The sequence below is a fragment of the Zea mays genome, chromosome 1 (genome assembly GCF_902167145.1).
Source record: "Zea mays cultivar B73 chromosome 1, Zm-B73-REFERENCE-NAM-5.0, whole genome shotgun sequence".
Lineage (NCBI taxonomy): Eukaryota > Viridiplantae > Streptophyta > Magnoliopsida > Poales > Poaceae > Zea > Zea mays.
Genome location: NC_050096.1, coordinates 221910625 through 221982713, shown reverse-complemented (window position 1 = coordinate 221982713; position 72089 = coordinate 221910625). Strand labels below are relative to the sequence as shown.

Genomic DNA, 72089 nt, shown 5'->3' with positions numbered 1-72089 from the left:
CTGGGCTTAGAAGGGCAAACAAAGCCTAAACAAAAGAAAACTTCAAAACTTATTAGTAATGATCATACAATACCACTATTAATGAACTTAAGTGATATCCAAACCCTAGAAATACCAAAAACCCTAAACAGACCCCTGGAAAACCCTGAACTGAAACCCTAGGGGTTATCTGTAAAAATATGCACATTTTGGACCTATGTGCAAAAATCATGGAAATAGGGTATCTTAAGTCATATGGTTCACATATTTAGATATTTGCAAATGAAACCATAAGTTTTGGGCTAATTTGCAAAAAGGCCACATTTGTGTTCTAATGGCTAAGTCTGAATTTCAGTGAATGGGATCAACTTTGAAGCCCTATATCTTCCAAATTATGAGGATTTTGCCCTAGGTCAGCACATCAAATTTGTAGAGCTATGTAAGGAGAACAACTTTGCTATAAGGATTAAGCCTTGGTGCCATGAAAGATTTTGAGAAAATTTTATCCAAAGTCAGGCTGTCAGGTCACCTTAAGTCTGAACTTTCAGTAACAGTGAGATCAGATGAACTTAGAGCTTGATTTTGAATAAGATCCTACGAGTTTTTGTGGATGCACACTGTAACAAAGTTAAAGCTGGTCTATTAGGCTACAACTTTGCTGCAGAGCATTGATCTAGTCACCATACAAAATCGGGAGGAAATCTGCCCAAATTATGCTCTGTCAGCTGTTCTGATGAACAATCCCATGGTACAGTGTTTGGATTAGAACGCCAGCGCAGAGTAGCTCGTCGCCGGCGACCTCCGCGCCGCGATTCACGTCGGCCGCTGTGATTCGTGCACATCACAAGAGGATATCTAAGGAGAGTAAAGATCTTGGCGCCTGGATCGACTCGGGCTCGGTCACGGCTAAGCTCACCATACCCACTTACTCGTCGATCGGTTGGGATAGACCTCGCTGCCGTTGGCCGCTTACCGCTGTGCGCCACGTGCTAAAGCGGTGTACCACGTCGCAGTGAATCGCGTCATACATGCCCGGTGATCGCCGGAGAGCCGCCACGGTGAAAGCCACTAATCCCGAGCGCCAGTGACCCCTTTCATCTCCGACTGCCACCGCGCCAACCGAAATTCATGCGATGTCGCCCCCGGAGCCTATAAATTGGGCGCACTCACGGCTCCACTAGGTAATTACGCATCCAACGTACCGATCCTTGCCTCGGATTATCCACCAGAGCCTCCCAATTTCTCTTTTCCCCCAATTCTGTTTCCGCCACCGTGGTAGAGCCCTCGTCGTGGTCAGCATACTCCAAGTCTGTTCATGCTCCCTGTTCTATTGTTTAAGTGTCCTTAGGTTCTCCTGATGCTTCTCAACCAATTCGATTGAGTTAAGCTACCCTGGATCACCGGGAACGCGTTTGATTGTCCGTCATGCCCGTTGTCACCGTGGACAGAGCGAGATAGAGGTTCGATAGTGAAATTAGTTGAGGGGAACCTCTTTTTAGGGCTTGAATTAGGTCTCAGCCGAAGTAGAGCACCGGTCATCGAGTGATCCGGCCGGTATGAGCTCGTCGGAGCTCGGTTCCCCGCCGTTCGCCGTCGTGGACTGCGGGATGTAAAGAGGAGAAAGCGCGGGGGTGTTTCTGCAAGTGTTAGCGAGACAGATGAATAGTGGGAAGGATTCTTTATAAAAAATTCAAACTGCTAGGGTTCCCTGCGCAAAACTGACCGTGCGGGCGTGCGCTCGGGCGAATTCTATCTTTGCTGGGCCATCGCGGGCTTAAATGAGCCCAATCCTGTAGCATGTTTTCCTTTTTCTTTTTCTTCTGGACTTAAAGAATTCCTAGAAAATTATAGAAAAATGCTAAAAATACCAGACCAATTTTGCTAGGCTCCTAATTTTCTATAGTATTTAATAAAAATAGATTCATAATTTTTAGTTCCAATAGGGAATTATTGGGTATTTAAAATAGCCAAAATCCATACTTCTGGAATTTTAGAGAGTATTTAATAATCCCAAAATTCACCAAACTTTTTACATAAGCTTTAAATATTATTTAGAAGCCTTGGGTAAAATTTGGTATGATTTGAACCATGTTTGGTGCTTAGAACCCAAAACCCTAGTCACGTGCCCTATGAACTTCACTATAGACTCCAAAAACCCTAGATTCCCGGAGACTCGTGAAGGAAAGTTATATTCAAGACATTAGATAATATATTTTTATTATCTTTGCATTTTCGTGAACATTACATGAGCATTCATGATTATATATGGCTATATATAGAAAACGAGGAGGAAATAGAAGTTGAAGAAGCGAGGACTACACCACCACCTGAAGAACCTCAGGCAAGAAACTGCTTTTACTTTGATATCTATGGAGCAGAGCCTGATTCACCTATCACACAAGGCAAGCCCCGGTGCATTTGCCACCTCCTTGCTATTTTGAAATCTTTCTCACTTACTTGATGCATTAAGTGATAGGAGTTGTGTGCTAAACTAGTTGCTTCATTTCCTTCTTTGGATTTGATTACTTCTCCTTAATCCCCTGTTTTAGAAAAAAGGTTTTTCTTATTCTTAGCTTTGCTCTATAAAAACAAAATGTTTTGTTTTGACAAAAGATGATGCTTCAAAGTGGGTGGGATGTTTTCAAAAATAAAACTTGATGGTGGATCCATCATGGCCATGATGGGTTCAACATCGGAAACGATGTACCTCTGCCAGGTACCAAACTTTGGGTTTGAAATGATAAAGCTGAGACCGGGCGGGTGACTTGCACGAGAAGAGAGTCTCGGTGTAGTGTCTCTGTCTGAGTCGATTAAGGACCTTCTCGATGTAGGCTTGATGATCGAGGACCCTTTAACTGGTCACATGCCTCATCATGGGTAAGCTTTGCCTCGGGCAGACTAATACCAGAATAAGATAACACGCAATGGGAGTGGAGAGATGGCGAGAGTAGCGTGTACCCTCCGTGGCAAGAGGCTGGACGGTGGTGTATCTGTGCTCTCGGTTGGCATGAACCTGATCTGGTCTTAAGAACCCCGGTGGCGAGTTGACATATGCAAGGGTTAAGTGCTACATATGTCGTGTGATTGGAGATCCTCAGCTGAGTATAATCGATTCGGACCGCCGTAACTTCGCGGACATGAAGACTTGGTCACTGCCCTACACGTAGCATTCCAGTGAATAAGAAGGGTTGTTAAGAAATTGGCTAGTATAGCTCGAGTGCTTGAACTAGGGTAGAAAGAACTCTAGAACTCAGGTAATGACTTAACTTGCTAATAAAACTGGACTTTTAAGGATCCACTATTAGTAAGCATTTCTGCAAACAGAGTCTTTGATTATTGATAAGCCATACCTTGATTCCCAAAGGCCAGCATATCCTTGAGAGTCTTTTATTTTGACGGGTAAGACTTGCGATAGTACACTTCATACTCAGGGCTTTGTCCCATGTTGTTTTAGGTGAAGAAGCAGCAGTTTTTTGTTGCTTCTGTTCCAAGGTGGTGCCCAAAGAAGAAAATCAAGACTGAAGCTGCGGGAGGAAGTGTCCTCCTTTAAGAAATACTTTTTACTGTTTATCGGGAGGGGGTTTTGCCTCCCAGGTTATGTAATAATATTACTCAGCACTCTCATATTTTGCTCTGGTTTGTAATAATACAACTCTTTCTTACTTTAATATAAAGTAAGTTATTATAACTGCTTCCGCATTTTCTGTAACACCCCAGGATCACAAATACCCCAGAATGCTACTAAACTACACTTCTAACATTCGTATATAAAATTTCGATAGCATCTCCTTTGAAAATTGCATAAACGGGGAAGCAACAAAGTATAAATAGATATCATAATAAGAAAACATAATTGACATTAATAATCTGCTAGCAATGGGAAGACAACCATAACAGCATGAACTAAATTAACCAGTGCGCATAACTAGTTAGAAACAAACATCCTTTGACAAGAAGCTTCTAATTAAATCATGACTGCACCTAAGCAGTGTTATTATGAGAGTGAAGGTGGATGTGCTGCTACTTCCCACTTCCCTAGATTAGCAACAAGCACCTGCATTGAGTAATGCAAGAGTGAGATGAAACATCTCAGCAAGCGAATTGTTTTGACGAGATATTTAAACCACAAATTGAATTAATCAACATTTTAAAGAATCACAATTAAGATCAGAAATACTTGTAGATATAGAACTCAGTAGTCCCAATATAACCAATACTATCTCATTTCCTCGAACAACCACAATAGGTTCTATAACACTTCCCTGCGTCAACAAAACCTGCAAATATCACTTCAATGTATGCATAGGAGTGCAAAGTGTAAGTACTCTGTCTTCATACCTCTGAGGGTATAAAACCACATCATCTGCAAATATCACTTCAATGAATGCATATGAATGCAATGCATATGTCCTCTGCCTTCATACCTCTAAGGGTATGAAGCCGCATCGTACCCCTCCTCGGGCAACGTACGATGCTAAGTTGTACTGGTACGGTCGGACCATAGGTCACGACCCAACTTCAGATGCAAGTGAATCATGCAATATATATGACATGCTGAATTTATCAATATACTTCACTTCCTTCACATACAATACAACCTCAAATAATACTTCATTTACCTTCAGATACAATACCAACCTCAAATAATACTTCATTTACCTTCATATACAATACCAACCTCAAATAATACTTCATTTACCTTCAGGGGTGTGAATTAATCTCATGAGTCATACTCGAATCATAATCATTATCAATATATGATTGAGCATCAGTATAATGCAAGCAAGTAAAGCATCACCATAGAGTCCAATTATGAAAGAATCCAATACTTCTGAATATTAGAGTGTAGGCAATAGAAATAATAGGTCAGAACGGAAGCAACCACCGCTACATTCACTTGCCTTCATCGAAGAAGAAAAATGTACTAGGCATGATCTGGAGTGTAGCCACCTACTAGCGGGCATAAAACTTAGTACAAATATTTCACAAACATTTGCCAACAATCAACAAAACACTCCTACACTTGAAACCAAGACCCAGTGGAAAGAATCCCACCCTGAACCACATGCCATACATCAGCAGCGCTGTTTGTTAATTTTGTATATTTAAAATTAAAACAGTGGTGATATCAAACCAATACTCTAGGAGTATCTACACACAACACTCTACAACTTCGGTATTCAATGGATAATTAAATTCTGCCATCAATAAATTCTAAAACATCTGACAAGATAACTGACTGAATCTGTTTTAGACAGCAGTCTAGTTAACTCCAAAATTCGATATCTCCCAAACTACTAAACCAAAAATTATGAAATTCTGCTGACCGTAAGAACTTTTATCCCTCTACAAAAGTCTCCATAGTTGGAAGAGCCAATTCGGCCATTTACTAGATGAAACTCACCAGTGAACAGACCCGCTAATTTTTGTCAGGCAAACAGGAACAGCCACAGTAAAACAAACATAACCGGAGTTTCATAAATCATATGAATGCACTCTTTAACAATCTGGAAAGCTTATGAAATTATCTACAACTTCTTTTACCAACCCACAGTTTAATTCTGTTTATAAAATTGCCTAACTCTTAAGAGAACAGATTCTGCACAGAATTATGAGACTGAAAAACTGTTATAATCAAACTGCAATAACTTTCTGTTCTGATGTCCGATTGAGGAGTTCTTCACAGCCACGGAAAGATCTACAAATTATCTACTACTCATATATATATATTTTATTTTTTTGAGGCTACTAAGACCACGAAAAAACTGGCATGAACAGAAAATGTCGAATCTGTCATTCTGCAGAAATTAAATTCGAGATCAAAACCTAACCCCACCTCTAATCCAACCTCTAATCCTTCAATCCACATGATCCACAACCTCCAAAAGCACATAATTATAGGGAGGAACAAGGATCCCATCCTTACCTAGGCTTTCCCCAAGAAAATCTGCAAGAGATGGAGGTAGAACATCTCCTTGATCCTCTCTTCCTCTTCAATCCATCTTGCTCCTCCTCTACTCGATCCTTGCTGCGTGGGGGGAGATCTAGAGGGAGGAGGAAGTAGTGGAGGGCGTCTGCAAGGGGAAGGGGCAGGGGCGGCCAAGGGTGGGGAAATGTGGGGGTTGGCGGCCAAGAAAAGGGAAAAGGGGGCGGCGACCACTAGGGTTTAGTGGGAGAAAGAAACGACGCCTCAGATGTCTCCTGACTTTGCATCCAATGGCCCACAACTCTTTCCCTCATCCACACACCGAAGATCAACTTTTGGTCAATATTTTTTTGGGGATATTACACTCTACCCTCCTTAAAAAGAATTCGTCCTCGAATTCGACCACTCCAAGCAAAACACCCAAGGTACCCCATATAGCACCACCATTCAAAACATGGGTCCATTATTGGTCTTAATTAACACAAGAACTTCTACCTTGGACTAATTGTCTAAGGAAACTACACAACCTAACATCAAGCATGAACCAACATGTAATGAAGCTCAAACCAAGTCATAGATGCAATCAACACTACGATTTCACAACATCGAATTTGGATGCAGCCATACATCAGCATCAATGTCTTAAAACGACACTCTTTTATGAAGGGGTAATATGCACTAAGCACAACCTTTACCAACTTCAACAATTCATTTTAATTCAATGGTGAAACATCCACACCAGATGAATGTATAAGAAGATCAAACACGTCACCTCACAACACCACGAAACAAGTAGTTCTATTGAAACAAAACTCCTAATCTTCCTAAACCTTGTTCTTGCCATAATGAAAAGATAATCATGTAATCAAACATACTTTGCACCCCACCAAAAGGGAGAAAATCTACAGAACTAATGGAGCAATAAAGCCGACAAGAAGCCAATAAAATCTTGCGCGCCACAGTTCATCGAAGAAATGCCAAAAACTCTACATAGAGTACTGACAGCCCAACAACAACACAATACTTGCTTAACCCATGTTACTATACTTCATTCAGCATCTCAACTAAGAAAAATATCCAACTAGTAAGGTTAACCTACACATAATATAAGTCTTCATCTATTGTAGTTCAGAAACTTACATTTCATTCTATCATATGATGCACTCAAAGTACCAGACCTAAAGGGTCAATACTAACCCCGTAATTCTTCACACATTTGGCAAACATCTCAAGCTGATGTAAAAACCACATCATTTAGGAATAGGTGACTAACCACACACAACCAACTCTAGGCTAGGCAATGACTTCATTCAAACCAATAGATAAGTGGTCCAACAATGGCTCCACAAACATGCATCGGGGAGAGAACCATCAGATCCTCAACGTATTAATACATAATCAATAGATCAAGAAAATCAAAGACTTTATTCTACAATTAGCATGACTAACATGCAACCACTTTGAACCACATCTAGGCTTTGTGGCTACTAAAACACACGATAGAAGAGAGACATGTAAGCCATTCTGGTTATGTAAAGACTTCCCCCAAAATCCATATAAAAGTACCAATATTCATTTCTTTCAGAACTGGTTTCTCGACATAAACAATCATTCTTTGCAAAGATAGTTGGAGCTATGCACCAACCACTCAACAACTTAAATTCAAATTGATGATTACCTTGTACCCCAAAACACACAATTCACACTCCTCTTAGAAACATCCTCAATCAAGCATATATAACAATATTATTGTAATAAAACTCAACTATGAAAAACATGGTGAAACAGCATAGGCATACTTGTATATCACAAGCATAGTAACAACTTCAATCTCACAACTTACCAGCGATATCAACCGCATTAATAAAAAAATATCAAATTTTCAGAAATAAATTATATCAATCATTAAGCCATAAACAACTTACCACATCACCGTAAAGGAATCGGGAGGGGTGAAATTATTGTCATCTGCACTTCAAAGTCACTAATATATATCAAAGATACTTGAACCCATACCCTTCCTATATGTGCAAGTGTGTCAAATTTATCTTCAAATTGCCAAGAATCTAAAGCCTAAGCTTTGGTACCAACTGTAACACCCCAGGATCACAAATACCCCATAATGTTACTAAACTACACTTCTAACATTCGTATATAAAATTTCGACAGCATCTCCTTTGAAAATTGCATAAACAGGGAAGCAACAAAGTATAAATAGATAACATAATAAGAAAACATAATTGAAATTAATAATATGCTAGCAATGGGAAGACAACCATAACAGCATGAACTAAATTAACCAGTGCGCACAACTAGTTAGAAACAAACATCCTTTGACAAGAAGCTTCTAATTAAATCATGACTGCACCTAAGCAGCGTTATTATGAGAGTGAAGGTGGATGTGCTGCTACTTCCCACTTCCCTAGATTAGCAACAAGCACCTGCATTGAGTAATGCAAGAGTGAGATGAAACATCTCAGCAAGAGAATTGTTTTGACGAGATATTTAAACCACAAATTGAATTAATCAACATTTTAAAGAATCACAATTAAGATCAGAAATACTTGTAGATATAGAACTCATTAGTCCCAATATAACCAATACTATCTCATTTCCTCGAACAACCACAATAGGTTCTATAACACTTCCCTGCGTCAACAAAACCTGCAAATATCACTTCAATGTATGCATAGGAGTGCAAAGTGTAAGTACTCTGTCTTCATACCTCTGAGGGTATAAAACCACATCATCTGCAAATATCACTTCAATGAATGCATATGAATGCAATGCATATGTCCTCTGCCTTCATACCTCTAAGGGTATGAAGCCGCATCGTACCCCTCCTCAAGCAACTTACGATGCTAAGTTGTACTGGTACGGTCGGACCATAGGTCACGACCCAACTTCAGATCCAAGTGAATCATGCAATGTATATGACATGCTGCATTTATCAATATACTTCACTTCCTTCACATACAATACAACCTCAAATAATACTTCATTTACCTTCAGATACAATACCAACCTCAAATAATACTTCATTTACCTTCATATACAATACCAACCTCAAATAATACTTCATTTACCTTCAGGGGTGTGAATTAATCTCATGAGTCATACTCGAATCATAATCATTATCAATATATGATTGAGCATCAGTATAATGCAAGCAAGTAAAGCATCACCATAGAGTCCAATTATGAAAGAATCCAATACTTCTGAATATTAGAGTGTAGGCAATAGAAATAATAGGTCAGAACGGAAGCAACCACCGCTACATTCACTTGCCTTCATCGAAGAAGAAAAATGTACTAGGCATGATCTGGAGTGTAGCCACCTGCTAGCGGGCATAAAACTTAGTACAAATATTTCACAAACATTTACCAACAATCAACAAAACACTCCTACACTTGAAACCAAGACCTAGTGGAAAGACTCCCACCCTGAACCACATGTCATACATCAGCAGCGCTGTTTGTTAATTTTGTATCTTTAAAATTAAAACAGTAGTGATATCAAACCAATACTCTAGGAGTATCTACACACAACACTCTACAACTTCGGTATTCAATGGATAATTAAATTCTGCCATCAATAAATTGTAAAACATCTCACAAGATAACTGACTGAATCTGTTTTAGACAGCAGCCTAGTTAACTTGAAAATTCAATATCTCCCAAACTACTAAACCAAAAATTATGAAATTCTGCTGGACGTAAGAACTTTTATCCCTCTACAAAAGTCTCCATAGTTGGAAGAGCTAATTCGGCCATTTACTAGATGAAACCCACCAGTGAATAGACCCGCTCATTTTTGTCACGCAAACAGGAACAGCCACAGTAAAACAAACATAACCGGAGTTTGATAAATCATATGAATGCACTCTTTAACAATCTGGAAAGCTTATGAAATTATCTACAACTTCTTTTACCAACCCACAGTTTAATTCTGTTGATAGAATTGGCTAACTCATAAGAGAACAGATTCTGCACAGAATTATGAGACTGAAAAACTGCTATAATCAAACTGCAATAACTTTCTGTTCTGATGTCCGATTGAGGAGTTCTTCACGGCCACGGAAAGATCTACAAATTATCTACTACTCATATATAGACTTTTTATTTTTTTTTAGGCTACTAAGACCACGAAAAACTGGCATGAACAGAAAATGTCGAATCTGTCATTCTGCAGAAATTAAATTCGAGATCAAAACCTAACCCCACCTCTAATCCTTAAATCCACATGATCCACAACCTCCAAAAGCACATAATTATAGGGAGGAACAAGGATCTCATCCTTACCTAGGGTTTCCCCAAGAAAATCTGCAAGAGATGGGTGTAGAACATCTCCTTGATCCTCTCTTCCTCTTCAATCCATCTTGCTCCTCCTCTTCTCGATCCTTGCTGCGTGGGGGGGAGATCTAGAGGGAGGAGGAAGTAGTGGAGGGCGGCTGCAAGGGGAAGGGGCAGGGGCGGCCAAGGGTGGGGAAAAGTGGGGGTTGGCGGCCAAGAAAAGGGAAAAAAGGGGGCGGCGACCACTAGGGTTTAGTGGGAGAAAGAAACAACGCCTCAGATGTCTCCTGACTTTGCATCCAATGGCCCACAACTCTTTCCCTCATCCACACACCGAAGATCAACTTTTGGTCAATATTTTTTTGGGATATTACATTTTCGTACCTCCGATGTATTGTAATGTCTGCATGACGGGTGAAACGCTCTTGGGAAAGGTAAAGAATACAGATACCGAACTTGTCAAGTGATTAGGGGCACCTGCAATTGTCTGAGGTCCATTGGACAAGGACAACTGTAGGTGGGCCTAATGACTTGGGAGGTTCTGTCACACAAACTGTCAACACGAACACAAAGAAATCCAGCAGAGTTAAAAAAGGAAACTACCTTCGGCCTTCTTGGTCTATAAATCTTTCCTGATGCTTGCAGCTTTTTCAGCCGTCCTTCAAGCCTGCAAAAAGTTCGGACATTAGAACACACTCATATTTTGCGCAAATAAGACGAAGGTAGTAAAACTCGAACCTTCTCTCTGTTTTTCATGGATTCTTCGATGCTAATTTTCTTTCATCCTTTTTCCATATATCGGATAAGAACTTTTTACACCACTTCGAAGCTTTCACGGTTGACCTTCGGATGTGGTTGGTAGAAACTTTGAAGTCAGGGTCAGTGCACGTTCTCACGTGATTACACTCATCTTTCAATAGAACCAAAGCGGAGCTTCGAGCGCCTATCCATGCACTATAGTCCTCTCGCGCTAAGAGAACACTTTCGTAGTGTGGCAGAACCTCCCAAGTTATTGGGCCCGCATGCACTTGTCCTCGTCTCAAAGACCTTAGACAGCTATGCATGTGCACCGCATAACTTAATAGGATATGTCCGAGTGTCCCAATGACCTCAAATAAACCACTTATAACCAGGATCACAAGATTAAGTAAACACAAATCACACACCAACATTTGCAGCGGATATTCTTTATTACAAAAAGTTACAAGTTACATTCAGATTACATTATACAAGATCGGAGTGATTATAAAAGTAAATCCAAAATATTACACTTTGGATCATGTATAATTTTCATAAGTTTGTAATAAATGCTAGCTTAAGTGACTATCCTAAATAAGAAATATAGAAGAGCTACTTAGACATATAAGAAGGTCGTGCCCACCACCGCTTAGCACCACCCACAGTACCATAAATCAAGTACCTGCAACAACATGGGTTCGAAAACCCTGAGTATGAAGTGTACTTTCGCAAGTCTTACCTGACTAAATAAAAAGTCTCTCAAGGATATGTTGGCCTTTAGGAATCTAGGTAAGGTTCAGCAAGAATCAATGGCCCAGTTTGCACAAAGCTTACTACAGTTGGTCCTTAAGAATTAATTTTAGTTGTCAGGTTAAGTAATTACCTACATCTAGATTTCTTTCTATTCTAGATCAAGCACTTGGCCTATACTAGTCATCTTTTATCATCCAATGAGTCCACTTGTCACTACATGTAGGGCAATGACCAAGTCTTCATATCCGAGAAGTAACGACGATCCGAATCGTTTAATACCTAACTCGGGATCTCCAACCACACGACATATGTAGCACTTAACCCTTGCATATGTCAACTCGCACCCAGGTTCCTCAAGACCAGAATGGGTCCACGCCAACCAGGAGCACAGATACTCCACCGTCCAGCAACTTGCCACGGAGGGTACACGCTACTCTCGCCATCTCTCCACTCTCATTGCGTGGTAGCTGAAAGTCGCCTAGAGGGGGGTGAATAGGGTGAATCTGAAATTTATAAACTTAAGCACAACTACAAGCCGGGTTAGAGTTAGAAATATAAACGAGTATGAGAGAGAGGGCGAAAAACAAATCGTGGGCAAATAAAGAGTGAGACACGATGATTTGTTTTACCGAGGTACGGCTCTTGCAAACCTACTCCCCGTTGAGGTGGTCACTAAGACCGGGTCTCTTTCAACCCTTTCCCTCTCTCAAACGGTCACTTAGACCGAGTGAGCTTCTCTTCTCAATCAAACAGAACACAAAGTTCCCACAAGGACCAACACACAATTGGTGTCTCTTGCCTCGGTTACAATTGAGTTTGATCACAAGAAAGTATGAGAAAGAAAAGAAGCAATCCAAACGCAAGAGCTCAAATGAACACAAATGTCGCTCTCTCTAGTCACTATTTGATTTGGAGTGATTCCTGACTTGGGAGAGGATTTGATCTCTTTGGTTGTGTCTAGAATTGAATGCTATAGCTCTTGTAATGTGTTGAAGGTGGAAAACTTGGATGCCTTGAATGTGGGGTGGTTGGGGTATTTATAGCCCCAACCACCAAAATGTGGCCATTGGAAGGCTGTTGTCGTATGGCGCACCGGACAGTCCGGTGCGCCACCGGACACTGTCCAGTGCGCCAGCCACGTCAGCCGGCCGTTGGGTTCTGACCGTTGGAGCTCTGACAGGTGGGGCCTCTGGGCTGTCCGGTGGTGCACCGGACAGGTCCTGTAGACTGTCCAGTGCGCCGTCTGTCGCTGCTCTGACTCTGGCGCGGACAGTAGCGCATTGAATGCGTTTGCAGTCGACCGTTGGTGCGAAGTAGCTGTTGCTCCGCTGGCACACCGGACAGTCCGGTGTGACACCGGACACTGTCCGGTGTGACACCGGACACTGTCCGGTGCTTCACCGGACAGTCCGGTGAATTATAACGGAGCGGCCTCCCATTTTCCCGAAGGTGGCAAGTTCAGCGTCGAGTGCCCTGGTGCACCGGACACTGTCCGGTGGCACACCGGACAGTCCGGTGCGCCAGACCAGGGTGCCTTTCGGTTGTCTTTTGCTCTCTTTGTTTGAACTCTTTCTTGGTCCTTTTATTGGCTTATTGTAAACCTTTGGCACCTGTAAAACTTATAGACTAGAGCAAACTAGTTAGTCCAATTATTTGTGTTGGGCAATTCAACCACCAAAATCTATTTTAGGAAAAGGTGTAAGCCTATTTCCCTTTCAATCTCCCCCTTTTTGGTGATTGATGCCAACACAAACCAAAGAAAATAGAGAAGTGCATAATTGAACTAGTTTGCATAATGTAAGTGCAAAGGTTACTTAGATTTGAACCAATAAATATTTTTATAAGATATGCATGGATTGTTTCTTTATTTTTAACATTTTGGACCACGCTTGCACCACATGTTTTGTTTTTGCAAATTCTTTTGTAAATTCTTTTCAAAGTCCTTTTGCGAATAGTCAAAGGTAAATGAATAAGATTTTGAGAAGCATTTTTAAGATTTGAAATTTTCTCCCCCTGTTTCAAATGCTTTTTCCTTTGACTAAACAAAACTCCCCCTCAATTAAATCCTCCTCTTAGTGTTCAAGAGGGATTTAAGATACCAATTTGAAAAATCACCATTTTGAAAAACCTTTTCTCAATTTAAATTTTTGAAAATAGGTGGTGGTGCGGTCCTTTTGCTTTGCGCTAATACTTTCTCCCCCTTTGGCATGAATCGCCAAAAACGGATACTTGAGTGAAATATAAGCCCTTTGAACTACTTTCTCTCCCTTCGGCGAACAAAATATGTGTGAAGATTATACCAAAGTTGGAGAGTTGCTCGGAGCGACGGCGAAGGATGAGTAATTTGATGGAGTGGAGTGGAAGCCTTTGTCTTCGCCGAAGACTCCAATTCCCTTTCAATCTATGACTTGGTTTGAAATACACTTGAAAACTCATTAGTCATAGCACATGAAAGAGATATGATCAAAGGTATATGAGTGAGCTATGTGTGCAAAACATCAAAAGAAATTCCGAGAATCAAGGATATTTAGCTCATGCCTAAGTTTGTTAAAAGTTTGTTCATTTAGTGGCTTGGTAAAGATATCGGCTAATTGTTCTTTAGTGTTGATATAAGCAATCTCGATATCCCCCTTTTGTTGGAGATCCCTTAGAAAGTGATACCGAATGGCTATGTGTTTAGTGCGGCTATGCTCAACGGGATTATCCGCCATGCGGATTGAACTCTCATTATCACATAGAAGAGGGACTTTGGTTAATTTGTAACCATAGTCCCTAAGGGTTTGCCTCATCCAAAGTAATTATGCGCAACAATGGCCTGCGGCAATATACTCGGCTTCGGCGGTAGAAAGAGCCACTGAATTTTGCTTCTTTGAAGCCCAAGACACCAGAGACCTTCCAAGAACTGGCAAGTCCCCGATGTGCTCTTTCTATTTATTTTACACCCCGCCCAATCGGCATCCGAATAACCAATTAAATCGAATGTGGATCCCCGAGGGTACCAAAGCCCAAACTTAGGAGTGTAAACTAAATATCTCAAGATTCGTTTTACGGTCGTAAGGTGAGCTTCCTTAGGGTCGGCTTGGAATCTTGCACACATGCATACAGAAAGCATAATATCCGGTTGAGATGCACATAAGTAGAGTAAAGAACCTATCATCGACCGATATACCTTTTGATCTACGGATTTACCTCCCGTGTCGAGGTCGAGATGCCCATTGGTTCCCATGGGTGTCTTGATGGGCTTGGCATCCTTCATCCCAAACTTGTTTAGAATGTCTTGAATATACTTCGTTTGGCTAATGAAGGTGCCCTCTTGGAGTTGCTTCACTTGAAATCCTAAGAAGTACTTCAACTCCCCCATCATAGACATCTCGAATTTTTGTGTCATGATCCTACCAAATTCCTCACATGTAGATTCGTTAGTAGACCCAAATATAATATCATCAACATAAATTTGGCATACAAGCAAATCATTTTCAAGAGTTTTAGTAAATAAGGTAGGATCGGCCTTTCCAACTTTGAAGCCATTAGTGATAAGAAAATCTCTTAGGCACTCATACCATGCTCTTGGGGCTTGCTTGAGCCCGTAAAGCGTCTTAGAGAGTTTGTAAACATAGGTAGGGAACTCACTATCTTCAAAGCCGGGAGGTTGCTCAACATAGACCTCTTCCTTGATTGGTCCATTGAGGAAGGCACTTTTCACGTCCATTTGGTAAAGCTTAAAGCCATGGTAAGTACATAAGCAAGTAAAATGCGAATTGATTCAAGCCTAGCTACGGGTGCATAGGTTTCACCGAAATCCAAACCTTCAACTTGTGAATATTCCTTGGCCACAAGTCAGGCTTTGTTCCTTGTCACCACACCATGCTCATCTTGCTTGTTACGGAAAACCCACTTAGTTCCTACAACATTTTGGTTAGGACGTGGAACTAAGTGTCATACCTCATTCCTAGTGAAGTTGTTGAGCTCCTCTTGCATCGCCACCACCCAATCTGAATCTTGAAGTGCTTCTTCTACCCTATGTGGCTCAATAGAGGAAACAAACGAGTAGTGTTCACAAAAATGAGTAACACGAGATCGAGTAGTTACCCCCTTTTAAATATCGCCGAGGATGGTGTTCACGGGGTGATCTCGTTGAATTGCTTGGTGGACTCTTGGGTGTGGCGGCCTTGTAGCTTGCTCATCTTCCTCATCTTGATCATGGGCATCTCCCCCTTGATCAATGCTCTCCTCTTGAGGTGGCTCAACTTCTTGATCTTCTCCTTCATCATCTTGAGCATCATCCTCATCTTGAGTTGGTGGAGATGCTTGCATTGAGGAAGATGGTTGATCTTGTGCATGTGGTGGCTCTTCGGATTCCTTAGGACATACATCCCCAATGGACATGTTCCTTAGCGCGACGCACGGAGCCTCTTCATCACCTATCTCATCAAGATCAACTTGCTCTACTTGAGAGCCATTAGTCTCATCAAACACAATGTCACAAGAAACTTCAACCAGTCCAGAGGACTTGTTAAAGACTCTATATGCCCTTGTGTTTGAATCATATCCTAGTAAAAAGCCTTCTACAGCCTTAGGAGCAAATTTGGATTTTCTACCTCTTTTAACAAGAATAAAGCATTTGCTACCAAAGACTCTAAAATATGAAACATTGGGCTTTTTACCGGTTAGGAGTTCATACGATGTCTTCTTGAGGATTCGGTGTAGATATAACCGGTTGATGGCGTAGCAAGCGGTGTTGACCGCCTCGACCCAAAACCGATCCGAAGTCTTGTACTCATCAAGCATGGTTCTTGCCATGTCCAATAGAGTTCTATTCTTCCTCTCCACTACACCATTTTGTTGTGGCATGTAGGGAGAAGAGAACTCATGCTTGATGCCCTCCTCCTCAAGGAAGCTTTCAATTTGAGAGTTCTTGAACTCCGTCCCGTTATCGCTTCTTATCTTTTTTATCCTTAAGCTGAACTTATTTTGAGCCCGTCTCAAGAACCCCTTTAAGGTCTCTTGGGTATGAGATTTTTCCTGCAAAAAGAACACCCAAGTGAAGCGAGAATAATCATCCACAATAACTAGACAGTACTTACTCCCGCAGATGCTTATGTAAGCAATCGGGCCGAATAGGTCCATGTGTAGGAGCTCGAGTGGCCTGTCAGTCGTCATAATGTTCTTGTGTGGATGATGAACACCAACTTGCTTCCCTGCCTGACATGCGCTACAAATTTTGTCTTTCTCAAAATGAACATTTGTTAGTCCCAAAATGTGTTCTCCCTTTAGAAGCTTGTGAAGATTCTTCATTCCAACATGTGCTAGTCGGCGATGCCAGAGCCAGCCCATGTTAGTCTTAGCAATTAAGCAAGTGTCGAGTTCAGCTCTATCAAAATCTACTAAGTATAGCTGACCCTCTAACACTCCCTTAAATGCTATTGAATCATCACTTCTTCTAAAGACAGTAACACCTGTATCCGTAAAAAGACAGTTGTAACCCATTTTACATAATTGCGAAACTGAAAGCAAGTTGTAATCTAAAGAATCCACAAGAAAAACATTGGAAATGGAATGGTCAGGTGATATAGCTATTTTACCCAATCCTTTGACCAAACCTTGATTCTCATCCCCGAATGTGATAGCTCGTTGGGGATCTTGATTTTTCTCATAGGAGGAGAACATCTTCTTCTCCCCTGTCATGTGGTTTGTGCACTTGCTAACGATGATCCAACTTGAGCCCCCGGATGCATAAACCTACAAAACAAATTTAGTTCTTGATTTTAGGTATCCAAACGGTTTTGGGTCCTTTGACATTAGATACAAGAACTTTGGGTACCCAAACACAAGTCTTTGACCCCTTGTGCTTGCCCCCAACATACTTGGCAACTACCTTGCCGGATTTGTTAGTCAAAACATAAGATGCATCAAAAGTTTTAAATGAAATGTTAGAATCATTTGATGCAATAGGAGTTTTCTTCTTAGGCAATTCAGCACGGGTTGATTGCCTAGAGCTAGATGTCTCACCCTTATATATAAAAGCATGATTAGGGCCAGAGTGAGACTTCCTAGAGTGAATTCTCCTAATTTTATGCTCGGGATAACCGGTAGGGTACAAAATGTAACCCTCGTTATCCTGAGGCATGGGAGCCTTGCCCTTAACAAAATTAGACAATCTTTTAGGAGGGGCATTAAGTTTGACATTGTCTCCCTTTTGGAAGCCAATGCCATCCTTGATGCCAGGGCGTCTCCCACTATAGAGCATGCTTCTAGCAAATTTAAATTTTTCGTTTTCTAAGTCATGCTCATTAATTTTAGCATTAAGTTGAGCTATGTGATCATTTTGTTTCTTAATTAAGGCTAGGTGATCATGGATAGCATCAACATTAATGTCTCTACATCTAGTGCAAATGGAAACATGCTCAACGGTAGATGTAGAGGGTTTGCAAGAATTTAATTCAACAATCTTAGTATGTAATATGTCATTTTTACTTCTAAGATCTGAAATGGTAATATTGCAAACATCTAAGTCTTTAGCCTTAGCAATTGATTTTTCATTATCATTTCTAAGGCTAGCAAGAGAATCATTCAATTTTTTAATTCTAGCAAGCAAATTAACATTATCATCTCTAAGAATGGAAATTGAATCATCACATACATTTGAATCAACCTTAGCTATTAAACTAGCATTCTCATTTCTAAGGTTGACAATAATATCATGGCAAGTGCTTAGCTCACTAGATAGTTTTTCACATTTTTCTACTTCTAGAGCGTAAGCACTTTTAACCTTAACATGCTTCTTGTTTTCCTTTATTAGGAAGTCCTCTTGGGAATCAAAGAGTTCATCCTTCTCATGAATAGCACTAATTAATTCATTTAACTTTTCTTTTTGTTGCATGTTTAGGTTGGCAAAAAGGGTGCGCAAGTTATCTTCCTCATCACTAGAATGATCTTCATCACTAGAGGATGCATATTTAGTGGACGATTTTGATTTTACCTTCTTCCTTTTGCCGTCCTTTGCCATGAGGCACTTGTGGCCGACGTTAGGGAAGAGAAGTCCCTTGGTGACGGCGATGTAGGCGGTGTCCTCGTCGGAGGAGGAGTCGGAGGAGCTCTCGTTGGAGTCCCACTCGCGGCACACATGGGCATCGCCGCCCTTCTTTTTGTGGTATCTCTTATTTTCTCTCCTCTTTCCCTTCTTGTTGTCGCCCCTGTCACTGTCACTAGATAGTAGACATTTTGCAATAAAATGACTGGGCTTACCACACTTGTAGCAAACTTTCTTGGAGCGGGGCTTGTAATCCTTCCCCCTCCTTTGCTTGAGGATTTGGCGAAAGCTTTTGATGATAAGCGCCATTTCCTCGTTGTCGAGCTTGGAGGCATCGATGGGTAGTCTACTTGATGTAGATTCCTCCTTTTTCTCCTCCGTCGCCTTGAATGCGACCGGTTGTGCTTCGGGCGTGGAGGGGCCATCGTGCTCGATAATTTTCTTTGAGCCTTTGATCATCAACTCAAAGCTCACAAAGTTTCCTATTACTTCCTCGGGAGACATTAGTGTATATCTAGGATTACCACGAATTAATTGAACTTGCGTAGGGTTAAGAAAAATGAGTGATCTAAGAATAACCTTAACCATTTCATGGTCATCCCATTTTTTGCTCTCGAGGTTGCGTACTTGGTTTACCAAGGTCTTGAGCCGGTTGTACATTTCTTGTGGCTCCTCCCCTTGGCGAAGCCGGAAGCGACCGAGCTCCCCCTCGATCGTCTCCTGCTTGGTGATCTTGGTCACCTCGTCTCCTTCGTGCGCGGTCTTGAGCACGTCCCAAATTTCCTTTGCGCTCTTCAACCCTTGCACCTTATTATACTCCTCTCGACTTAGAGAGGCGAGGAGTATAGTTGTGGCTTGGGAGTTGAAGTGATGGATTTGTTCGACCTCCTCCGAGTCATAATCCTTGTCTCCCTTCTTTGGTACCTGCACTCCATACTCAACATTATCCCATATGCTTTTGTGGAGTGAGGTTAGGTGATGCCTCATTTTATCACTCCATATAGAATAATCTTCACCTTCAAACATAGGTGGTTTGCCTAGTGGAACGGAAAGTAATGGAGTGCGCCTAGAAATGCGAGGATAACGAAGGGGCATCTTACTATACTTATTGCGCTCATGGCGCTTTGAAGTAGTGGAGGCCGATTCCGAGCCGGAGGTGGAGGGTGACGAAGAGAGTCGCCTAGAGGGGGGGTGAATAGGGCGAATCTGAAATTTATAAACTTAAGCACAACTACAAGTCGGGTTAGCGTTAGAAATATAAACGAGTCTGAGAGAGAGGGCGAAAAACAAATCGTGGGCAAATAAAGAGTGAGACATGATGATTTATTTTACCGAGGTTCGGCTCTTGCAAACCTACTCCCCGTTGAGGTGGTCACTAAGACCGGGTCTCTTTCAACCCTTTCCCTATCTCAAACGGTCACTTAGACCGAGTGAGCTTCTCTTCTCAATCAAACGGAACATAAAGTTCCTGCAAGGACCACCACACAATTGGTGTCTCTTGCCTCGGTTACAATTGAGTTTGATCACAAGAAAGTATGAGAAAGAAAAGAAGCAATCCAAGCGCAAGAGCTCAAATGAACACAAATGTCGCTCTCTCTAGTCACTATTTGATTTGGAGTGATTCTTGACTTGGGAAAGGATTTGATCTCTTTGGTTGTGTCTAGAATTGAATGCTACAGCTCTTGTAATGTGTTGAAGGTGGAAAACTTGGATGCCTTGAATGTGGGGTGGTTGGGGTATTTATAGCCCCAACCACCAAAAATGTGGCCGTTGGAAGGCTGCTGTCGCATGGCGCACCGGACAGTCCGGTGCACCACCTGACACTCTCCGGTGCGCCAGCCACGTCAGCCGGCCGTTGGGTTCTGACCGTTGGAGCTCTGACAGGTGGGGCCTCTGGGCTGTCCGGTGGTGCACCGGACAGGTCCTATAGATTGTCCGGTGCGCCGTCTGTCGCTGCTCTGACTCTGGCGCGCACTGTAGCGCATTGAATGCGTTTGCAGTCGACCGTTGGCGCGAAGTAGTCGTTGCTCCGCTGGCACACCAGACAGTCCGGTGTGACACCGGACACTGTCCGGTGCTTCACCGGACAGTCCGGTGAATTATAGCGGAGCGGCCTCCCATTTTCCCGAAGGTGGCACACCGGACAGTCCGGTGCGCCAGACCTGGGTGCCTTTCGGTTGTCTTTTGCTCTCTTTGTTTGAACCCTTTCTTGGTCCTTTTATTGGCTTATTGTAAACCTTTGGCACCTGTAAAACTTATAGACTAGAGCAAACTAGTTAGTCCAATTATTTGTGTTGGGCAATTCAACCACCAAAATCTATTTTAGGAAAAGGTGTAAGCCTATTTCCCTTTCAGTAGCCTTTCTGGTATTGGTTCGACCGAGGCAAAGCTTATTTACCCAATAATGTTCTTGTTAATCATTATGATCTGCATAGGTTAATTTTGATGGGACCCAATAGGTCACCACAGTTTGGCTATCTTTATACCTTCTTTACCACTAAACTTTTGGGTAGTACCTGTTATTGCTTTATGTGGTTTTGGTGTTAAGATACACATTATTCATGATCATGCTTTTATTACAAATATGTTATTTACTGTTCATGACAAGATCATTATGTTATTTGGAACATGGAGCGACCACCCAGGAAAATAGTGCTACCACAAGGGTGGTATGGGACGCCCTTGGCTAACTAATTAGGAAAGCTAGTGGAGGACTACCTTACCCGAAAGGGGCAAGAGCAGTAGGGGAGTTGTCGGTATAGGGAGGTTCTCGGGTTGATTTTGCTGCAATGGCTTTTCAGACGGGGGATTCCTATATTGCGCTCCCTAGAAACTGTAGCGGGTTTTCTAAAGCTAGTGGAACTTTGTGAAGGCCTCGTAGTGTTACCTTTCCTTGCTTCCTTGGTAGAGGTGTATGGGGCCCGTACAACCCCGTGACAGATCGGTAACATGACTTGTGTGTAAAGATGCACAACCTCTACAGAGTGTAAAACTGGTATATCAGCCGTGCTCACGGTCATGAGCGGCTCAGACCCTCACATGAGTAACTTATGAAATTAAATCTAATTGGTCATTTGCATCGCATTATGGTTTATTTATTAATTATGATCTCTCATTATTTGGGTTGGTATTTACTTATACTAAGTAATTGCTAATAAAACATGACCAACTTATTAAAAGCAATGCTTAACTTTAACATTATTTGTTGATCAGCCTTACACTTCACATGGGCTCCCACCTTTGGTGAGTTCATGCATTATTCCCCACAACTTGTTGAGCTATGATCTTTTGTGAGCTCACCCTTTCGTTATATAAACCCCCCACAGGTGAAGAGCAGGTAGCCCAGGAGGAGGTCTACTATGAGGAGTACGAGCTTGTCTAGGTGGCATCTCCCAGTCAGCTTAATGGCGCTAAGGAATAATTATTAGTTTGTTTATTTGTTATCATTTATTTTCGTAAGACTCTTCCGCTATGTAATAATGATTGTGACATTTATCTCTATACACTTGGTCATTATATGTGTTGTTCTTCTTTGGCGCACATATGAGACGCACCCGTATTTATCCCTTAAATCCGGGTGTGACAGTTGATCAGATATTTATTACTAGTAGAAAGACAAATTTTAGAAATAAACAAAAGTTATTTCCCAAATGGCACTCTCTCCAAGAGGAAATACCAAATACCATAAAGATAGTCATCATCATTAAGTGTCATCATAAAAGGTATCCAGATTTACTCTAATCAAAGGAGCTCCCAAGGCTGCACATAACCGTGAGCACGGCTGATATACCAGTTTTTAACACTCTGCAGAGGTTGCACACTTTACCCACGAGTCGTGATCCCTTCCCAGCCTGGGTTGTATAGACCCGATCTTCACTACCGAAGGGAATGGTAAGGGATTCACTACTTAGCATTTACAAAGATTCCCCAGAGGTCATAGCCACTCGTTAGGTTTCTCCAGTTTGATAAACATAGTACCTCTCCCCATGGTAAGGGTGACTAACAAAAGCAACACGAAAGAACCTCGGCACCCAGCCTCGGTAGAGCAAGTACTATGCCCAGACCCCATTGTCGGCATGACAGTGAAGCCGGCTACACCTCAGGTTCATCTAATTATTCAGCTAAGAGTATCACATTCCACCCTCATGGTTGTACTATTTTCTCGGGTGGTCATCCAGCGAACAGGTCCTTACGGAGAGGTACTCGAGAAACAGCCCGAGCCCCCTAAAGTATCACAAGTTCATCATCATATCCAGAATAACATCATCGTATCATAAATATTCTCATCATGTTCATTGATTAAAGTAAAGTAGTAGCATAATACTAATCATAATAGCCAATTCCCAAAGGGTAAACAAGGACAGGAAAACAGAATACTAGTCAATTCTTAGGTTGATCATGGTATGTGGGGCAATGAATTATAAAGTAAGTAGGATATAATGGGTTAGTGGGCACTTGCCTTCACCAGGTTGTTGCTCAGGGAAGTCTCCTGCAACACACTCGGGAACCACAAACTACTCGTTGTCTACGCAAAGTCTATGGGCAGGTTCAATCAGGTACTAGGCTTATCGGTTACCATATTTCCCAACATGTGTTTAGTACTTTCAAACGCTTGACTCAAGTAGCCACACATTAATCCTTAAGTTCGTTCCCATCTCATAGACAAAGCATCCACCCCGGATCTGTGTCCATAGACCATCATAGTTCCCGTTATCAAAATGAATACAATCAATTCCTGACCTCTCGTGAGTGCTAGAAAAATCACTCGACTTCTACCGAGATCCTAAATTATCATAGCAACTACTCGACCTAGCATACTAGTATCCATCTCAAAAGGGATCCTGAGTTCATGCAACTAAGGTTTCAAACAATTCCTACACTTAAGTGCACAATACAAACCTACAAACAATAATTGCAATAAAAATAGCATATTTAACGGTTATGCATAAAACCGGGGCTTGCCTTCGGAAGCGGTTGTGGCGGGAAGTTCCTCGGCGACAGGCTCGGGTGCTGGTTCCCAGGCTTCTTCTTGCTCAATCCCTTTCTCTTGGATCAACATGTACTCTCCGTCTGCGAGATTGCAATCTAATGAATGCAATGCATAAGAAATGTATACATATATATGCCCTTGCATGCATGCTAGACTTTAAAGCCTTTGTTTAGATAGTTAGTTTGTTAAGCTCCTTTCTTGGTTAGCTTGAGGAAGGTTCTTAACTATGTTAAGTTAGGAATGGATGTTTTGGCTTTTAGGTTGTTATGAGCCCCTTTCTAAATTAAGGATCATCTTTTCCATGCCTTCTTTTCCCCATCTTAAATAGACTTTTAAGGGTAAGTTGAACTACACCTCTGCTCTAGAATATTTCAAAAATTCTACAAAACTTACAGTGGCTTCTTACTAACTTAATTAAGTTGTCCTAAAAATTAGAGGTGCAAAAGAGATGTGGTCTGCCCTATACAAAAATGACAAGGGCTAGGGCAGAGAGGGCACTTTGAACTACAACCCTTGTGTAGAAGTGGCTTCTGCACAAAGACTTATTTTTGTTGATGTTTATGTGTAATATTATGCCTATGTGCCAAATTTTACTCAAGGAAACCTAGTAGGTATTAAATGGTGATTTTCTAAAGTTTAGGGGTTAGAAGGTGCTTACAACTAGCTCTCCTTTTGAAAAATGTCAAACAACATATTTCCCATTTTCTCTAGCTTTTTCTCTGCTCAAGGGCAATCATTCCTAAAGTTGATTATTTTTTCTTATAGGGAATGGGTTGTATGATTTTCCAAATTGTTCTATAAATTCTCATGGGGCAAGGGGGCCATGATCTACTGTGCAACTATACCATTTTTATATTTTTCCCTCATAGTACACTACTTATGTGTCTTAGGAAAAATAGAGTTGCTCATTGTTTCCCATTTTTTCCTTTTTTATTTTCTAAAGATAATTGTGAAATCCTATATTTATTTGTTTATCCTACTTGTCTTGGTGCTCTGATGTGTCTAGCATTTTTGTAATGATCTATCACTGGTCAAGTCACTAACAAAATTTTCTTAACCTTAGTGCATATGTCCTACTATTTTTACCATTATTTTCACTTAATCATTCAAGATTTAATTAAATAATAACTTCCAGAAACAACACTAGACTAGGGGTTTTCCTATTTTTACTCTAAAGCTTAACTCATACAGAGCCTAACAAAATTTGTTTAGTCGAATTTGCACAAATATTTCTCAAGTTATGCATTTTACAAGTTCTCTGTAGAATTAAAATTAAATTTTCTAAATGAATTAGGGAATTGCCCATTTAGCACTGGGGTCCCTGGGTTTTCTTCCTTTCTTTAATTACAGGGTGGTCTTCGGGGCACTATTCTCCTAAGTCAAGGGCTTTGTCTCACGATATTTGGTCTGGCTCTAATCTGATCTCTCTTTCTCGATACTGTGAATTGAAATCCTTTCATTGGTTAACACTTAACCCTAGCACGGCCATGCATTTCTTGATCCAATCACTCGAGGGGCCCAGAGATATCTCTCTCACGAAGAGACTAAAATTTCATCTTGACTGATCATGCCTCACGCCATGCTTCCTAACAAACCTAAAAACTACCTTTATAACTACCCAATTACAGAGTAGCGTTTGATAGTCCCTAAGTAAGTCAATTCACATCTTGAGAACATGCGACAATCTCGGGTCTAAGGATACAATATACATGTTACAAAAAGAGAACTATATTACAATATCTCACATTAGGTCGGTCCAGCCTCATGTCATGCATACGCCCACATTATTAGTTTAACGTCTCCATGTCCATGACTTGTGAAATGTAGTCATTCACTAATACATGTACTAGTCATCATCTCTTACTAGGAGCATCATTTAGAATAACCATATAAGTAAAGAATCTCACAAATAATTTACATAATTGCTAATCAATACAAGGTGCCTTTCATGGATATTCAATTGAGCAATATATATATATATATATATATATATATATATATATATATATATATATATATCATGGATACAAAGAAATATGCTCATCTCTATGATTATCTCTAACAGTACCCGTTTACCAATTGGATGAATAGGCGTGTGTTGCTAGGATCACATGATTTATCAGCTCTAGAACCCAAAGGACTTCTTCGGTTACGTCTGGATCAAAGAGGATTAAATCTTTCTCTAGTCAAAAATAAATAAAAGGAGATTTAATCCCCCAATCCCCTTAAATTTAGACACAATCGAACAAGGCCTAAGATGTTCACAACAATCTAGCTAAAAGCTTTCAAAATGTCTAAGGGCACACTTGGTAAGCTGCATATGGGTCAGGCTAGTGAAATACAGCGTACGCTTATTTTGTTGCTTGTCTGTGTATTTAGTGGGTTGAGGGGCAACATTTGATTGCCTGTATGTTTGTGCTCAACTGCACTACATGACGCAGCATCTCGCCGCGAGCCAGGCGTTAGAGAAACGGGTTTCATTCCTATATCTTAGGAGCCAAACTCTAACTAGCCTGTTTGGAGCGGTCAGGCATGCGAAACGAATCAAAGGCACCCTAAGGTGTTCAGAATCTCGCCGTGCATTAATCTCGTACCGCCTAGGCTTTGTTTGGATATTCTAATATTGATCATAATCCACATGTGTTGAGATAGATTGGAGTGTAAATTAGTTTAAGTTACACCCCTAATCTACACTTCAATACATGTGGATTAAAGTCAATACTATTAGAGTATCCAAATTAGGCCCTAGGGCCCTTAGCTTCTTTACTACTGTCAATAATATAAAAATAATAATAATCATGGACTCAGTACACCACTCTTTGAAACAAACGTCATTGCATCAGTTTTTTCCCTCAACAAATCATACGCAAGCAACTGCCAATACAATGTAGAATAAGCCCACCTGAACCTTTTCAAGAATTTATAGGCCTGGTCGTTTAGGTTTAATTTATACCGACTTCTACTGTTTCTACAATGTTTATCTCTATAGATTATAACTGCAGCAATCTAAACAACCGACTTTAATCTGACCCGAACAGCCCGTATGAGATGATCACACTGAGGAACCGCTACCTTCCAGGCCACATGTTTACGCATCGGCCTGCAGCAGCTCCTGCACTGTCTGACCAAGCTTGGGCTCACTCCTAATGCTCTCGATCCATCTCGCGCTGATCCGCACCCTCTCCAGGCTCTGCTTCAGTGCTCTCTCGAATGATGGCTTAACTTGGCCAGCAAAGAACTCGGTAACCTCGACAGCTTTCTCCTCGGAGGTAAACTAATCAGCACAAGGTACACAAAAAGCGCTAACGTTACTAACTTAATGAAAGAATGGGGAGGAATAGCAAAGATAAGTCTCCAGTGTACCCGTGGGACAATGGACTCAATGAAGTCTGATATGAGTGAACTCGATTTCCATGTCTTCAACACGTGATCCCAGTTTTCCTGTAATGAGACAAATATGGGCATAAATATCTACCATGTTTCCAATAACAGTGCGTCAAATAATAAGATACCCCGTTCAAAAAAAAGTAAGATGTTTTAGTTTTGTCCTAAGTCAAACTGTAGCCAACTTTATAGGAAAAAAGATCCATTAACATCTACCATACAAAATAAATGCAGTATTAAGACATGTTGCATGGTGAAATTTAATGAAAATAATTTGATGTCGCAGATTCGGTGCATTTTTCTATATATTTGGTCAAAGCTAGTGAAGTTTGACTTGGAACAAAGTTAAAATACCTTATGTTTTGGAAAAGAGGGACTAACAATTTGGAAAAAAAAAAGTTTAGATTAGTGCTCTGTGCTATCTAGTGCAGCCAACATTGCCCCTTGCCAAATGTGAATCCTCCCTCTTTTATGTCAGCAAAGATTCGTGGTCCGTCCTTTACTTTTTTTATAGATAGCTTAGATTTACAAGTCAATTTCAGTATTTTTAGGTGGCTTAGATGCAGTTTTTTTTTCTCGAATAAGCAGGAGATCTACGCAACATTATATTAAGAGAAGAAAATTTCTAAAATGGACCAAATTACAAATCCCAAAGGGCAGAAAAACCAGACCCTCTAATGTTCCATCCTCTTCCTATGCTGAAACAATAAAGAGGCAAAAGCAAAAGAGTAGGCTGGCCCAACTCGCCAAAACAGTAAATAATAAAGACTATCTCTAGCAGTTTACCAATCTTATCTCTCATCACATCTCCAATTTAAACTTCAATCTGCGAACAGTACAGTCTACAGTGCAAAACAGTGTTTTAGATGACCATATGGGTAACCTACTGGACACGGTCTAAAAATTTCCCTGACCAAATTAAAGGCAGCAGCAAGGCCTGGACTCTCTAGATTCTTCGCACGAGCCCTACCCCAACACACCAACTGCAAAAACACTCTTTGAACTATGCTCATGGAAGGAATCACTCTATCAAAGACAACCCTGTTACTATGAGCCATATGCACCAAGCTCTCAGAATGATGACATTGTAAAAACCCCTTCTCATGTTCTTGTGCACCTTTCCCCACCACACAGCAAACTAGTAGGAGTGAGATCACCAAGCCCCAAGGGCGAGAGAATACTATGCCAAAACTATCTAGCAAAAATGCAAGTGCACAAGAGATGCTGGACTGTTTCTTGTTCTTGGTCACATAAAGGACAAACCATCGGGTACGGCAAACCTCTCTTTTGAAGCCTATCAGTAGTCCAACACTTATTCCTTATTGTCATCCAGAGGAAAATTTTGCATTTTGGAGGAGCCCAAGACTTCCACAACCTTTTCCACGGCTCAAATATAATGGAACCCGTGAAAAAGGCCTTATAGCACGACTTGGAAGAGAAATGACTAGAGGATGTATGCATCCACACATGCCTATCAGCTTCATGGGTAAGCACTACCCCTCTTAGAGCATCCCATAACCGCAGGTATTGTTGCAACCCAATCAAAAAAGAGGAGTCTCGATGTCACTAACCCACTACCAGTTATCAATCGCCTGAGCCACAATTCTGGAAGAAATAGCCCTTCTGCCAACCTTACAAACAACTACAGGAGCAATGTCATTGACACCACTCCCATTTAACCATCTATCCTACTAAAATAGCGTATTAGCCCCATTCCCTACAACAGTAACCACAGACAACACAAAGAACTGTCTGACTTGCTGCTGCACAGGAAAATTCAGCCCATGCCAAGGTCTGTTCGGATCAGTTTTCTCCAACAACAACCATTTATGCCCAGCTTTTGAATTGAAAAAATTAGGAACCCCAAGACCACCAAGCTTTAGTGGCCTTGTAATTATCTCCCAAGAAACAAGACAACTATCACCATTTACTTCCTTTCTTCCTTTCCAAATAAACCCTCTTCAGATGTAAATTGACTTAATCACCCACTTAGGGATATTTATGGCAATTAGAAGATAAACCGGTGGCCGAGAGCACAAAACGCACCATAGCCGTCCTACCAGCAAGATTGAGGAGCCAAGCCTTCCAATTAGGAAGTCGAACCCTCTCAACCCAAACCATAAGGTCAATCCTTCTTAGCTTCTTGTCTGAAATCAGCAGCCCCAGATAATTACAAGGAAAAGTAGCTGAACTGCACTACAGCACATTGCAGCCCTCCTGCACAGCCTGCCCATTACACCTTATTGGAACGGCACATCTTTTCTTTTATGCATATAAGTTACCAAGCCAGAGGTTGTACCAAAGCAATCCAAGATCGTTCTAACACAATTTAAATATTCCTCGATAGGCTTAACAAGGACCACATCATCAGTATATATGGAAAGCTTGTTCCGGACACCTGCTCCTCCCAAACTTTGTAGCAGCCCCCTGTTTTCAGCAAACCTAAGGCTATCTCTAGCAGATCTCCTATAGTCCTATCTCATCCCCTATTTCAAACTTCACTCTGCAAACAGTGTCAAACAGTGTCATCTACAGTTTCGCATCCCCCTATTTTACCATATCTACTGAAGACAGTATAAAGAGGCTACTGAGAACATCCATGACCAACACAAACAACATAGGAGATAGAGTATCCCCATGACGAAGTCCTCTCCGATGTCTAATATGATTACTAGGAGACCCATTCAATAGCACTTGCGTAGAAGACGTGGTCGACACAGATTACACCAATTAGGTCCAAAACCAAGATGAGATAGCACCACAAGAAGAAAAGCCCATGTGACAAAATCGAAGGCCTTGGAAATATCCGACTTTAAAAACAAACTAGCATCTTACCTCTTGTGAAGAGACTTAATCGACTGTTGCACCAGCATATAGTTGTTGTCGGTACCCTAAATATGGGGTACCCACTCCTGCTGGATCAAGGCGAGACCCCTATGGCTTCCCATAGCCACGGAACTACTAGCTGACCGCCCGACTCAGGACTGGGGCCCACCATATGTGACCTTGGGCCAGCTAGGCCCGTTTCCTGGGCTAGACCAGCATCACCAGAAGCTCCATAGAGGGGAGTAATCAGCAACTTCGGTCGTAGGTCTGGATCCCCGGAAAGGGGGTCTGAAGCAGCTCCATGTCCTTGGAGTAAAAGCACTCTTTGACTACAAGATCGGTTCCGAACCCTCGGGAGTGGCTCTGGACCCCGCGTGTGTCATCCAAACCTCAAACCAGGAGAGGCCCGGTGCCGCCATGTGTCCGGACCATTACGGCTGGGGCCCGGACACCCCCAAGCAAGTTCCAAACCCCTAGTCAGGGGACATCGGGGGGTGCCACGTCGCCATACGTTCCCGCACCTGCTCCCTGTCCAGGTAGAAGTCTGGTGCCGACACGTGGCCGGGGACGCCTGTCGTAAGCCTTTGACATGGGGCCCGCCAGCATTAAGTTCGGACGAGATGCGTGCTTGCCCGCGCCAGTGTCAGGTGGTGTGCGCCCCACATTAAATGCACGCGATGTGCGAAGTCCGCAAGGTCTGGGCTGCGCCAGTAACCCGCACGTTACCGAAGCAAGACCATTGACTCAATGTGCCGCATGGGCGCCCCTCATTATGACGTCTTCAGCGGTCTGGATACAATGCACCATATTGAGTAAAGATTCATTTTTTTGGTACATTACTTTTGAAGGACAGGTCTGAGCAGTGGAGAGAAGCCATTCCACTAAGCCAAAAGTCTACCTTTGACGCAGCCTCTCTACAGAGGTAAGGCTTGTATTATTTCTTGCCCAGACCCCACTCATGTAGGAGCCACAAGCGTTGGATCTGGCCTTTTTTACTTTTGAAGCAGTGGATTCCTATCTGATTCATTAATGGAGACTAGTCAGATGCTCGTGCATTGCTACTACAGTTTCTATATATCATATGAGTAGATTTTGTTTTAATAAAACACAAAAATATGTGTTTTGTTAGGTTGGTATGAATGTAGAGCCAACAACCAAGGTTCAAATCCCCACTTGTGCACAGTTTTACCTTGCATAAAACTGGAAAGGGAGGGTGACGCACGACGACCGTGGAAACTAGTGCTTTATATAGTAGAGAAATAAGCAGCATAACTTCAACACATGTATCACAAAATTAAAGCCATGCCACACTAATTTCTCAAGAGGCCAGAAGCAAACTTTGAAATATGTCAGAAATATGATATGTTATCTTATAAGATATTATTCTTTAAAATATATCAGAAATATGATATGATATCTTATATGATGTTGTTACAAAAACTGAGCCTAGATGCCCTGCAACTAAATAACATACCTTCAACCAGGTCCATGCAATTTCTCGTCCTTCTAAGCTAATGCCACCAAGGATGTAAAATGAATCTTGATTCCGCACCTAATAAGCAAGCAACAAATTAGATTTAAGTTTGTACATACAGCTAGGAAGAGCATGTTTTAAAGAAACAACCGGGGCAACATTTTTTTCTCGAACAGGAAGAGCATCATTAAATTAAGAGGAGAAAAGTCCAGAAAAAGGACCGAAGTACAAGCCCAAAAGAGCTGAAAACAAAAGGAAAAGAAAAGAAAGAAAACCTGCCCTGCAACAGAGCTAAAGCATGCAGGCCCCGCCTCAAAACAAACTGAAAATAAAAAGACCAAAACTAATTTGATTCAGCCACCCACAGAGCTTTAGCCAGTCCAAGACTGTCAAGGTGCTTAGCCCCAGCCATGACCCAGCAACCTAACTCATTTAGGAAACATTGCTACACCATGGGAATAAGTTGGAATGGAAACCCTAACCCTAATAAGGGTTGGGAGTGTATATATATAGCTGAGTGATGTGGGCCAAAGCCCATTATACACAATGACGTAAATAGCACTCTAACACCCTCTCCCCCCCCCCCCCCCCCGCAGTCTCAACTCTATCATGTATAGATGTTGAGACTGGAGCGAAACTCGGTACAAACACTCGACGGCAGCCCCTTGGTGAAGATGTGGACGAACTAAAGCGTGGTGGGGACGCTGAGAACCCGAACGTCACCAACAGCGACATGCTCACGGACATAGTGCAGGTCAATCTCCACGTGCTTCGTGTGCTGATGGTACACGGGATTGGTGGAGAGGTAGACCGCGTTGATGTTGTCGTAGTAGGCGAGGGCGGCGCGCTGGAGGGGGCTGTGGAGCTCCTGGAGAAGCTGGCGTAGCCAGGAGGCCTCGATGACGTCGTTGGCCACAACGTGGTACTCGGCCTCAGCGCTAGAGCGAGAAATGACAGGCTGGCGCTTGGCAGCCCAGCAGACGAGGTTGGCGCCCAGGAACACGGTGTAACAGGAAGTGGAGCGGCACGTGTCGGGACAGCCAGACCAGTCAGCGTCGGTGTAGACTACGAGCTTCGACGTTGGGGAGGGTCGGAGTAGGAGGCCGTAGTCGAGGGAGCCGCGGAGGTAGTGTAGAATCCGCTTGAGAGCAGTGATGTGGGGCTCTCGCGGGGTGTGCATATGCAGGCACACCTTCTGAACGGCGTAGGCGATGTCGGGCCTAGAGAAGGTCAGGTACTGGAGGGCACCGGTCAAGCTCCGATAGGACGTCGTGTCGGTGATCGGGGGCCCGTCATCCTCAGAGAGCTTCGCATGAGTGTCGACAAGCGTGGAGCAGGGCTTGCAGTCGGAAATGCCAGCGCGCTCTAGTATGTCGATGGCGTACTGGCGTTAGTGGAGGAGACCCTGAGGCCGGCGCTCGGCGGTGATGCCGAGGAAGTGGTGAAGGGGGCCAGGTCCGTCACCGCGAACTCCCGCTGAAGGGCGACGATCGTGCACTGTAGAAGGTCGGCGGTCGATGCCGTGAGCACAATGTCGTCAACGTAGAGCAGGAGGTAGACGATGTCGTCGCCGCGTCAGTAGATAAAGAGGGACGTGTCGTACTTGGCCTCGACGAAGCCGATGGAGGCCAAATAGGAGGCGAAGCGGCTGTACCAAGCCCATGGCGCCTGCTTGAGGCCGTACAGGGAGCGGTTCAGCCGGCAAACCAAATCCGGGCAAGCGACGTCAACGAAGCCAGTGGGATGACTGCAGTAGACAGTCTCCGTCAGAGTGTCATGGAGGAAGGCATTTTTGACGTCGAGCCGATGGATCGCCCAGTCATGGGAGAGGGCGAGGGAGAGGATGGCTCAAACGGTGGCGAACTTAACGACGGGGCTAAAGGTCTCGTCATGGTCCACTCCGAGGCGTTGGGTGAAGCCCCGAAGGACCCAACGGGCCTTGTAGCGGTCGAGAGAGCTGTCCGAGGTCAGCTTGTGGCGAAAGAGACACATGTCAGTGACCATGTTGGTGCCTGGTGGACGCGGCACGAGGTCCCGGGTGTGGTTGGTTAGCAGGGCCGCGTACTCCATAGCGCAACGCCAGTGGGGGTCGGCGAGGGCGGCGAGAACGTAGGAGGGGACCGGGGAGGCGCCCGGAGGGGTGGCAGTCGTGTCAGCCGCCAGGATCAACCGAATGACGGGGCGAAGAACGTCGACTGCGTGGCGAGTCACCATCAGGTGGACATGCCCTGGGTCGCAACGGATGTCGATCGGGTGGTACACAGGAAGCTCGGTGCGGGCCGGTGGGGCATCGAGAGGCGAGGGTGTGGCCCACTTGCGGCAGTGGTAGACGAGGGCGGGGTCGGCGAAGCAAATCATGCTCGTCGACGGGGTTGGGTCAACGGGACCCGAGGGATTGGCCCGCCCGCAGTGATGGTAGACGAGGGTGGGGTCGGTGAAGCGAGCCGCGCTCGTCGACGGGGCCGCGCATGACATGGGAGGGGTCGACGTGGCCAAGTGTGGCGTAGGCGGGGTCGACAGTGTTGCGCATGGCGCAGGCGAGGTCGACGAGGCCGCGCGTGGCGTGAGAAGAGGCGTCAAGGCCACGCGTGGCGCGGGTAGAGGTGCGAGCAAAGGTGTTGAGGCCGCACGTGGCGCGGGTAGAGGCACGAGCGGAGGCGGCGAAGCCGTGCGTGGCGTGGACAACGGCGCAAGGCGGGGCGCCTGGGGTGGAGGGGAACCGGATCGAACTCAAGGAGTGAGTCGACATCGGTGGGTGGGGAGGAGCCAGCAAGGGGAAACACATCTTCGTCGGAAACAATGTGACGAGAGATGATGATGCGGTGGGAGACGAGGTCAAGACAGCGATAACCCTTATGATCAGGGGAGTAACCAAGGAAGAGGCAGCGAATGGAGCGAGGAGATAGCTTATGGGAGCGGTGGCGGAAGTGTTGGGATAGCAGGCATAGCCGAACACGCTAAGTGGTCGTAAGAGGGGGTTGTGTCGTACAAGGCGAAGTGGGGAGTGGGTGGCTCACTGCCTTCGAGGGGAGGCGGTTGAGATGTGTGGCGGTGTTCAGGGCCTCCGCCCAATAGCTGGCAGGGAGAGACCTGAAAAAGGAGGCAGCGGATCATGTTGGTGGTGGTGTGAATGATGCGTTCGGTCCGACCGTTCTGGGGAGAGGTGTAGGGGCACAAGAGACGCAACTAGACGTCGTGGGTGAGGAAGAAGGAGCGAGAGGCGTTGTTGTCGAACTCGCGGCCATTATCACACTGGAGGGCACGGACCGGGCGACGGAACTGGGTGGAGACCCAGGCAAAAAAGTGGGTGAGGGTGGTGAACGTGTCGGACTTCAGCTGAAGTGGGACAGTCCAAAGAAAATGAGAGAAGTCGTCCAGAATGATCAGGTAGTATTTGTAACCAGAGAGGCTGAGGACAGGAGAAGTCCAGAGATCACAATGGACAAGATCAAAGGCCTGAGCAGCCCGGGATGTGGAAGCGGAGAAAGGAAGACGAGAGTGACGACCGAGCTGACAAGCATGACAGAGGAGCTCAGAGGAACCCTGAGTGTAGAAGATGTTTGAGTGGTTGGAAAGCTAAGACATCATGTCAGATCCAAGGTGCCCGAGACAACGATGCCAAACGACGGAGGTGGTGGTAGTAGCAAGAGCATGGGGGGAGACTACGCTGGTGGGAGAAGTGGAAGGCAAGTGAATAGAGTAGAGGGGGCCGGAGCTATCATAGCGAGCAAGCACGGCTAGGGATGGTAATGGATCGTGATCCAAATGCTTCTTCACAAATTGCTAGGACCCTAAATTATTTTTAGTTCAAAAATGAATAGAAATAGGGCTCGATCCTAACCCGATCCGATCCTTATATTTTATAGTGTAAAATTTAGAGCTCATTGTCACCCCTAAGCACGGCACACATGGGAAGGTGGCGTATGGTGAGCCCCTAGGGATCAGACTCCATAGAACAGTGGTTGTCACTAGTAGAGCGACGAACCGAGAGAAGGGGTGGGTCAGATCAGGAGCGACAAGGACGTCGTGAAGGTGGAAAGGTCCCGGAAAAACCGATGCACCTACTAAGGTGATCGGGATGGTGGAATCGTTGCCCACAAAGAGAGGATGTGAGGGGTGTGGTGGATGGGAGTGGAATAACGAGCTAGCGGTAGGAGTGGTGTGGAAAGAGCCTCCGGAGTCGACCACACAGTCGGTGGGTGAGGGGGAGGGTGGTGAGGCCACGAGGTGCGTGGAAAGGGCTAGGGGAGGTGCTCCGACAATGCCACTGGGAGGGGAGGGGGACAGCGAAGGCTCTATTGCCAGGGAGGTGATCGCTGCACGGAGGAAGACAGTGGGTCTTGGCACGTGACGGTCGGCCTGGGGGTGGAGCTCGACGCAGTCATGGAGAACAGGGTTCATGACCTGGTCGAAGGACACAAAAATACCATGGACAAGGTGGTCGTCGTGAAGGAGGACACGCACCGACACGGGACCTGGGACGGGAGCCACGATCGAGGGAGGAGTCTCCGGAGGCAAAGCCAGAGAGGGAGCCGGGAAGAATGACCATGCGGGTGCGAAGCCCAGCAGAGCCGTCACAGTAACGTGAGGAGCGTCCACAAGGGGTCCACGACCAGCGATGGAGGGGAGATCAGCAGTGGCGTTGAGCAGCCCCGTGGGGAGCAGGCCGACGTGGCAGGGAGGGCGGTCGCGCCAGTGGCCGGGACAGCGACGGCGTCGCTGGGAAATCTGTGAGCGAGGGAGAGGTCACTGGCGGGCGCAGCAATCATGGTGGGAAGGAGGTCGGTCATGGCATATTGTGGGGTGAAGCTCTGCACGCCGGGAAGGGGACCGGTGACCACGGATGTGTCGAAGAGAGCTGCAGCAGCAGACGGGAGGGGGACATAGCCAATGACAATGGCATGGCAGCCCGTGTCAGTGGTGTCTACGAGCCTGATCGGCATGGGTTGGGTGTTGTCGCTGTAGGGGGCCATGGAAAGAATCTAGGCCGCGCCATGGCAGCCATGGCCGCTAGGAAATAGAGCAACGGCGGCAGGCGGCGAGCTGGGCGCGCCGACAGCGGGATCGGGCCTGGTGGTGTCGGCCATGGGGGGAGGTCGGGAAGTGCAGCCGGGATGCTGAAGGAAGAGGCACCGACGTGCACACCTGCCGTCGGGCAGACGGCCCTGAGAAGTCAAAGAGGCCACGCGTCGGAAAGGGAGGAGGCCCGCCTGGTAGACGCGTCGCGCAGCCGAGGAGGGAGGAGTCACGCGCCGCCAGAGAGGGAGGAGATGTGCCGTGAGAGGGACACCCGGTGGGGGAGGGCACAGCTGAAGGTGGCCGGTGGCCAGGCTGGGGACGCCCGGCTGGGAGGGGGAGCAGCCCAACGGCTATTGGTGGGAGGGGGGAAGAGAGAGAAACTGACTCTGGTACCAAGTTGGAATGGAAACCCTAACCCTAATCGAGGTTGGGAGTGTATATATATAGCTGAGTGATGTGGGCCAAGGCCCGTTACAATGGAGATATACACAGTAACGTAAATAACACTCTAACAGAATAGAAGAAGCCTCTGCCTCAAAAACAGCCCTACTTATCTGCAACCAAAGGCACCAGGCTCCAAGGATGATAGCACAGTTAAAACCTTTCCTTTTTCCCTTGGTGATTTTGCCACTAACATCCCGCCACCAATCAGCGAAGGATGGGACATCATGACTGGGTGTCAGATAGCCCAAGCCAAAGGGGGAGAAGATACTGAACCAAAACTGATGAGCAAAAACATAAGAGGTTAAGATGTGTTGCGATGTTTCTTGGACTTGGTCACATAAGGGGCAAGCAATCGGGTGAGGTAGACCTCTCGACTGTAGCTTGTCAGTAGTCCAACATTTGTCCCTAATAGTCAGCCATAAGAAAAACTTGCATTGGGGGGGGGGGGGGGGCAAGTCTTCCACAACCTCTTCCAAGGTTCAAAGGTAATGGCACGCGTGAGGATTTAGAAGAGTAGAGACCTAAGGCCTCATGCTTCCAAGAATGATGATCTTCCTCATCCTTCAAAACAACCTCATTGACCACGTTCCACAGAAGGAGGTACTGTTGTAACCCAGCAAAGGAAAGAGGTGATTTAATATCTCGCACCCAGAAAACGTTTTGAAGAGCTTGAGCCACCGTCCTAGAACCCACAATTTTCTTATCAACCTTCTGAAAAACATCTGGAGCAACCTCAGAAACAGCACACCCCTCCAACCAGCGATCTGACCAAAACAGGGTGTTTGCACCATTTCCGACAAACGAAACTACTGAGATGACAAAGAACTTCCTGACCTGCGGGTGAATGGGAAGGTCCAGGTCCCTCCAAGGCCTGCTGGCATCAGTCTTCTACAGCCAAAGGCACCTTGCCTGCATCGCTAATCCCTGAAAATGCAGATTTGGTATACCCAGCCCTCCTAGGAAAAGGGGTCTAGTAACAATGTCCCAAGACACTAGACAGCTGCCACCATTTACTTCCTTTCTCCCCTTCCAAAGGAAGCTCCTTCTAACCCTGCCAATCTCCTTGATCACCCATTTCGGGACAATCATGGTGATAAGGAGGTAAAAAGGAATGGTGGAGAGCACGAAACGAACCAAAGCAGTTCTGCCCGCCAAGTTAAGAAGGGAGGCCTTCCAGGAAGGTAAACGATCAGCTATCTTCTCAACCCAAACCATAAACCATTAGAGTACCCTTCGATAGATTCTTGTTGGATATGGGCAGCCCTAAGTAGGTGCATGGAAAGGTTGCTGAAGGGCACTGCTGTAAGGAACCACTTTCCTGAACCACCTGATCATTACAAGCAATAGGGATAAAACAATCTTTTGCATGTTGGCAACCAACCCCGAGGCCTCCCCAAAACAGTCAAGAATAACCTTAGTACACCTCAATTCAAGATCATGTGGCTTAATAAATAAAACCACATCATCAGCGTATAGTGAAATCCTTGACTTGATTCTATCATTGTCAAGACTCTGCAGCAGCCCTCACCGCTCAACTTCTTTAAAAATACTGCTAAGCACATCCATAATTATGATAAACAGCATAGGAGACAAGGGGGTCACCTTGTCTCAGGCCCCGCATATGTGCCTAATATGATCTCCCAGAGTACCATTCAGCAAAACCCGAGTGGAAGAGGTGGAAAGCATATTTGAAATCAAGTTACACCACCTCGGACCAAAACCCAGATGAACTAAGACATCTAACAGAAAGGCCCAAGAGACCGAATCAAAGGCCTTCGTAACATCCAGCTTGAGAAACAGACTAGCAACCTTTTCTTGTGAAGATGTTTGATCGTATGATGCACCATCAAGTAGTTTATCATGGATTGATCTCCCCTTAACAAAAGCACTCTGATTTACTGCCACTAACTTATGGAGCAAAGGGGCAAGACGATTAGCCATGATCTTAGTAACCAACTTTGCAAAACTGTGAATAAGGCTAATAGGCCTAAAATCCCCTGGTGATACTGCTTCGACTTTCTTGGGGATGAGGGTAAGATATGCTGAATTTAAAAACCCAAACTTTCTAGCATTTCCTTGGTGCAGGGAGATTAGAGCAGCGACCAGGTCCGCTTTGATAACATGCCAGCAAGACTTATAAAACCTTCCAGTGTAACCATCGGGCCTCGGTGCTTGTCAAGCGCAAGACAAGCAATGGTCGATTGCACCTCTGCTTCTATGATCTCCGATCAAGGCTACAAGTCCAGAATTGCCTCGGATAAGCGCACGAACTGGAGACCTTGCCCCTGCCGGTGAACAAGCCTCAGGGGCGGCCATCAAGGATTGAGCCAGAGCGTCAGAATTCTGCTACACTGAAGACTCCATTACACAAACAGCACCTAAAATAGCAGGGGTTGAGCGAATCCCGCTATCAGCCTCCTCAATAACAGATGAAATCTACACCAATGCCTCAGAATGTGTCTCCGCGATATGGGACAGGCAGATGGATGGCGAATCAACAGATGAAATGTCTCCACGAGATTGATGATCATCTACAAGGTTTTTCTTCATTCCAGGAGAAATGATCCCCTCTTTTAATCCCACTGGACACCTCGAATACACCTCTTCAGAATTTTGACCCTGCTTCCTACTGCCATCTCTTGGACCCAAACGATCGTGAACAGAAAGACGGCCCGACTGGCCGTCACCATCAGCACCTCAACGTGCCGGAGGGGATCTTGAATGGAGTCGTCGCTGCTGCACATACCGATTGTCATCACCATCAGCTTCAACAGCTTGAGGGGTAGGATTGGATCCATCCTGCCGAAGGGTGGGAGGAGAAAGTGATGCAGATTGAGTACATCAACGTTCTCCTTCCAGGGACATCACCCTCAACGGCATAAGGGGGCTCAACAATCCATAGCTCTCTCGAAGCTAGAATCAGAGACATGTCCAAACACCAAGCAGAGCACCGGAAAACTGCCACATCTTTTAGCTCCAAGGTATCTGGATGGACTTGATGAACACAAGCAAAAGGATTAAGCAAGTGGTTCATAGTCATGGCGTCCCAAGCATGGATAGGGATTCCGTGTAGTTCAAAGTCCAACAAAACCGGCAGCACCGCTCCCTTAGAATCCATAAGCCGAGACCACTTTTACAAGAGACAGTGAAGGTGGTCGCCGTTACAAGAGACAGTGAAGGTGGTCGTGCGTACCAGCCCTGAACATAAGATCTGCCATGCCTGGATTGTGTAGCATAACAATCCTCAATTTTATTTCTTCTCTATATACTCAAAACTTACTTTCCTGTTTTGTGTGAACATAATCCCAACCTGGGTAAGCTGGTGGTTGGAACATAATGCTCACTGTTGGGCTTTTAAAATCATGGTGCAGACTTGAAGACAGTATTTGGAATAATTTTGCAATATGATAACTGTAAAAACAGAAATGGTTAGAGGTTAACCTCATCAGTAAACATAAAGTTCAATGCCTCCAAAACAATATCCTGATCCGGTGATGAAGACAGGGAGCCTGTAAACAAAGAAACATTACTTTCAGGATAACCCACATGATGAAACAAAAAACTATGTTGCTGCCTAGCTGGAAAACCAAAAGGTGAACACAAACCTAAGACACGTGATTTCTCCTGTGGTTCAGATGCTTCTCTGTAGATTTTAAGGAGAGCATCAAAACCGGATCTGCTTGAGGTGCTAACAGTTCGCATCACGGCAAGATATGCAGCCTGCACAACATTGCATATTAGACATCAAAGATGTAACACTGACGGTATGTAAGGAAAAACAGTGAGGACTATGACCTTTCTAGTATCTGGTGGAAGAAGGGAAGTTTTGCCGTCTTCAAAGAAGATGTGGAAACGCCGAACTCCTTCATTTATAGTTTCATTATGTCCAAGTCTGACCAGCGCAGTCAAGAGCAGTGATCTAAGCATTACATCAAGATGACTCTCACCATCCTTGGGGTCCCAGCCTAACTTTCTGAAATATTAGGCACATGGAGCCTTTTAATATGATCACAAGTCACGACAAGGGAGCAGCAAGAATGTTTGTAGTAGCAGAAATTAACACTAAGCTTAAGCTAGTTCTCTGTTTACATGCACAAAGATACACAGAAGTAGGACACAACACAAATAAATAAACATGGAAACTTAACACAATTTTATGTTAATCCACAAATAAACATGGTGAAAACAAGTAAAATATGAAGCCTATTGGCATACATGACAGCTGGGAGAAGAAGGTTGATCAAAAGCTGTTTGATATCTTTGTTCAAGTCAGGAGTAGCGTCAACTGTTATTTTAGAAATGCTTAAACATACCTGCCAATAAAGAGGACACATGAATCTGGTATTAATAGAAACATCAAATGCCACATATTTGATTTGGAGATACAAGGTTTTAGAATCCACTGGAGGTACAAGATTACTTACAGAGGTTACATGTGAAAGTACAGTGTAATCAGACTCATCATTATAAGCATTCAGCAGTCGCAACAATGACGTCAGTGTTTGCTTGCAAGCAACAGAGAGCGCATATGAATCTTCCACGATACCTGCAACAAGAATGTGTCACCTTGTCAAAAACCTTGAAAAGGTATACAATAGCACTAACTTTTTCTTATCTTTACCAATCTTATCCATTAATGAGAGCTTCTTTGCTTTGATTGCATTTACAAGTCCAGCTGCAAGTTCATCATCATACTTCACTCTATAAAATCCAGTTTGATCAATATTCAATTTGATCCAAATGATTTGATTCTTCTCCCCATCAGCACTTTGAGAGTCAGAAAACTCTTTAATATTTATCTTATCCATTTTATCTTTCAATAAGAACTTTTTCTGTGCATCATATGAGCCACAGCATGCTGTTACAGGAACAATCCACATTCCAGGACCAGACGATCCATCAGATAGAAACTGTGCCTGTAAGAGGACAAATGACTTAGCAACAACCTTTCAGCATAACATAAGCACTGCGATGGACAAGCAGGTGCATTTTGCTGGTTCAAGTTGTAAACTGTAAAAGATTGGCTTTCTTCTGAGAAATGACACCACAGAACACTATGGCAAGGTAATAAAATTGTTTCAACTTTCAAGGTCAAACAACTGACAATCCTAATTTAAAAATCTTAATGGCTTCACTTTGTGATATAATACAAACAGATGTTGTATTAAAACTAGGGCAAATGAAAGGAGCACTAATATAATCATGTTTAATTAATATTATTTTGAAGTCAATATGAAACACAAGTTCCATGTTATCTGACTATAGAAGAAACTATTAATGGTCCAAACAACTACCACGAAAATAGCGGTCCCAAGAAATAACAACCAAGTGACCCGGTTAGATACATCATATAGCTAAATAACATAGAAATTGACAGACCAACAAGTAATATATTACTGAAGACAAACATGAAAATAAAAGTTTTTTCAGCAAACCTGTTCAAGTTCCAAATCATGTCCATTGATTTTTGCATAAATAACAGGATATCCTTGTTGCTTAGTCCATGTAGTCATCAAATCCTTAACAGGCTCCCCAGATTCCTCCTCAAGAACAACCCATAGGTCTTCAGTCTTAGCATTCGAGTAGGCATATTTCTTTATATATGAAGCCAAAGCTTTCTGAAACAGTAAACATTGTTAAGGCCCATCCTATTGCTAAGGCCTGATTACATCTATATATACTACAGTCCCCATGGACAGATTATCATCTGTCAATCCCAAGGTCAGTAACATGGTAACAGAGCAGGTTAGGATTAGGATCTCTAATCGCATCTCCTAATTTCAGCCAAATTTCTCGGACGCCATTGCGGCCTGATTTCTCGCCATGGATTTGGCTGTCTCCACGGCCGCCGTCGTGGTCGCTTCGCCTCACCACGTCGTGCCCCCGCTCGTCGCGGCCATCTTCAAGGTTTTCGTCACAACGTTTATCGAGGTCACAACCATCGACGCCGCCATCTTCAATGCAGCCATCGCGTCCAAGTCACAGTTGTCCACTCTACGCCTCCTTGGTCAGCCGTGCATGCACGTCGACCGCCCGCCTCAAGGTTGTCATCGCAGCCAGGTAGGGGTCGTCCGCACTGTGCCTGCTCGGCTCGTCGCGTCTAGGTCGGAGTCGTCCGCTCCGTGCCTCCTCTGCTCCGGTCTGTTCATGTGCATCGACGTCGCCTCCTCTACGTCCGACCACGCGCGTGGGCTCCTTCGTCCGGTCTTCATCGCCAAACGGTCGTCCACCCCTCTGTGTGGCGTATACACGCACTGCTCCACCGTCTGGTCTTGATCTACACACGGGTAGGTGCAATGCTCCTTCGCGGAGATGATGCACTCCTCCGTCCAGTCGTGCGCCTGTATGCGGGACTTCTTCGTACGTCCGCGCGTAAGCGACGCTGCATGAGGTGACATACGCGGTGCTTCTCCATCCGATTGTGCGCCCCTCTGTTTGGCTGCATCAACGTGAGCGAAGCCACAGTGCTCCTCCGTCTGGTGTCCACCGACACATACGACCGCACGTGGGCACGATGCTCCTCCATCCGACCATGTGCCTCCTCTGTTTGACTGCATCCACACTTGTCAACGTGAGCGACGCCCTTTCTTCCAGTTCCCTCTCTGTGACACTATAAAAACCATCAACTAAAATAATACATTTAAGAGTATTAATGATAATTAGGGTAATAACTTTTCTTTCTAATGTTTGATTTTTATTTTGCATAGAGAATAATTTTTGGTTTTAGTCATGTTTGATTTTGAATATTTAGTCGAATTTCCTTCTTAATGAAAATCCAATTAAATATTATAATAATTATTAGTCCAAAAATAAATATTTTAGTTATAAATAATTTTGGTATAATTATTATGATTTTTAGGGTTATTTAAAAATATATTTTGAAATAGAAAAGAAATAGGAAAAAACAAAACAAAAACCTAATCCTAACCGCGACCCACTAGGGGCCCATTAAGCCCCACCCGCGCCCTAACCAGCCGCCGCTGCCAGGGATTCCTCCCCCTCACCCCCACCGCCACGCGGACCCTACCCGCGGGGTCGTCTTCCCCGCGCCGCCAGGCCGCGCGCCCGCGCGTGGAGCCGCCGCCGCGCCAAGTGTCCGACCCGCGCCCTGCCTCCCCGGTCGCGCCCCTTGGCGTCCGCGCCATGCACGCCGCGCCCCATTCAAGGCCGTCGTCCCCTTCTCTCTCCCTTCCCCCATTCCTCTCCATTGATGCCATTAGAAACGGTCGCCGCCATTAATCCGAGTAATGGAGCTCTCCCCTCCCTCTCCCTCTCCCTCTCCCCTCCCTCTCTATAAAAGTCGGACGCGCCATGGACTTCTCCCTCCCCTACCCGAGCTCTCTCTCCTCGCATTCTCTCTCTCCCTCGTCGTTCGTCGCTGGAGCTCGCCATACATCGCCGGAGCTCGCCCACGCCGTCGTCGGAGCTTCGTCGACCGCGCAGCAATCGCCGAGCCCCTGCCCTTTTCCCACTCGTCTGAACCCCCCCCCTCCGACGAGCTTTTCCTCTTCACACGAGCAAGTCCAAGGTTGATGACAACCCCAAAATGTTGATTTATTTTCCAAAGCATGTTTCGAATTAGTTTATGAATTTTTGTAATTATTATGTGGTAATGTGAAATGTTGTGGTTCGGAAAAATTCATGCTTATGTGCACTATTGATTTTTGGTATGCGATGGATTAGTGAATTATTATTATGATATTGGTTTGCGATTTATTTAGAATTAAGGATTTGAATAAAGAATGACAAAATTTGGTAGACGCATGTTAGTAGTAAGAACACTAGATAAGTAATTTCATAGTTAATTTAGTTTGCGATGGATTTTAGAGGTTATCTAGAAATTGTATCATAGGCATTTAGGCTCACTAAATAAACAATGGGAAATTCTTGAGCACGGAATTAGTAAATGGTATAGAACTCATGGCAATACAAATATTATAGGTTATTAGATGTTTTGACCTCTGATTATTATTGATACTTTCTTTTAGAAAGAAAAGAGAAAACTAAAAGAATATCACTAGTCGTAATAAAAATAGGTTTTTACTAGCCAAAATAAATGTGTCCATGAGTATAGCACTTAAATTCTTAAAATTAGTAAAACACTTGTTTATGTCAAAATAACCATGATTATGTTATAAAAAGTCCAATTAATGATTTATATTGCTTCTTAGGTAGTGTTTGGTTGAGGAGCCAAGTAGAACGGAGCCGTTCCATCTCTGATTCTAGGAACGGAGCCGCTCTGTTCTGTGTTTAGTAATCTGGAACGGAGCGGCTCTGTTTTTTGTTTGGTTGCAGAGTGAACGGAACGGAGCATGACTGTGAGAGCGGGATGGGAACAGAGCGGCTCCGTCCGGTTGATTTTTTGGAGCGGAATGGTTCCGAATCTGAGGAGAATATTCCCTAATTGGAGCCATTCCGTTCTAGTTACTTTGTAACCAAACAGCAACAAAACTGAAACAGAACGGCTTCGTTCTACTTAGCTCTTCAACCAAACACTACCTTAGATTATTAATGTTAGAAGAATCATGAATGAACCATTTTTAGCTATACGCATACGTTCTGTTTAGAAATAAAAGGAATAAAATCTATTAGTCTATTATTAGTAGTAAAGAAAATAATTAGCCTTGTTTCATAAAGAATGTTAGTATTATAGCCACCCACTCATAATTTCATCAATAATGTCTCGCAGTAATAGTCATAATGAATTAATAAGTATTTACGCTTTAAGACGTATTTATCAGTGTGATGAGTGTGATGTATGAATGTGAATGTAATGGTGAATGATTACCCATGTATTGGTGTATGTTTATTTATTTGGCGTACGTATTCTTTTGTATGTACGATATGCAAATCGATGCTAGAAGTGGACTGTGAGGTAGACGAACCCAACTTGTTCGAGGACGACCCACAGGAAACTTTCGAGCAAGGCAAGTGGATTCTCCCTCTGCATATTCTATTTGTACCCAATTAATGCATATAATAATGTTTACTTTTTGGATATACTGCATAATTTGATGGGATTTGCCTAATTAAGGATTTTCTAGACTTACCAATTGTATTCCTTGATTACCCTGGGCAAATACTATGCTTTGCAAATTTGGCTACCGCTCAACTTGATAATTTTGATGTCACTCATTATTTGATATTAATGTTCCAGAAATGAAATTGGCTTTATGGTGTTAACCCGATGGTTAAACAAGATTATTTCATATTAATTGGAACATGGAATGACCACCCAGGATAACAGTGCAACCACGAGTGCTATCATGGCTCTGGCTTTGGTAATTAGCTTTATATGCTTAGTACCTACCAACCTTACCTAAAATATGGGCAAGAGGGGGAGCGGCAGTGGTGGCAGCTCACGTTAACATGGGACGTATTCTTGGCTAAGGTACCTCGCTCAGAGGGCCTCCACACCGACTTGGAAACCTTAGCGGGTTGCTTTGTATTAAGTGTATCTTGTGAAAGCGTCATAATGGATCCCTAGCTATTCACCTCGGCAGTGTTTACGGGTCCGATCAATCCAGGCTAGATGGGATACATGGCTTGTGGGTAAAGTTGTACCACCTCTGCAGAGTGTAAAACTGATATGTCAGTCGTGCTCACGGTTAAGAGCAACCTAGACCCTCACATGATAATTGAACTTAAAGATGGACAATAAATCGAGATCTGATGATCTGCCAATGGTTTGCTTAAGTGGTTTCACTTAAGTGTTTTTTATATACTCTTATACCTTTGTTTAAATGGGATACTTGGGATACACACTTATTAGTAAAACAGGTGTTGTTAATAAAATATTGACCAACTAAAATGCTTACTGCTCAACCTTAGCCTCACCTTGTTAAACTTGCATTAATTTTTCCCCCACTTGTTGAGCCCCGACCATAAGTGAGCTCACCCTTACTAATATTTTGATCAGAGGGTGATGAAGACCTTGATGGAGATTTCGATGAATACTGAGTCTAACGAAGCGCCGGTCATTTTCCTGTGGGAGATTACCCATGTTATCCGCTTTACTTTGATGATACATTTTAAGATACTATTATCTGGATGTTGTAATAAAGACTATTCTGTTAAGGCCCATATATTATTGTCTGCCTATATATATGCTACAGTACCCAAGGGGGCTATTATCTCGCCTAATCCAGGTTAGTCACATGGTAACAGAGCAGGTTAGGGTTTACATCTAAACCCGACCCTGATCCAAATTTTTGGCGTCGTCGCGTCGTCGTTGTGCTGCCATCGTGGCCAGCTCTCCGGCCTGCCGTCGCGGCCACCCCCTTCCCTCCTCTGCCACCGTCGCGCGGTCTTCCCCTTCCCCCATCCCGCTGCCAGGGCCGGATCTTGCCTGCGCCCAGCGTCGTCAGCCGCCAGGGCGAGATCTCGGCCTACGCAGTCCGTCGCCAGGGGATCTCGATGTCCTCTGCCGGATCTCGGCCTGCGCCTGCGCCGTCCGCCGCCAGGGCGGGATTTCCGCCGCGTCGTCCGCCGCCAGGGGATCTCGGCCACCGCCTTCTTCATCGATCCGCCGCCAGCCAGGGGCGGATCTCCCTCTCTCCTTCACCGTCCGCCGCCAGGGGCAGCGCGCCGTCAGCCGCCTGGGGCAGGGCGTCGTCCGCCTGTAGGGGCAGAGTGTCGTCCTCTGCAAGGGGCAGAGCGTCGTCGATCCGCGGCCAGGGGATCTCGCCGTCCTCTGCCAGGGACCGGATCTCGGCGGATTTCTATCTCTGCCTGCGCCGTTCCGCCGCCTGGGACAAGTTTCGCGGATCCGCTGCTCTGCCGGAAATCTGCACCGGTCGCCGTTGTTGCGGACAGGGCCGCGGATCTGCGACGTCGCTGCTCCCGCCAGCCGCTGTTCAACTCAGCTTCCGCGCCCAGGACCTCTGTCAACTCGTCCAAGTCGGGCTGCTCTGGTTTGTTTGGTCTCAGGTCTCCTATTCTCCCTGATTTTTTATTCAATTCAATATGGCGACAAATGCTATTGTGGTCAATATCACTCTTGATGGTCAAAATTATTCGGAGTGGGCTTTCTGTGTTAAGACTGCACTCCGGGGACATGGATTACTCTTCCATTTGACTGATGCGGCACCTGTTCTTGCTGATGATCGTCGCAATGCTGTTGATATCAAAACATGGCAGCTTAATGATGGTAAAGTGATGGCTGCCATGATGAACAGCGTCAAACTGTCTATGATTATGAGTTTGTCTAAATTCAAAATTGCTAAAGTCATCTGGTCTCATTTGAAGGAGCGTTTTGTTCAGGACAGTGGTGCTCTATTACACTCTCATGCAGCAGACACATGTTATTGAGCAAAATGATATGAGTATTGATGAGTACTACTCAGCCTTTGATCGCCTGATGAGTGCTTTGACATCAATGGTGCCTGCTTGTACCGCTGATCCGTGTCCGGCTTATAAGTTTATTGAGAAGGTCTTCACTTACAGATTTGTTATGGGCGTTCGGGCCGAGTTTGATTCTCTTTGTGCTCGTTTACTTCAGGGTTCTGACACTCTCACAATGGCTAAGGCGTTGTCTGATTTACTTGCTATAGAGACTCGTCTTAATTCTCTGTCCTCTACTGGTGGTAATCCTCACAGTGTGTTGGCTGCTGCCCAGAAACCTAAGAATATTTTTAAGCCTTGTGATCATTGTGGCAAGACCAATCATCGATCTGAGCTTTGCTTTGTCAAGTTCCCTGATAAGTTGACTGATTTCCGTGCACGACGTGCTGCTCGTGGTTGTGGTCCAGGACCATCTAATAGAGGCTCAGTTGTTGTTGCTACCACTCCGTCCGCCTGTACTTCAGAGTCGGCCTGGGTACTTGATTCAGGAGCTTCCTTTCATGTCACATCTGATCAGTCAAAGTTGGCTTCTACTACACCTGTGATAGATGGTGCTTCAGTGCAGACAGCTGATGGTACTGTATGCCACATTACTCATAAGGGTTCTCTTTCAGATCCACACTTTACAGTACCTAATATTTTCTTTGTTCCTGAGCTATCTATGGACCTTCTTTCAGTAGGCCAAATTACGGATCATAATTGCTTTGTCGGATTTGATGACTCATCTTGTTTTGTACAGGACCTTCGCACAGGGGAAGTGATTGGGACTGGCCGTTGCCGTAGAGCTGCTCCTCGCCTCTACATCTTAGACTCTTTGCGGCTTCCTTCCTTGGCTACATCTCCAGCGCATGTGCTTTCAGCTACCCTTGCAGCCTTGCTTCTGTTGCGTCTTTTGCCCAGTGGCATCATCGTCTAGGTCATTTGTGTGGATCTAGATTGTCTACTCTAATAAAGTCAGGTTGCTTAGGTCATACTTCGGTTGAGTCTGATTTACATTGTAAGGGTTGTCATTTTGGAAAACAAATACAACTTCCATATTTTACTAGTGATTCTCATTCTGTTGAACCCTTTGATTTGGTTCACTCTGATATTTGGGGTCCTGCACCTTTTGTGTCAAAAGGTGGATATAAATACTATGTCATTTTTATTGATGATCATTCTCGCTACACTTGGATTTATTTCATGAAACGCCGCTCTGAGCTGATTTCTATTTATAAAACCTTTGCTCGTATGATTCACACTCAATTTTCCACTCACATTAAAACCTTTCGTTCTGATTCTGGTGGTGAATATTTATCTGATAATTTCCGCCAGTTTTTTACTTCAGAGGGTACTCTTGCTCAGCTTTCTTGCCCTAGTGCTCATGCACAGAACGGTGTGGCTGAACGCAAACATCGTCACATTATAGAAACTACTCGCACTTTGTTGATATCTTCTTTTGTCCCTTCACATTTTTGGGGTGAAGCAGTTTCTACTGCGGTTTACCTCATCAATAGACAAAGACAACTGTCATCCAAACTCTTTGGCAAAACACCTGGTGAAGTTCTTTTCAAAACTCCTCCACGATATGACCACCTTCGAGTTTTTGGATGTACGTGTTATGTACTATTATCACCTCGTGAACGTACTAAATTGACTGCTCAATCTGTTGAGTGTGTTTTTCTTGGATACAGCCCTGAACATAAAGGCTAACGATGTTATGATTCATCTTCTTGTCGCATGCGTATTTCTCGAGATGTGAGCTTCAATGAAAATCGTCCCTTCTTTTACAACTCTTTCACTCATCCTTCTTTTTATTCCACAGAGTCAACCTCCTTCATGAGCCTTCCTCCCATTTCTGAAACTTCATCAGTATCACCACCTACTGTTTCTACCCCAGATGTCCTTATTCCCATCACACCACCTTCCACTTCCACACCATCTCAGTCTTACTCTTCCAAACCACCTGTCACTCAGACTTACATTCGTCGTCCTCGCTCTATTCCCACGACCAGTCCTGATGACGATCCTGTTGCTGATACTTGTACTAACAATGATGACTCTCATGTTATTTTTAATCAGGGGTATCATCTTCGTGACCGTGGCTATTGCAGCTCCAGAACGTTATGGGTTTTCCCGTGCTGGTGTAGTCATTGTTGAACCATCATCTTATAAAGAGGCTTCTGGTATACCTGAGTGGCAGCTTGCTATGACTGATGAATTAAATGCCCTTCATCGCACATGTACATGGGATGTTGTTCCGTTACCTGCTGGTGTTGTACCTATCACGTGCAAATGGGTCTTCAAGGTTAAAACCAAATCTGATGGGTCTATTGAGCGATATAAAGCTCGTCTTGTGGCCAGAGGTTTTCAAAAGACACAGGGTATTGACTATGATGAGACTTTTGCACCTGTGGCCCATCTGACTACTATCTGAGCTTTACTTGCAGTTGCAGCCTCATCTTCTTGGACTATCTCTCAAATGGATGTCAAAAATGCTTTTCTTCATGGTGATTTACATGAGGAAGTCTATAACTCTATATGCATCCACCTCCTGGGATAGAGGTTCCATCAGGGCATGTATGTCGTCTCCGTCGAGCCTTGTATGGTCTCAAACAAGCTCCTCGTGCTTGGTTTGAGAGATTTGTTTCTGTCATCAAGGCTTGTGGTTTCTATTCTAGTGATCATGATCCTACATTGTTCATTCATGTTTCTTCACGAGGACGCACGTTGCTATTACTATATGTTGATGACATGTTGATTACAGACGATGATCCAGACCATATTGCTCATGTGAAGGCGTCTCTGAGTAAGGAATTTCAAATGTCTGACTTGGGGGCACTCAGTTATTTCTTGGGCATTGAGGTTTTGCAGACTCAAAATGGTATTTATCTTTCTCAGGCCAAGTACATACAAGACCTTCTTGATCGTTCTTGTCTTAGTGATACTCGCACTGTTGCCACGCCTATGGATCTTCACTTATCTCTTTGTCCGACTGATGGGACACCTTTGGAGGATCCATCTCAATATAGACATCTTGTTGGCAGCTTAGTTTACCTTACTGTCACCAGGCCAGATATTTTTTTTCTCGTATATGCAGGAGAGCTGCGTATCATTATATTAAGTAGAATAAAGATGGGGTGAGGTGTTAAAGAACCTCATACAACTCTACACACCACCCAAAAAAAAGAAAAAGAGCAGGAGCACCAGAACACTAAGCATACTAGAGACCAAATCCTCAATTAGTATGCCGAGGGAAAAGGATATCAGATAATCCGCGAGCCCCAGCCCTACACCAGGCCAGATATTGCTCATGCAGTTCGGATCTTGAGTCAGTTTGTCTCTGCTCCTACATCAGTTCATTATGGGCACTTACTTCGTGTGCTTAGATATTTACGGGGGACAAAACACAATGTTTATTTTATGACTCAAATTCCCCACTTCAGCTTCATGCTTACTCTGATGCTACCTGGGCCAGTGATCCTACAGATCGTCGCTCCATCACTGGTTACTGTATTCTTCTTGGATCATCCCCTGTTGCTTGGAAATCCAAGAAGCAAGCTGTTGTATCTAGATCTAGTACTGAAGCAGAACTTCGAGCCCTGGCTACTACTACTGCTGAGATTATCTGGATTCGTTGGCTCTTGGCTGATCTAGGCGTTTCTTGTGACTCGCCTACACTTCTTCGCTGTGACAATACTGGAGCTATACAAATTTGTCATGATCCAGTGAAGCGTGAACTCACAAAACACATTGGTGTTGATGTCTCATTCACTAGATCTCATTGTCATCACTCATCAAAAGACCATTGATCTTCAATATGTTCCCTCAGAATTACAGCTTGCGGATTTCTTCACAAAAGCACAAACTAGGGCACAACATCAGTTTCATCTAATCAAACTCAATGCTTCAAATCCTCCACTTTCGCCTTGAGTTTGACAGGGGGTGTTAAGGCCCATAAGGCCCATATATTATTGTCTGCCTATATATATGCTACAGTACCCGAGGGGGCTATTATCTCGCCTAATCCAGGTTAGTCACATATTCTACTCTCTTTACGCCTTTATTGCATTGTCTTTTGATATATTACACTTGTGACGTCATCATATGTGTGGAAAATGGATCTTGGCACACATATGCTATGCATTCGGTTTTGCCCCTAGAACCGGGTGTGACACTCTTGCAGTCGACGAAGGCTCTGGTATCACTGCTCTTCTATCGCAAGTTGGTACGCGGCTTCTATGCAGTATTGTCAGTTACTCCAGAACAGCTCTCTCAATTTTGTTGATCTTTCTCGCGTTTAGTATTGCCAGTCAATGCTATTGTTGTCAACATTGTGCTTGATGGTCTGAATGGCTTTGTGTTCAAACTGCACTAAGAGGTCATGGTTTACTCTTTCATCTGACTGATGCTCCACCCGTTCTTATTGATGATCGGAACAATGATGCTGCTCTCAAAACTTGGCAAATTAATGATGGCAAAGTTATGGTTACAATGGTTAATAGCACCAAACCATCCATGATAATGAGTTTGTCAAAATTCACAACTGTTAAGGCTATTTGGTCTCATTTGACGGAATGTTTTGTTCAGGACAGCGGTGCACTTTTACAGACTCTTATGCAACAAAGCCATGCCATTTAGCAACATTATATATCTATTGATGAGTATTACTCAGCTTTTGATCGTCTAATGGGTACATTTTTTCTCGAACTCACAGGAGAACGGCACATCATTATATTAAGAAGAAAAAAGGTCCAAAAATAGACCCCGGTACACGAATACCCTCCTAAGGAGGTTTAAAACAAAGAAATACGAAACTATCCATGATCCTAGAAGAAACAATTACAACCCTACAACGAGAAGCTAAGAGACACGGGTGGTGGCTACAAGAAAGGAGAGACCCTTAGCTCCCGCCGTTTCCCAAAACTGTTGTTCCTCCCTTGCCTGACAGAGAGCTGCGGAAACACTAGGAGATAATCCATCAAAGAAAATTCTATTCCGGTGATTCCAAAGAATCCAGGCGCCCAAGGCAATAAGAGAACTGAGACCCCTCATAGCCATATCTCCAGAACTTTTGTCAATCTTCTCCCACCATCCCAAAAAAGACTCAGTATCAGGTATAGGAGCAAGACTATGCAATCTAAATTAGCGCATCAATAGGAACCAAAATTCCCTCGTGAAAACACAGGAAACCAGAATGTGATCCAAAGTTTCAGAATCCTGATCACATAAAGGACACCTCTCTGGATGGTCCAGTCCATAGTGCAGGCTTGTATTGTTATTCCATGCCCAGCTCATCAGTCATTGAGAAGTTCTTCACCTACAGATTTGTTATGGGAGTTCGACCTGAATTTGATTCACTTCGTACATGGTTGCTTCACAATTCTAACACTCACAATGGCTAAGGCGTTATCTAAATTACTTGCTAAAGAGTCGTCTTAAATTTGTCTTCTTTATTGGTGTGGGTTCCGTAGTGTGTTGGCCGCTGCTCAGAAACCAAGACGTTCCCTTCCTCTTCCTTGTGAGCATTGCAAACACCACTCACCGCTTTGGAAACTACTTTGCTAAGTTTTCGGAGAAGTTAGCTGATTTTTTAGCACGTCGTGCTGCTCGAGGATGTGGTGCGAGACATCCTCCAAAGGGCTCAGTTGTTGCTGCTACATCCGTTAGTGCTTCGTCCTCGTCTTTGTTGGATTTGATGACTCGTCTTATTTTGTATAGGATCGTCGCATAGGGCATGTCATTGGAACTAGCCATCGTCGTAGAGTTGTCCCTCACCTCTACGGCTCTACATATTGGGTACCTTGTGCCTTCATCCACTACCTTTTCGACTCATGTGCTTTCTGTTGCATTGGCATCTGTTGCGTCAGTTGCCCAATATCACCATCATCTTGGTCATTTGTGTGGATCATGTTTGTCTACTCTACTAAAATCAGGTTTTTAGGTTATACACCTATAAAGTCTAGTTTAAGTGCAAGGGTTGTCATCTTGGAAAACAAATACATCTTCCATATTTTTCTAGTGACTCATTCTGCAGACCTTTTGATACTCTGATGTTTGGGGTCCTACACCTTTTGTTTCAAAAGGTTGTCATAAATATTATGTCATTTTTATTGATGATCATTCTCGTTATACTTGGGTTTACTTCATTAAAACGCTGCTCTGAGTTGTTTTCCATTTACAAGTCTTTTGCTTCCATGGTTCACACCCAGTTTTCTGGTCCTAATAAAAAATTTCGCGAACTTTGGTAGTGAATTTTTATCTGATAATTTTTGTCATCTCTTGACCTCAAAGGGTACACTTGCTCAATTTTCTTGTCCTGGTGCTCAGGCACAAAATGGCATTGTTGAACAGTGTTGAGACTGCCAGGGGCCAACAGTGTCGAGGCCGGCTGCAGCGAGTCCCTGACCTGCTAGGCCTAGGCTAGCCACACCAGGCTAGAAAGAGGCAAGCTGGCACAGATAGGCTGTAGCCCTGGCCGGCTGCACCCAGGCCAAGGATGGCTAGGGTTCCAGCGGCGGCGGCCGACCAAGGGAGGGGCACTGGAGGGGCGGGCGGGCGGCGGCATAAGGTATCCAAGTCCACCAGGCAGGGGCAAGCAGGCATCGTCCAAGACGGTCGCACAGGCCACGACGGCTGTAGGGGTGGCAGCGCGGGTATCTAGAGAAGGGGGCAGGAGAGGCAACCACGGCTGACCAGTGACAGGGAACGGGTGAGGAGGGGAGGGAAGAGGAGCAGGAGAGGGGAGGCCGGCCATAGCCCCAGCGGCGACAGCGACAGGAGAAGCGTTGTGGCAGCCAGGGGCAAGCGGCAGCTAGGGGAGGGGGATGGAAAATAAGCTAGCTATATACCAAATTGAATGGGGTAAAACCCCTAAACCTTGAGTAGGTTGAGTATTCCATATATATTAGGTTACATGGGCTGGGCTTTAGGCCCATTACATTTAGACAAGAAAGATTCAGACTAACAATAACCAATGTTCATTTCATTTGTATGCAAACATAATAACTTAGAAACATAGCAAATGGTCATTTTACTTGTATTAAGAAAAAATACTAATTAAAGCTATCTTAGAAATTTGATAGGATATCTTTAGCTAAGATGCATTGTATTAGGATAGGTGCAGCGACAAGTAGCCTTGTAGTTAATGACACAATTTAGAGACGACTTACCAGATCAGATCTTTTTTCTCAAACATGTAGGAGCCACTTATAATTTCATTTATATAGAGAAAAGTAAAGGAAGAGAAGTAAACTCCCAACCCCAACACACCCAAAAACACAAGACAACCTCTACAGTGAATTGTAATGTAGTGTTGTTAGTTGTAGATAGACTTGTAGCAACTCGACAACCCTTCATTTTGTGGATGGAATGATATGTGTTGCATTGCAATGAAAATTTGTACAATGGTGGCAGAGTAGCCTCAAATGTCAAAATTTAGCTTATAGGGCAGTTTTTTTACGAAACAGCGATATCTTTCTCTCGTCTCCCTCCATCTTATTTCTTATCCATGCCATTAAAATACTATGTAGCATTGCAGGAAGATAACCTATGAGACAGCTAACATGTGACAACGTACTTGCCCTCTATTCATGATAAAAATGAAAGGAATAATGTGCAAGGGAGGATAAGATGCAATGCTCCACCAGCAAAGATACAGAATACGATAGAACTCGTACAAGAAACAACATCATACCTGAAAACACTCTGCACCAAGGTAACTTTGTAGCATACGAATAACAGATGCACCCTTGTCATAGCTTATGGAATCAAAAATTGCATCAATTTCACTAGCATGGTTTACCTCAACCTGAACAAACAGGGCAAATGGACATGCTAATATTGTGAAATCAGAAACACTACAGAATGCTGAAATTGGCAATATATCGGCACGTTGCTGAAGTTCTCTAAAAGTGTAATGTAAGACTCTACAGCAGAGGTGTCAGAAAAAAGCCATCGATCCAACATGGTAGATGGGACATGATGTGGTTGGTAAGGAGACACTGGCAACACTGCCAGAGATGGCAATGGTACAACTGGAGAAGATGGCTGTAGTGAAGAGATGAGAAAGGCAGCTGGAGTTTAGTCTTATGCGCTCAGATCATCTTAAAAAGGCAAAGAGATGTACCTACATCTGCGAACATTCCATTGCTATCAGGTATGTGTACACGACTACACAAGAACCATGCCTGTTGGAGACTACATAAGCTATACAGCCAAAGTTACCACACATAAGCATGCTGCATTTAAGATGCATAATTCAAATAAAAGTTCATCTAAATTTCAGAACATTGATTGAATCGTAATAACATCAAAGGGCAGCAATGATTCAATCACTGTACGTGTCATGTGTCTGATTCTATTTAAGTTGAATGTATCTTACAGTCTATATCCATATCTCCAGCGAAATGTTTTACCACAACAGTTGTAGAACTACCAGAAATACTTTTACACAAAATATAATGCAGAAAAATGAAAAGCAGCCAATTCCATCAACAGGAAGTGGGCCTATAATGAAGAATAAGTGAATAACTATTAGGAAAATGAAGAATAGTAGAATACCTCGATAGGATGAGACTCTGCAAGTGCATCCAATCTGAGGCCAGAGGTCGTCTCATCAAGAAATTGTGTCCAGTTATTCCATTCAGGAAATAAAGATTCTACTGCTAAATAGCTTACCTATTGAAACATAGGAGTTACAAAAAGGAATTAGCTTTACACAGAAATACACTATAACAAAATGGTGGAAGGATTGATTACCCAGGAAGCAAAACCCTCATTTAGCCACAAGTGAGTCCACCATTCCATAGTCACAAGATTGCCAAACCATTGGTGCGCCAACTCATGTGCAACAGTTATTGCTACCTAAGTAAAGATATCAAGGGGAAAAGAGGAGATATACTTGGTTATAATTGTAGCAAAGCAATCTTGGCAACAGTCATCAATTATTAGCTTATGAAATAAATGGATTTGATTTAAATATTATCAAAAACCTGTTGCTTGTTGGATGCTGATGATAGTAGCTCATCATACAGCAAAGCTGTATCTCGGTAAGTAACTAACCCATAGTTCTCCATGGCCCCAGCAGAAAAATCCGGGATAGCAATCATGTCCAACTTAGGTAATGGATAAGGAGTGGCAAAATAACTAGGAAAGAAAATGCCATTAGTAATCCCGATCACAGTGTACGTACATTAATAACTCGAATTATCAAACACATCTTCAGCCCCAATTGGCCTCATTATTTATAAATACATTTCAGAATCAAAACTAGACTCAGACTTACTCTTTGTATAAATCCAGCGACTTTACAGCAACATCTAGTGCAAACTTTCCTTGATTAGTCTTGCCAACTTGAGTATAAACACGAACTTTAGTTCCTAATTAAACAAATGAAGTGAAATTGAATTAGGGAAAGAACAATAGAAAAGCTTTTCGAAAGAAATTGTCAAAATAATGGACAGTGAAAACTGATCTTGTACCCTCTGATGTTGAACTCTCTATGTAATCAAAGATGCCAACAACTATAGCCACAAGATAGGTTGACATAAGTGGAGATTCCTCATAATAAATAGTCTTGGTAAGTCCACTGACAGTCTCCTTAGCCACTGGCATGTTGGACAATGCTACCAGGTCAGATGGAACTTCTAGTGTTAGCTTGAACTTGGCCTGAAATAAAAAAAATGCAAAGACAACATCACAAGTAATTTTAGATAGTGAATCATATGTTTCAAAATTCTAAAACAAAGTAGAGGATGTTTTAGCCTGTACGAAGACTCAATAAAAAATGATTCCACTTGACTTGGAGAAGGCTTATGACAAAATATCAAGGAATATTATGTGGTGGGCTTTAGACAAACATAAAGTTCCAACGAAGTACTTTGGACTCATTAAGGACATGTACAATAATGTTATGACTAATGTTCGAACAAGTGATGAGAACACAGATGACTTCTCGATTAGAATAGGACTATATCAAGAATCAGCTTTGAGCCCTTAGCTTTTTGCCTTGGTAATGGATAAGGTCATAGGGATATACAAGGGGGTATCCCTTGGTGTATGCTTTTTGCGAAAGATGTAGTGCTAGTTGATGAAAGTCGAGTAGGAGTAAATAGAAAACTAAAGTTGTGGGCTTGTGGCGGGAGTAGAGGTGGTAACGGATCACGATTCATATGCTTCTTCACGATCCGTTTGAGCCTTTAATTAATTTTAGTTAAAAATGAACATAAATAGATCTCAATCCAAATATGATCTGATCCTTAAAATTTATAGTGTAAAATTTAGAGCTCATTACCACCCTTACGTGAGAGACTCTAGAATCCAAAGGTTTTAGACTTTTTTTCTCGAGCACGCATGAGAGTTGTGTATCATTTCATTAGTAGAAGAAAAACAGTATATACAAGGACCTAACACACCACTCACGCACACACATACAACAAGAGGTATAACCGCCTCCTAACCGGGGTTGAACACAAAGGCTAGGTCCGAAAGCGGGTCAAGCCTTTGGCCCCCGCAAAACACCACATATTGAACTCATCACCGGCTGAGGTAAGCAATCTAGCTATAGAAGGATGAGCACCATTGAAAACACAATCATTTCGGTGTCTCCAGATACTCCAAGCCCCACAGGACCACCAAGGAGTTAAAGCCATCTCTGAGATCCTTAGGAACAACCTCAGCTGATCTACTCCACTAAGCTTCAAAACTTATATCTTCCATAAAACTAAAACAAAATATATAAGATATGATTTCGGCACTACACGAGGAAGGAGATGTTAGTTTGGAAGGTCAAGTAGTGCCTATAAAGGACACTTTTAGGTATTTAGAATCAATGCTACAAAGAGACAGAGATATTGATTGAAAATATTAGCCATAAAATCAAAGTAGGGTAGATGAAGTGGCATCAAGCATCTGGTTTTCTAAATGACGAGGGTACCCCAGATGCTAAAAGGCAAGTTTTATCGGGTGACGATCGGACCTGCTATATTGTATGATGTAGCATGTTGGACTACAAAAAGACAACATGTTCAACAGATAAGTGTTGCGGAAAATAAGTATCTTGTGTTGGATTTGTGGCCATACAAGAAAGGATCGAGTACAGAATGATGGTATATGTGATAGGCTAGGGATAGCACCAATTATGGAAAAGCTTGTTCGACATCAGTTGAGATGGTTTAGACATGTCCAGCGGAGACCTCCAGAGACGTCAGTGCGTAGTGGGATCCTAAGACGCAACACCAATGAGAAGAGAGGAAGAAGATTTTTTTTTCTCGAAAAAACGCAGGAGGACTATGAAAGGGTTTGGAGATCTTGGGCTCCACCAAAATGTTGTTTTTTCATTTGGTTGGTGGCCCAAAATAGATGTTGGACAGCTGATCACTTGGCAAAAAGGGGATTGAATCACCCTATCAGATGTCCTTTATGTGACCAGCAAGGGGAAACCCTGAACCACTTGCTTGTGAATTGTGTCTTCTCAAGGATTTTCTGGTACAACCTGCTAATAAAGTTCGGGTTGCATAGTTTAGCCCCACAGCCAGATGCAGTTGTTGGAACTTGCTCTCCCGAGCAAGATGATCCAACGGGGGAGTGAAAGTAATGCGGACAAGGTTTTAGCTCAAGAAGGCGATCACTCTGTTAATCTAGCCTCTCAAGGGCACTGTGCGGGGGTATTTATAGGTGCCTGAGTGCCCAGCGTCATGGATTAAGGACGCATGTGCCCTCAGGCGCCTAGGTCATCCCTGGAATATTCCCATAAAGCAGGGTTACAAACTGTCATTACAGAGAAGCCTTCACAAACCGGGCTCGTAATGCGCTCAGCCGCGCGGGGCCTGTTACAATGGGCCGAATTCTACGTGGGCCTTCGCGTTGGACGAGGCCGCGAGACGGAGCGACCTCGTCGTAGGCCTTCGTCGTGCAGCGTATTGGACGAAGGGTGGAAACTGCCGGCCGTTCAGCCTCCGTTGGTTTGGTGAGATCGGCGACGACATCGAGCGAAGGGTGGCGTCTTCGCCTTCGCCCCAACAGCAGTCTCTTTTATGGATTGGTGGGAGATGGTTTCAGAGACAGTAAATGGTTTGGTCAGGGAAGGTCTTGACTCCCTCATCATTTTAGGGTCGTGGATGATTTGGAAGCATCGTAATAGAGTCATTTTTTATGGAGGGTCACCCAGCCTTCCTCTGATTATGGAGCATGCAGATGAGGAAAGAAGAGGCTGGGAAATTGCTGGAGCCAAAGGGCTCTCCTTCTTGGCTGCCCCCTGCATAGGTTGTTGTAGGGAGTGTGTGTGGATGTTTTTTATGGATCCTTTCATGTACGAGTGTTACTGGCCTCCATAGGGAGTGTGTTGTTGTGTTTTTGGGTCTCTTAGACCTTTCTCTCTCTCTTCTTAATATATATCTAAAAAAGAGAGGAAGAAGATCAAAGTTGACATGGGAAGAGACAGCTAAAGAAGACTTGAAAGGATGGGATATACCCAAAGATTTAGCCTTGAATAGAAGTACATTGAAAACAGTTATCCATATGCTTGAGAACCTTGACTTTTGGTTCTATTGGGTTTTTAACTCTAACCTACCCCAACTTGCTTGGGATAAAAAGCTTTGTTGTTGTTGTATTCTCATAGTTGGGAATATATCGAAACATTGTCCAGGAAAATAAAGAACATGTTGATCACCTTAAATGCAGGATCATCCCAACATGGAAAGCACCTCCGTGCATCAGCGGCTTCAAACTGTGTAACTGCCATATTTCTTGACTCTCCATTGTACACATATTTGCTGCAAGAAATGCCACCAGAAAACAATAGGAAAGGTCACTTCATACATAAAAACATTAATATCAAGAAAATTTCGAATTACATCATTAGACAACCACTAATATATCAAAATATCCCAAAATTACAATATTGCTTTTTAACATTCCATGGATAAAGGTTCCAGAAACAGTTACGAACTTATGGTCTCTCTCCAAGCACATTAGTCATAATGGCATGGTTATTATGCACAGATTTACTGCATCCTGCATTCCTGCTTGTGCTAGTTAACTTTGACAATAAATATGTCACCAATAACAGAATACCTGACTACGCCATGTTATGGAAAAAGATAAGTTAGTTTATGTGAGATATCTAGTTGGTTAGTATTAGGTAAGGTTATAGAGTACTAGTCAGTTGTCTATTTCCAGGTTTACAGATTATCTAGTTAGAAGGGAATCAATTAATATGAATTCAAACAAGCGTATTTGTCCAGATGGTTTGATCGGAGCTTCTTCTAAAGAGATGCCTGATGATCAGATGATGAACTACCTTGGGAATTGATTAGAGTGCCTAGTCTACAAGTGAAGCCAAGAATTACACAATAATTGTCGAAAACTGTTTGATAGTGAATATACGAATTATGCAATCATAATCGAAAATTGTTCGATAGTGAATATATGAGGTATGTCACGAGACCGAGAGTTGAAAGTTACAGCACAGAGACACAGGATTTATACAGGTTCTGGCTTTAATGTGAGATAATACTCTACAACCTGCGTGTGGTGGTTCTGTTGTTGTATCTTCAAATGATCAGGGGTCCCCTTGCACCTCCTTCTATATCCTAAAGAGGGACAGCGGTTATAGGGTAGGCACTGAGTCAGTTACAAAGTTCACAATGAAACAGAGCCGGTTACCAAGTTGTACATGAATCCCGTTGTATGTTTACAAGCTTATTTGTTAGGTTGAGATCTTAGCCATATCTAAAGTTCTAGAAACCTCCTGTCTTTAGGCTCCCTCCGGACTTATTGTCGAGTCCATAGGTTTGTGGCCGAGTCCATAGACTCTTCTACTCAGGCTCTTCTTTGCGAAGGTTGGTGTGGTACTCATGGTTAGGGGTGGTAATGGATCACGATCCAAATATTTCTTCACAATAAATTAGGGCCCTTAATAATTTTTAGTTCAAAATGAATAGGAATAGAGACCTATCCTAATCCAATTAGAGATCTATCCTAATCCAACTCGATCCTTAAATTTCATAGTGTAAAATTTAGAGCCCATTACCACCCCTACACATGGTACATATCCTTCACAACAATTTTCCCTATGTTACCCCTTTTATCCACTGTCTACATTGCCTGTTAACCATCATCATAGGCTCCTTTATTCAATCACCACCGCCGCCGCCAGCAGGAGTAGAGCATGGAAAGGAAGTGTGTGAGAAAAGAGGCGCAAGAAGAGGGGATCATGAGCTTGATTCTCCACAGATGCGAAGCCAGTGGCAGGGAGGCAGAGGAAGAACTTGTGGACTGCAAAGAGGAGAAGACGACTAACACAGTAACACTACCTTAGATAGCTAGGATGGCAGCAGATAGGAGTAGCAAGGACCAGTGCTGGCTAAGGATCCAGCACAAAGCACACGGTGAATCCAATGCCATGGAACTTGAAAACAGAGAAAGATGAACTGGAGCAGGGTGCAACAAGTGCAGGCTGCTACCCTGGCCAGAAAGGTAGGCAGAGAATTATGTCCTGGAGCAGTGGAGCACTCTGTGTGATTACTAGTACATTAGTATGGTGACTATCAGATGGTACAGATCACATATTGGGCATGATTATCAGGAATTCAGGATCAGCATCCTGGCTAAAATCCTGGTGACAGTTTTCTGGATAATAAAAAAAACTTTTTTTAATGAATAAAGACCAATTTCAAGTTGACACAGAATTAGGCTCTGATCGGCTGTGACTGTGATAGTTGCAGCAGTGACAGAACTGCTGCTTGCAGCCTTCCGTCAGAGCAGCTACGGTAATTTGTGCACAAAACACATAACAGGCAGTAGCAGCCGGCAGCTGCAGCTGTGCAGCAAAGACAGCCAATCAGGCTGTTAGTAGAATCATGATCAGATGTCAGATCAAGACTGTGACACTAAAAAAACAACTCGGCCGGGGAAAGACCGCTTCCATGGTATTTCACTAAGAAGAGCTCAATCGGAGCCCGGCCAAGAAAAACTATAAAAGATGGCTCCCTCATACATGGGGATGCTGCCTCCTATGATTTGGGCCTTAACCCGCGCTTTGAGGCTAACCCACACAACCAGTCCCTTACACGAGGGCCCGCCCACCATAGGTCGGTTCACCATAGTCCCTTACACAAGGGAACCAGCGAGTGATTTTTTTAACCTCAGTTTTCGCTCCCACTGGGAGTTAAACCTAGGACATGAGAAGTATTACTCAGACCACCTAACCAACTCAGCTAGAGGCCCTTTTGCAAGACTGTGACACTACAGATTCTAAGATATCTGTCACCGCTGTGTAACTACCTCACACTTTTCACGTAATATGCATGGCAACAAGAATGTATCCAGATGTCCCTGGTGTACACAATTGGCCTGCTAGTGAGGCAACTGTAAATACTGTATTGGTTGGTCCCAAACACGAATTTGTCGCCACTGAAACTAACAGCCTAGAGTACATACCTAACAACTAGGAATAATTGGAGTATGGCATGCACAACAAACTAGTACAGTAAGAGGAAGCGTACCTCCTGTAAAATCCCCTCATCTGATCGTTGAGCGTGCCGGTGAAGTCCATGGTGAGCACGCCCTCTCCGAAGGGCAGCTCCCGGTCGAAGCTGATGACCATGATCTCATCCTCATCGAACTGAGCCACATCTGTCGGCGCCAAATCCTGCAATAACACAAAAAAAATATAGTCAGTAAGATGAGAAGGGCCTCGATCGAAAGATGGGGGCCGCGAATGCACACCTGGAAACGGATGGAGGCGCGATCGACATCCAGCTCGGCAGCGTTGAGGACGAGGAAGCGGGTGGGCGCGGACACGACAACGGCGATGGCCGCGGCGCCCGTGAAGGTGCACGCGGCGAGGTCCGGGCGGAGGCGGAGGTCGTAGCGGAGCGGGGCCGCGAAGTGCGGGAGGCGCGCATGCCCCCGGAATTGGTCCGGCGAGGCCGCCATTGCAGCTGGCGCGGAGGGAGGGCGACCTCGAGGTCGCGGTCGCGGATGCGGAGGAGCGGCGGCGTGCGGCGGTGGAGGTGGACTTGTGTGACGAGGAAAGTGCGGAAACGGCGACGGTAGGGAGCAGACCAACTGTGACTCGATTTGTTACCGGAATGGACACAGCTTGGGTTAGCTTCCTCGACACGCTTTGTCGGCCTGTTTCTTCTTGGGTTAGGGAACAGTTATCGGATAGTTAAGATAAATTTAATATTTTACTAGTTCGGTTGTCCGTCGACCACTCACAATAATATCTATGTAAATTATTAACAAAAAGATCTAAAAAAATTATTGATTATCTCTACTCTCTTATAATATTTTTTTGAATGCACGGGTACCATAGGCAGCAAATTAGGGACCACATCTCTCGCCTCCCCCACTTCCAAGATTTCGTAGAGCAAGAAGTGAAGGAAAGAGGTGGGCGTACCCGTTCGTTGCTGGAGAAGGACACGACGAAGACCTGAGCATCTGGAGGCGACATAGATAGTATACTGCTAGATACATATAGAGAGAGCACACAGGCGGAGAAAGAAGCCCAGCCGGAGCAGCTCCAAACCGAGAGGCACCCGCACTAGGCGTCAGTCCGAGAAGGGTGAGTGCCTTTCCAGTCCTGGACCCGTCGAGACGATACAACACCACCACCAACTCTGTAGCATATGTCGATTGTTGTTGCACTACGGCCCCTGGTTGTCCAATATCTCAAACATAAACTCCTCATCGCCAAGATAACATAAACATGGCAGCAACATCGTGTCCTCCTCGGTGGCACGCATGGAGAAAGGTCAGGAGCAAGACCGACTTGCCCCGTACCCGCGTCGACGAGCGTCGGTCGTATCGCGGCTGCGACTGTGGGCGGGGGCAGCAGATTGGGGAGGAAGAACAGGGCGAAGGCCGAAAAAACGAACGGGACATCCAACGATGGCAAAAACGATGGTGCGCGCATGATGTGAAACGTTCTCGTGTACGTGCAATAGCCACTGCGCGGATCGGCGTTGGGATTGCTGTTGGACGAATATGGGGAGGAAGTGCCCGCTCCCACGTCCTCTGCCGAGAATGGGGTGGCGCTGAGGCGGAGGCATGAGGGGAGAAAAGAAAAAACAGGATGTGGAACAAGGTGGCGACAACTTAGACGAGGGTCATCATTATCGTGCGGATGTATAGATGGCTAAATGGGTTGTGTCTGGCGAGTCGGCCCCAGGCACGGACCATTTATAGTGTCTAGACCAGCCCAGCACGAGCGCCGTGCGGTGCTTGGGTCATAGCCTCGACCCGTAGTGCTGGTCTGGCCCGACACGATTATTTTTTTATTTTACAAAAAAATCGTGTATATATATGTACTATTTATATTCAATATTGAAAACACTTAAGCATGATATTCTACTGGTTAGATGGCTTCACTCAGTGTCTTTCGTCCTTCTTCCATCAGGGTGTGGCTTCAAACCTCACCTCCTACACTGTTTTTTAACATTATTTTACGCTGATTTAACCAAATGGCCTGACAGACTAACGGGCTGACCCGGCATGGTCAACAGGTTGGTGTGCCGTGCCTGGGCTAGAGCTGCAGCCCCCCGACATAGTCAACAGGCCGCTGTGCCGTGCCTAGGCCAGAGCTGCAGCCCGCGGGCGCCGCGGGCCTAGCAGGCTCGTGTCGGGCCACCGTTTGGCATGGTTTGGGACGTGGAAGTTGGTTGCGCGGAGGGATGGGCGGATTAATTTGAAATATATGTGAGGTGTTATTTGTAAAAAATGACGTGTAATGATCGTTGAAACTAATACTTTAATATAGTATAGAAATATTCGATTGCTTATACGTTGCGACGGCTCACAACAATATCACATAAACTATCCACTAAAAAGATCTCAAGATTTTTTATTGATGTCTCCATTCTTCGTATAACATTTTTTTGATTTCTTTCCATCCCCTCCACGTCGACTGTCGAGTTAGTCATTGCATCCTTCGGCTGCCTGACACATCGGATAGTTCGATGGTGCACTGGACAGTCTGATGCTACCACGTGTCCACCGTTGATTATGCGCCAACCGTTGGCACTGGCGAGAGCCGTTTGTCGTCTGGCTCACTAGACAGTCTAGTGAATTATAGCCAGTGTGTCTAGCAATTTCCCTGAGAGTGGTCTGTCCACCAGCCGATGGCCTAGGCACCGGATACTGTCCGGTGCACACCGGACAGACCGGTGCGCCCAGGCTGGCGCAGGTTTGGTTAATCCAAGCCAAACTTCTTTGCTCCACTTTGTCTCGACTTGGAGAGTTTCCTAGCACTTAAATGAGCATAGTTAGTAACTAAAACAATTGACTAAGGGTTAGATTCATACCTTTGATTCTCCATTTCAATATGATTTGCAATGTGCTCCTATACTTCTCAATTTGCCTTTCTTTATACCCGTGCTCATATTGATAGTAGGCATGCTAAATCAAAGTGATGTGTTGGGCATTTAATCACTAAAACACTTAGAAATGGCCCAAGGGCACATTTCTCTTTTAATATCTTATTTTTTGGAGATTCATGCCAACACATCAAGAGCAACTTTAAAGGCACTAACATACCCAATTACAAGCCAAAATGTTTAAATTGAAGTCAAACCAATTGAAATATCACACCATTTGGCATATTTGGATCATTTTGCCACCACTTGGTTTATTTTCGCAATACAAATCCACTTTCTTATTTTTATGGCAAAAACATCTTGTTTTAGCAAATCAAAACATCTTTAAGACCATTTTTATCAAAGGCCAAAAACTCCCCCTTTTCTCATAATCAAATTTCTCCCCCACAAGCGAGTAGATTTGCAATAAGTGGGTTTTGATCAAAACATGAGTACTTAACACAATAACTTTTGAAATTCACAAGTGGTAAATTTTTTTGAAATTCACAAGTGGTAATTGATCCCGTTGATTTGGCCTTAATTTCTCCCCATTTGGCATTAAGCACCAAAATGGAGAAACTAGTGTCCTTTAAACCTCATTGCCTCACAAAAATGTGAATTAAAAACAAGAAGGCAATGAACACCAAGGGCAACTTGAACAAGATACCGTTTTGCAGTGGAAGCCTTATCTGTTGTTCAAGTTAACCATTTCCCATTCCATTCACCTTTGAGACCACCAAAATTACTTAAGCAAACATGTTAATCTCAAAGGGTCAAGTTGTAACATATCCTCCCCCTAAACAGATGCATTATTTGCACAAGGACTTGTGAGGTCCAGGGATGATGTTTACAACTTGAACACCATAAATACATAATAAAACTTATAATAACATAATCAATACATAACAACATATGTGCTTTAGATCAATCCTAGTTCCGCAAATCTAAGACATTTAGCTCACTAAGCAGCTTGCAAAACATTTTCTCATCTAAAGGCTTGGTAAAGATATCGGCTAGCTGTTGATCGGTGCTAATATGGCAAACATCGATATCTCCCTTTTGCTGGTGATCTCTCAAAAAGTGATGCCGGATGTCTATGTTCTTAGTGCAGTTGTGTTTAACAGGATTATCCACCAAACGGATTGCACTCTTAGTATCACATAAGAGTGAGACTTTGCTCAAATTGTAGCCAAAGTCCTAGAGAGTTTGCCTCATCCAAAGTAGTTGCATGTAACACTGGCCTACAACAACATACTCGGTCTCGACGGTGGATAGGGCAACAGAAGTTTGTTTCTTTGAACTCCAAGACACCAGGGACCTTCCTAGAAACTGATAAGTCCCAAATGTGCTCTTCCTATCAACCTTGCTCCCAGCATATTCGGAGTCTGAGTATCCAATCAAATCAAAGTTAGACCCCTTAGGGTACTAATGCCCGATGTAAGGTGTATGAACTAAATATCTAAGAACATGCTTCACACCCACAAGGTGACATTCCTTGGGATCGAATTGAAATCTAGCACATATGCAAACAGAAAGCATAATGTCTGGTCTACTTGCACAAAGATAAAGCAAGGATCCTATCATAGACCAGTATACCTTTTGATCTATGGACTTACCTCCCGCATTGAGGTCCAAGTGTCCGTAAGTTCCCATTGATGTCTTAGCAGGCTTTGCGTCCTTCATCCCAAACTTCTTAAGTATATCTTGGATGTACTTTGTTTGAGAGAGGAATGTTCCTTCCTTGAGTTGCTTTACTTGAAATCCGAGGAAGTAAGTCAACTCTCCCATCATGGACATCTCAAATTTATGTGTCATAACCCTGCTAAACTCTTCACATGACTTTTGATTAGTAGAACCAAATATTATGTCATCGACATATATTTGGCATATAAACAAATCACCATTGCAAGTCTTAGTGAAAAGAGTAGGATCAACTTTTTCGACCTTGAAAGCATTAGAAATAAGGAAATCTCTAAGACATTCATACCATTCTCTTGGGGCTTGCTTAAGTCCATAGAGAGTTTGTACACATGGTCGAGGTACCTATCATCCTTGTAACACCCTGAATTTGGGGGTATAAAATTTCTTCTCTAAATGCCTACCAAATTTAGGTGTTACCTCTTGCCTCTCTCTCTAGACTCTCTTTTCCTTTTGATTAGAATTAGGTTAATTAGGTGAGGGATTAATTATACATTTTGTCAAAACTATGTGTCGGGGACCATAATTAGGGGTACCCTCAAGACGCCTAATTCTCAGCTGGTAACCCCCATCAGCATAAAGCTGCAGAGGCCTGATGGGTACGATTAAGTCAGGGATCAGTCCATACGAGCGACTCGATCACGCCTCGCCCGAGCCTAGCCTCGGACAAGGGCAGCAGACCCCGAGGGATTTCCGTCTCGCCCGAGGCCCCCCTCCAACGGCGGACACATCTCCGGCTCGCCCGAGGCCTTGCCTTCGCTAAGAAGCAACCCTGACTAAATCGCCGCGCCGACCGACCGAGTCGCAGGAGCATTTAACGCAAAGGTGGCCTGACACCTTTATCCTGACGCGCGCCCCCCGGCAGAGCCGAAGTGACCGCCGTCACTTCGCCGCTCCACTGATCGGTCTGACAGAAGGACAGCGTCGCCTGCGCCACTCCGACTGCAGTGCCACTTGACAGAGTGGGACTGACAGGCAGTCAGGCCCTGCCAAAGGCACCATAGGAAGCTCCGCTCCGCCCGACCCAGGGCTCGGACTCGGGCTAAGCCCCGGAAGACGGCGAACTCCGCTCCGCCCGACCCAGGGCTCGGACTCGGGCTAAGCCCCGGAAGACGGCGAACTCCGTTCCGCCCGACCCAGGGCTCGGACTCGGGCTAAGTCCCGGAAGACGGCGAACTCCGCTCAGCCCGACCCAGGGCTCGGACTCGGGCTAAGTCCCGGAAGACGGCGAACTCCGCTCCGCCCGACCCAGGGCTCGGACTCGGGCTAAGCCCCGGAAGACGGCGAACTCCGCTCCGCCCGACCCAGGGCTCGGACTCGGGCTAAGTCCCGGAAGACGGCGAACTCCGCTCCGCCCGACCCAGGGCTCGGACTCGGGCTCAGCCCCAGAAGACGACGAACTCCGCTTCGCCCGACCCTAGGGCTCGAACTCCGCCCTGGCCTCTCCCGAACGACCTCCGCCTCGCCCGACCCAGGGGCTCGGACTCGGCCTCGGCCACGGAAGACAGACTCAACCCCGGCTTCGGAGGAGCCCCCACGTCGCCCGACCTCGGGCGCGGGCCCGCCACGTCAACAGGAAGCGCCATCATCACCCTACCCCGAGCCGACTCGGGCCGCAGAGAACAAGACCGGTGTCCCATCTAGCTAGCTCCGCCAGATAGGCAATGATGGTGCCCCGCGTGCCCTGTGACGACGGCGGCTCTCAGCTCTCTTACGGAAGCAGGAGGACGTCAGCAAGGACTCGACCGCTCCGACAGCTGTCCCTCCGCCAGGCTCCGCCGCTCCTCCGACGGCCACGACATCACACCAACTGGGTGCCAAGATCTCTCCGGCTGCCACATCGGCATGTACTTAGGGCGCTAGCTCTCCCCCGCTAGACACGTAGCACTATGCTACACCCCCATTGTACATCCGGATCCTCTCCTTACGCCTATAAAAGCAAGGACCAGGGCCTTCTTAGAGAAGGTTGGCCGCGCGGGGACGAGGACGAGACAGGCGCTCTCTTGGGGCCGCTCGCTTCCCTCGCCCGCGTGGACGCTTGTAACCCCCTACTGCAAGCGCACCCGACCTGGGCGCGGGACGAACACGAAGGCCGCGGGATTTCCACCTCTCTCACGCCCGCCTCCGGCCACCTCGCTTCCCCCCTTCGCGCTCGCCCACGTGCTCGAACCATCTGGGCTGGGGCACGCGGCACACTCACTCGTCGGCTTAGGGACCCCCCGGTCTCGAAACGCCGACAGTTGGCGCGCCAGGTAGGGGCCTGCTGCGTGTTGACGAACAGCTTCCCGTCAAGCTCCAGATGGGCAGTCTCTAGCAACCTCTCTGGCCCGGGACGGTGCTCCGTTTCGGGAGTCTAGAGTTCATGTCCTTCGACGGCAGCTACGACATGATACTCCTTCCACCGCCGCGCGACAACGACAATGGCGGCCGACGACCCGCCCACCGGCGGCGGAATCGACGACATCTTCCCCGCGTGATGGAAGAACAACTTTTGAGCTCGCCCCGTCCTCTCCCCCGCCAACGGAGGAGGAGGCGGGGCAACCAAGGCCAAGCGGGAAGCCGCGCTTCGTCGGCTGTCGAGCGAATCGACGTCCCCAGCGCCCCAACGGAAGGCCCGCCGGGCGTCGACCTCGCGTTTGAGACGAAGGCGAGCGCCGTCCCCCCGCGACACGCCAATCCTGAGCAAGTGGACGACGCCAGCGCGCTCGCGGAGAGCCTACAGGACGTCGCCCTTGTACCTGAGACGACGGTACAATCAGTCCCCGACGTGACTATGTCGCTGCTCGTCGACCAAAAGGTACCGACCAATTCCCATCCTACGTCATTTCGACTCAGCCTCAACCCGCTTAGCGACCTCGCGTTGGCGGGCGCTCTCGTTGAGGCGAGTGCAACCCCTCTGGGGTTTCGTATGCGGTCGCCTTGGGACTGGTTGACGGACGTCTCGACCTACGGGCCCTCTGGGTCCGAGGAAGATGACGATCCCAGCATCTGTTGGGATTTCTCTGGATTTGGCAACCCCAGTGCCATGCGGGACTTCTTGACCGCATGTGACTACTGCCTCTTCGACTGTTCCGACGGTAGCCGCAGCCTCGACGACGAGGACTGCGGCCCAAGCCGCGAATGTTTCCACGTCGAGCTAGGGGATCCCTCCGAAGGCAACCATCTCGGCATGCCGGAGGACGGTGATCTCCCTAGGCCGGCGCCTCGCGCTGACATCCCGCGGGAGCTAGCTGTGGTCCCCGTTCCGGCGGGGGGTCACGACCCACAGCTCGAGCAAGTCCGCGGGGCGCAGGCCAGGCTCGACGAGGGAGCAGGAGCGCTTGAGCCGATCCGCCGGGACGTCGGGCAGGTATGGGCGGGCCAACCCCCGGCCGGGGAAATACGCCACCTGCCCCAGGGTTTCCAGCACCGCGTCACCAACGACGTCAGGGTCAGGCCACCACCCGCATCCAGTGGAGTCGGTCAGAACCTGGCAGCCGCAGCGATGCTCCTCCGCGCGATGCCGGAGCCATCAACCACCGAGGGTCGGCGAATCCAGGGAGAGCTCAAGAATCTCCTGGAAGGCGCTGCGGTCTGACGGGCCGAGAGCTCTGCCTCCCGAAGGCAGGGATACCCCTCGGAACCTCATGCCGCGACTTCCCGATTCATGCGGGAAGTCTCGGTCTACACCGGGCGCACGCGCAACACCGCGCCTGCGGCCCCGGGCCACCTCGGCAACGAGCACCATCGTCGCGACCGTCGGGCCCACCTCGACGAAAGGGTGCGCCGAGGCTACCACCCTAGGCGTGGGGGACGCTACGACAGCGGGGAGGATCGGAGTCCCTCGCCCGAACCAACCGGTCTGCAGGCCTTCAG

At 45.0% G+C, this 72089-nt stretch overlaps 1 protein-coding gene across 2 annotated transcripts; it reads right to left on the bottom strand.

The window, feature by feature from the left end:
- Positions 1–26484: 26484 nt before the first annotated feature.
- Positions 26485–64331, bottom strand: LOC103643317 (aminopeptidase M1-B). 2 transcript variants are annotated; one of them, XM_020546704.2, is made up of 19 exons: positions 63907–64331; positions 63684–63829; positions 60848–60950; positions 57660–57846; positions 57464–57557; positions 57171–57324; positions 56938–57042; positions 56740–56856; positions 55874–55987; positions 42291–42473; positions 41477–41771; positions 41280–41401; positions 41071–41168; positions 40651–40828; positions 40461–40575; positions 40297–40364; positions 31393–31470; positions 27072–27149; positions 26485–26982 (listed from the first exon to the last, which is right to left on the bottom strand). In XM_020546704.2, exons 1-19 carry the CDS (start codon positions 64114–64116, stop codon positions 26797–26799), a joined length of 2631 nt encoding a protein of 876 aa, XP_020402293.1. In that variant the 5' UTR covers positions 64117–64331; the 3' UTR covers positions 26485–26796. The 2 variants fall into 2 exon arrangements, 1 of the variants encoding a protein (XP_020402293.1); XR_002266394.2 differs by having other exon boundaries at positions 26496–26982; positions 37690–40364.
- Between the last annotated feature and the right edge of the window lie 7758 nt (positions 64332–72089).

Coding starts and splice junctions, on each gene's coding strand:
- LOC103643317 (XM_020546704.2), bottom strand. CDS start 64,116: ATGGCGGCCTCGCCGGACCAATTCCGGGGGCATGCGCGCCTCCCGCAC. Junction 55,988..56,739: donor CAGAGTCTCATCCTATCGAG/GTATTCTACTAT, acceptor CTGTTTGTTCAG/GTTGAGGTAAACCATGCTAG. Junction 27,150..31,392: donor TTGCATGGACCTGGTTGAAG/GTATGTTATTTA, acceptor GTCTCATTACAG/GAAAACTGGGATCACGTGTT.